General features: G+C 43.4%; 1 long non-coding RNA gene across 1 annotated transcript; it reads left to right on the top strand.

Annotated features, from left to right (window-relative positions):
* Positions 1 to 28647: 28647 nt before the first annotated feature.
* LOC121833302 lies at positions 28648 to 29778 on the top strand. Its single transcript, XR_006076621.1, has 2 exons — positions 28648 to 28843; positions 29577 to 29778. It is a non-coding gene; the product is annotated as an uncharacterized LOC121833302 (long non-coding RNA).
* The last annotated feature ends 42311 nt before the right edge of the window (positions 29779 to 72089 follow it).

Raw genomic sequence — 72089 nt, 5'->3', positions numbered from 1 at the left:
TCAGATTCCCCGCTGTCAACTAAACAGAAAGAACTGCGCTGCTTCATGGGACTCTCTTTGTACTCCTGAAGATTTATCCAGTGTTTTGCTAGCATTGCTAGTCCACTTAATAATCTCATGAAAAGCAAGACCACATTTTTTTGAACACCCGCTCGTGAAGATACTTTTATGACCCTCAAGAAAGCTCTAATGTCGGACCCGGTTCTTCAACATTTCAACAACGACACCGAAATCAGACTGCATACTGGCGCTAGTGACATCAAAATCGGAGAAGTTCTGAGCGAGGGCCAGCTTTAATCGAACACGTTATCGCCAACGCAGGTCGCTCTCTAAGGAAAGCTGAAGCCAACTACACCATCACGGAAAATAGAATGCTTCGCTGTAGTGTGCGCGATCGGCAGATTTCCGCCTTAACTATACCGCCGACATTTTAACGGCCATCAGAGATGATAATGCGTTATGCTGGCTTGCCACGGTTAAGAACTTATCTGGCCGGCTTGGTCAGTAAACCCTACAACTTCAGGAATATGACTTTTCCGTAACTTGCAAGTCTGGCCGCACACACAGCAATGCAGATGCTATATCTCGCTAAGTCCTTATTAAAACTCTTCTTAGTCTTCTTAACATCGAGCCAAACGCATCCGCGGATTTCAACCTTAATGTAACCACAATACAGCACGAACAGCGCCGAAATCCTAAAATTCAAGAACTTATTGATAAAATGAACGGAACGAGCACACCAACAGCCGATCTAGACGCCAGCAACGCCACTTCCGGCTTCACAACAACATATTGTACCGTCAGAATTACAGTTGCTATGGTGATCGTTGGGTACTGGTGATACTACGCTCATTACGTCTCACAATACTACACTCGCTACATGATGACCCAACCGCACGACACCTCAGATTATTCAAAATATATTTTCATATTTGGCAACGTTTCATTTGGCCTAGTTTCTACTCTTCTATTGCCAAGTACACAATATCACGCATCCTATGTCAACAGCACCAACATCGCCCCACGCGACCTTCTGAAAAGTAAAACCCGTACCATGCCCTTCACGACCCTTCGACACAGTAGGCATTGACTTATTTGGACCGTTGCCTGTCACCGTTCATGAAAACCGTCGGCTGGTCACCGCTGTAGACCACCCCCCTTGTTTCCCAGAGACGGCTGCTAACCCCACCGGCAACGAAACGGAAATAGCCAATTTTATTGTTCGAAACTTGCTCCTTCCCCACGGGTCACCTTGTGTTCTGCTTAGCTACAAGGGCCGAGCTTTTCTTTCTCATATTCTGGAAGAAGCGCACTCAGCATACAATGTTGTCCACGAAAGCACTTCGACTTACCATCCACATCAAATGGGCATACAGAACGTTTTCACCGTTCCCTTGCAGCAGTGATTTCTATCAGGGACGGGCAAAATACATGCAAATATGTATCGAAATACAAATACAAAATACTTCGTCAAAAATGTATTTAATTACAAATATTATTACATTTCCAAAAAAAAAGCATCTAAGTACAAGACACAAGTATAACCAAATGTTTTTAGTCTTCTCCAAATACTTTTCCAAATACATTCCTCAAAATTTGCGTCAGCGACTTCAGAGCTCCTGCAACGGGTGTCTGGGTATCTCATTTTAATTTTGCATCGCACACTCGAGAGCTAGTGTGCGAGGCTCTAGTGATGTAATAGAAATATGATCACAAAAAAATGTAATCAGCTTGCACTTAGTAGGTGAAAAAGGTACAGAGCTTCAAGCAGCTTTTTGCCGATTACATTTTGGCATAGACCAACAAAGAACCGAGATTACCAAAATGCGCAGCACCAGCTAGATAATTTTTTATTGTTACAACTCGCACCAGTTACAAAAATCTGGACGACCCGCGCATTTAGAATGTTCCCGGCAAAAACGTGGATGAAGATCAGGCTGGAAAGCATCACAAGTTGTCACAGGCACTTATTTAGCCAGCCTGCCTGTGAACGTCTATTTCGTCACTATTCTTGCCCTGGACTGGCGCCGTAATCACAAAGTCATTTAACGCTTGTGCTTGATTGAGAGACACTGCATTCGGTGCAGAACGTAGTTTTCTTCCTCCTCTGGACAGTGACAGTAAATTTGAGGGATGTATTTTCGCCCACAAAAGTGCATGTAATTACAACTGTATTTGAAAAACCCACGTTTTAGTATTTAAATACTCACGTCAAATACATTACCCAGTTTGAAATTAAATACAAATGCAAAATACACAAAATATTTGAAATACGCATTCCAAACACTTGTATTTGAAAAAACTGCCCATCCCTGATTTCTATCAATGTTTCTCCTGAACACACGAACTGGTATATTATAGTACCATTTGTTACATCCGCGTATAATACTCTATGCAGAGTACGACTGGCTTCTCCACTTTCCGCCTTACACATGGAGGAGAACGTACATCTATCCTGGTACATTTCCTCCTCCACCCATAACCCATCACAGCAATGCCTTGAATGACCAGTTACAACGTACAGAAGACACACGTCAATTTGCGCAACTTTAAACCAATTAACTTTAACGGCACCGTGAGCAATCTTATGATTCCATACACAAAACTACCGTCTTTTAGCCAGGAGACATCGTCATGGTCTCGTTGTGTACATGCCAACGAGGCAGTTGCGAAAAAATTCTCCCACACTACATTGACCCCTACAGAGCGCTCGCCCAGACATCCCCGATAAACTGCCTCGTCAAGCAAAGGCAGCTTCACTCGGATCGCATATGTCGCGCCCACGGAATTCTTCATGTTGGACGGCTCAAACCATTCACTCCCTGCTGACGCACACTACCTCCCAAACTGAATGGCCAAGCGGCTATACATCAACCGCCGGGGGGAACGTGTGAGAGTGCTCAAGGCAACACCCACTTCATCTTCATCATGATCATCATCACTGTCGTTTTTAACTATTCTTTATTCACTTTCTCTTTCTCTGATCGCCTGGAGCACGGGCGTCCATGCTTGGCTTTTCCCGAGAGCCATTGCTCAATAAATCTGTCCCCGCAACTGGTCACCTTCTTTTCACAACGCAGATATATATACAATATAGGTTTTTTTTTTTTTTTTTAGCTTAACAGATTTGTATAAAACAGCCGTGAAAGTTACACTTATGCGGTTTGTGCGGGTGAGTTGCGCGGGGAGGGGGACATAGTATAGGGGCTAATTGTAAAAATCAGTTGAATAATTAATTAAAATTGTTAATGAACTTTTGATTTCATGAAAATAGACTGATGATTTCAATTAAAAGTGTGCTGAGCGTCATCAAAAACCACTCAATCAACACTTTTTAGAACGACTCTGTGCACGTGAGAAGCGTTGTAGTGCACTAAAGTTACCACTCGTGCACTCGTGGAGCAGGCACAAGGCTACTGGTTGCCGGATCGCGATGATAATCTGATCATTCGCGTTCCACAACTAGCCTTCTACCTGCTCCAGGAGTGCTAACTTTAATGCACTATTACGCTTCTCGTGCGTTCAGTCTTTCAGAAAATTACTAATTCAGTGGTTTTCGATTAGGCTGAGCAAGTTTCTAATTGGATCCATGTGTTTATTTTCACTAATTAAAAAGTTACTTAACGAACTTTAATAATTAGACGACTTATCGCAAAGATTCGCCACCACATAACGTCCCCCTGGCCTTAAAATTAATCTGCTCAAGCTGCATAAGTGTACCTTTCGCGGCATTTTTTAAACAAATCTGTTAAGCTTAAAAAAACTGTATATATATATATATATATATGCTACAGTTCTCCTTAGATATTCTACAACTCATATTCACCCCATCGCAAACGACTGTCTGCGCAATTTCACATGTTCGCCTTATATTTGCTTTGTTTTCAATATTGCACGTAGAGCATAATACGGGATTTAACTCCACTAGAATATGTTCAAGAAGTGTGTTTCTACTAAAAAGCATAGGCACAGTCAATAATTATTTACCATAGTTTTTAGAACGATCTGTTTGAAACATGTGTCAGTGCAGTAAACACCGTTTAAAATTCAAGGATGTTCTCCCTTTAACGTACATTTTTGCACTCCTTTACACCCTTCAAAAATAAAGGAGTTTCTGCTAAACAACTTCATTTTTAAAAGTAAAAATGTTGTACGACTCAAAAGAAAGATTAACTATGGGTGTGTGCCCCAGAAACATCATTTTTGCACCATGAGCCTTGTAAAAGAGTATTTGTGTTTCTGCGACGATACACAGGAACCAGTGTTGTGCCAAATAATCAACACCAATTTTTAGGATAGGATACTAAATACCCAGTTGAAAATGTATTTATAGTAGTATTCAAGTTACGTTTAGTACGAACTATCTTTAGTGGAGTGTATATACTTTGAAAAATTCATTTAATTACGTTAGAAGACATTTGGCATGTTTTGCAAGCTGGTAATATAAGAATACAAATTCAGCAAGGGGTGCTCTATATGTGATGACTTCTGAAAATTACATTTTGCTGTAATCTTTATGGCCCTCAATAATCGCCTTAGCCGCCGCAATTGAAGTTTACGCAAAAATAATTTGCGGTGTGCAACATAATGCAGGCCGAAATACTTGAGCAACACTAACGGGGCTCATTTATTGTAGCCATGGCACCTGCCGTGCTTTAGTTTGACGGCAGGCTCGGCTCATGGCGCATAGCGCAATAAGTTCGTAGTATGCCGCGCCGCAATTCGGGGGACTTGAGATGTAACCCGGCATTGCATATCTATAGCAGCCGAACTAGAAGTTGATCAGGCAACGAGACCTCTTGATGCTTGCGCCAGTAAACGACCCACATTCGCGCTCAGAAGAAACATCTACTCGTTGAGAGCAGCCTCTGCCGCTCATTAGCAACCAAGACCTAGTACTTTGTCCCCCAGTCAAAACCGAGAACGAGCACCTTTACCTTTAACCCATCCAACACAACAAAAACATAGAAAGATCAAGAGGGAAACACTAGAAACACTAAACAATGTCCACAAAACCGCTCCGTTGAAAAGTGTTTCTTTTGATCTCCTTCCAAATGCGCGCATTGTTTCATCCTGAAAATTCTGGAAATCAGTTTTCCGCCGCGTGGAGTCATTTATAAACTACTGGATCCTGATTCTGGAATCTTGGCCATCTTGAGCTCAGTACTTCAAGAATGTTTAAACTGGTGCAGAAGTTTCTGCACAAGTTTAACCGTTCTTGGAGTACTGAGCTCAAGATGGCCAAGATTCCAGAATCAGGATCCACTAGTTAATAAATGACTCCACGTGGCGAAAGACTGGTTTCTAGAATTTTGAGGATGAAACAATATGCGCATTTGGAAGGAGATCAAAAGAAACACTTTTGAACGAGCTTCGGAACAAAATTTAGGCCGCAATAGGCACACTGGGCGCTTTGGGGAAGCCCAATCTAGGTTACTGCAGATCAATTAAGCCAGCCGGGTCTAGCTTCTTTGGCCGAGGGAGTGCCTGTGCTTGAATGCATGACAACGTGAAAACGTTGTCATGCATTCTTTTACTGGTACCCCCTGAACCAGCTATTCCCGAGCATGGTGCCTTATAATCGTACCGAGCGTTGGCGTCATAATTGTGTTCTCGCAGAACCACTCTAGCTCCAGACAAAAGGTGGGGTCTGACTGCAAAACCGGGATGACATCACCGGCTTTTTCCTAACTCTCAGTGTGTCATTACATTCAGAAACATCTTCAAACAAAACAAGAGGAGAAGAGGACACATAGAGGCGGGCGTACTTGGGGCTATCGATTTGGTCTTTTGTTAGCATGTGGAGAGTGTGTTTGCTTGTGCCTTGTGTCCTAATCTTTGTTCGGTAGCTAGGCTCCAAGTTTTTAATCGGTTGAACTTTGCCCCGGAGTATGACAATCCCCTGTTCCGTGGATTATTCCAGCGCAAATATTTGTTTAAGGCTGCAAATTATACTTGAGATACTGTTTACAGACTAGTGACAAATGTAATTAAGATAGAGTAGCAAATACTCTAGACTAAACGTATTTCCATGATATCAAAATGCTATCAAACAGATTTAATTACACTGTCTTGAGTGGAGTCTTTTAGATAGGCACAAGTCTAATAGAAACACACAGACTTCGCTCGATCTGTCTTGCGTTTTTAGATCGACTGCAGCAGCCAGGCTTATCATTTACATAAAGGGCCATTGACCGGTAGCCAATTTATTTATACTTAGAGGTTTTTATATGGAGCTAGAACGAGCCGGCGCTCGAGAAGTCGGCTCGTCAGCGGCCGAAATGGTTCCACCAGATGCCGTCTAAGCGGTTTTCGAAGAAACAAAAGAGAGTAATCATACGTTTATGCGGCCTCAGTCAACCTCAATTGAATGTTTTGAGGTCTGTCGCTGATGGGGCCACTCGCCACGTCTCTGTATTTTGCCCATCTTCTAGGCTGCCAACACTAGACAGGACTCGAATGAATACCTCACCTGCAAACATTAGGCAAAATGGCGGCAAATGGTCACCAGTACGGCAGCTTGTGGCTTTCTAAATGCAAGTACAAAACAATTACGCTAAAACAGCCGTACTGCCGTGCTTCGATCGTCTGTGCCCTGAGGCAACAAAGAAAAACTTTAGATGGTAATTTTATCCACATTTCGCACCAATAACCTGCGTTCATCTGTGTCCTCTGCAGTATAATGCGTCTTTCATCTTGGAAGAAATCCTAGTATATTTTAACACACTGGCAAAATAGATGGTTGTTTCAATACCGCAAATAACATTATTATTTACTAATGCTGGAACCCCCCTCTAATCGAAAAGAGTTTACCAAAAATCATGATATAAAAAAAAACAAAAAAACCTACCAGAATTGCGTGGTGAGCCAACCTATAGAGTTCAAAACACACGGAGCCACCGACCCTTTTACAAGACACGCACGGAGATTCACTTGTAGTATAGCACTGCGCAGGTGCCTCAAGATTGCGAGGAACGATCACACACTGATGGAGCATAACGTTGAATGAATGGGGAAGGGGAGGGGGGGGTATTGAGTTTTAGGTTAAATATTTTTTTGTTTCGCAACAATAAATACAGTCCGAGGATTTCGTAGCTCTGGTTTTTCTGGGTTTGTTTTTATCGCGCAGGGTTAAGGTGTCAGTGTTGGTATATCATCAGCCTCAGATATTCCTAATCTAAAACTGGGCCGTTTTTTGCGGCATGAAATCTTTGTGCCACTGATTCCTTTGATCTTACTACCGTGTAAACGCTTCTTGAAAGCAACATTTGACGGGTTTTTTGTTTTAGAAATGAGAGTTTAAGTATGCCTTTGTTTTTGTTTTGTTTTGTGTTTTGCCTTTAGACGGCAAACGTTTTAGTGAATTAGAAGCGGCGATGTGCAACACCGCTGGTCGCCCGTTCGCACTAATGAGGTCTGATTGGTCGGTTTGCTAAACCTCGCGTTTTTCATCGGGCTACGGACAAAAAAGAGTCCCGTGGAGCGTTTGAAAGCCACACACGCGTTTCTGGTAACGTCCGCTATCGACGTCTCTTCCTGAAACTAAAAAAAAGGTAAATAGCCTTCTTAAAGAAAAACACTACTTCATTTTTTTAACATTGTAGTTTTGTTTGGTAGACCTAGCCAGACCACACTTTAAGAATTACAACCTAGTTATGTCTAAATGTTTCTTAAAAGGTTCGGAAAACTTTGGAACGCGCCAAGTTGCTGAAATTAGTTGATTGTAGCTTGCGACTTGCAGCGCAACCAAGAGCGCAATCAAGGCTACGGCGTTGACGTAGCCAACATTGAGGTAAACCTCATCACCGTTGCCCATTTTTGTTTGTTTTTACTTCTCCGGACAAGCGTAACATGTGACGTCAGCAACATTTCTTCTCGACGCTAAAGCGCGATCCAAACCAACACGTTTTTGTGCGCGCGAAAGTCGTGCGCTTCCCACAAATTGCGTATTTCGTGACGTTTTTCCTGTTTCCGGTGCGCTTTCTGAGTCACAAGCCTGCGCGTTGCTTAGGACGGTGCGCTTTTGAGCGAGGGGAAGGCATATGCGCCTGACGGCGAAGTAACGCGGAGCTGGAACTGGTGCCCTCCGCCAATTGGCCGGGAGAGGACACGAGAGAGGAGCGCCCTACTACGTCACAGCGCGTTTTTGTGCGCGTTCAGAAAAAGTTGAAATCATTCAACTTTCTTATGCGCGTCCGGAAGGCGCAAGAAGTCACCGCGACGTCACGAAATACGCGATTTCCGGGGAGCACACGACCTACGGGCGCACAAAAGCGCGTTGGTTTGGACCTCGCTTTAGCGGTGTCCCCGTGATTGGCGTAAGAAGCCTGCGCAGCGCGCTTCTTGGAGCCGTCCTGTTGTCCTGGCGTTATCACCGTCTCCCGCGTCACAAACGCCGTCGTTGTGTCACCGTTTATTTATTTATTTATTTATTTATTTATTTATTTATTTATTTATTCAATATACGCTTCAGCGCCCAGAGGCATTACAGAAAGGGGGGGGGGGGGGGACATACAGCCAGAGGAAAACAATAAACGAAATCTAGGTTTTGTGACATAAACTTCGCTAGTGAAAAGAACAAGAGGAATAGTAACATTTTACAATTATTAATACATTTGTCATATCAGGAGATAAGGTACAGGCACTCTTCAATAAGTCTGGGAAAAACACATTGTTGGATGATACCATGACAAGCGACTCGGGTAGACAGTTCCATTGATGAGTGGTAAGAGAAAAAAAAGAGTGTTTAAAAATATTAGTGGGGCACGAATATTCGCGAAGCTTATTCTGATGATCTACACTGCGTGATATGAAGTGAGGCAATTGAAGGAACGATCCCCTGTTTATGCCCGTTTTGTTATTATAAATGTTATGAAAGAGTTTTAAACGTAAAGCGGATCTTCGGCATTTTAGCGGCTGCCAACCAAGACAGTCTTTTAGGACACTCGACCTTCCTACCTTCCTACTGATTCCTGGGAGAACCGATACAGAAGACATAAGAGCTTTTTGATTCGTAAAAAGGAGATCTAGCACACTGGCCCGTTGGACACCAGTTCTTGTTGGTGATAATACGTTTTGATAAAGATTGCAACTTGAAATAAAATTGATGAATGAAGAATAAAGGGAAGACGTGTTAGTCGTTCGAAGAAGACCAGAATTCCATTGCACATCAGAAAAGTTGAAATCACCTCCTAGTATCAAATATTCAGGGCAAACAGATAGCAGCGTGTCTGATATTTCTAGCAGCGACTGAATACTAGAACTCGGAGGTCTGCATAAAGAACCAACCGTCAAAAATGCACCGTTTTGAAGTGCTACCCTACACCATACTGACTCAGCACTGTTATTAGTATGCGGAGGGCAAGTTCGTCTGCTCCTTGCGCAGGGAATAGCGGTGACGTCAGAACGCCGAGCCCTGATTGGCTGATCGAGCCCCCCTATCTGAGCGTCGTCTGCTCCTTTGCAACGTCGTCTGCTCGCAACGTCGTCTGCGTCTGTCTTACCTTTCCTGCGACTTTCGAAAGTGCAGAGGCCAGATTCACGAAACGATCTTACGCCAAAAATGTGCGTAAGACAAAACTTAAGAACAAATTCGTATTCACGAAACGAAATTTTCGTAAGTTTTGCGCAGGTTACGGCGAAATCCTACGACAGCTCCGAAGCTGTCTTACGCACTTCTTACGATCAAGTCAGCATGGCCGACAGCGTCGCGGTCGCGACGACCCACGGACGTTTATTTTTCTACGTGAGCTTCTCACGCGTCCTGACTTCAAGCAGCAAAAAAAAAGTAAAAATTACTTGAAACAGAGCACGACGAACAAGAACGCTGGATCCACAGACACCGGGGAAAAGCTCCAACGGCGACGATTCCACCGAACACGACCAAACGAGCTGGGCAGTTAGGCCTAGCAGGCACTCCGCGACTCGGCGACCGTCTGCCCACGACCGGCTGACGTGCTGAATGGAATATGCCCGCGCGACCCTTGTGAACCCTTCCCGTGTTATACTTTGATCGCTGACCTCAGTTTTAGATTAAGAGGTCAATTTCTTTCTCTTGTTATCTCCTTGTTTCCCGAGGCAACGGTGACTCTCGCCGGTGAAAAAGCGGCGAATCTCCGACAGACGCAGGAAAGGTAAAGCAGCCATCGCTTTGACTAGCAGACGTAAAGCAGACGACGTTAACTGCGCCAACCCGCCGGCGCCGTTAAAGAGTGAGGGGTCTCGCCGCACACGAATGGAGGTAAAAAGTATTTGGGAGGGAACTTGCGGACACTAAGCAAACAAACCTCGGCGCCCCGGGACACCTCGCCAGTGAGTCCTTTGACTTCCCTCCTTGATGCGCGTCTGCTAGTTGTTAGACGAAAACAACGTACCGCTCGAGTTATTTCGTCTGCCCTCCCTTAAAGGCGAAGTCGAGTTCGCTCCGAAAGTCGCAGGAAAGGTAAGAAAGACGCAGACGATGTTGCGAGCAGACGACGTTGCAAAGGAGCAGACGACGCTCAATAGGGGGTCGCGATCAGCCAATCAGGACTCGGCGTTCTGACGTCACCGCTACTTCCTTTCTCATGCGCAGAAGACGAAAATGAGCCCACTTGCGAGGCGTATTGATTCCAGTGCTCTGCAAGCTGTGATGAAACAAGATAAAGACCCCACCGCCATGCGTGTTTCTGTCTTTGCGATAAACACAAAAATGAGATGGAAAAACCTCGGCGTTAGTAATAGAAGCATCCAACCAGGATTCAGTGCCAATGACTAGGCTAGGTTTTATTGATGCAAGAAGAGAGGAGAAGTCATCGACCTTATTTTTTCTGCTGCGACAGTTCAAAAGCAGAACAAGATCACTCACTGGAGATACAGGTTGATGATGCCGATTATGGGATTGTTATGATTGAGCTCTAACAGACTGTTTGTTGTGGTCGTCGAAAAAGGTAGAGTCACCGATAGTAAGCCTGTTAAAACGTAGTTTAAACCTTTCCCCTTGCGATATCCTAAATTGTAAAAGCTGCCTTCGTTCGTAACGCACATTTTCGGGAAAATCCTCACTAATCGCAATTTCAGAATTCTTGAGCTTAAATCCCAAAGACAAAAGGTGTTGTTTTGTTTTGAAAGACAAAAAAATTTACAATCATGGGTCTTGGCTTGTCAGATCTAAAACGTTTCAGCCTATGGGAGCGCTCTGTGTCTAATTCGGAAAGTTTTGTTCCGAGTTTGGCTTCACATATTTCCATAACTTTGGTTTGAGCCTGGGACCACGTTTCTTTTTGGCCGTCCTCAATTCCGTAAAAGATAAGATTGCAACGCCTCGAGCTATTTTCCAAGTCATCCTGTAGTGCTGACAGATGATCGACATGTTTAGTAAGTTCTGAGGCGACATCCCTTATTTCTTGCATTTCTACTTTCATAGTACTTAGCGACGCTATTTCTGTTTCTAGTGCAGTCATTTTGCCTGATAGTGTATGCAGGTTTGTGATAACAATGAGCTGGTTTTGTTTTATAACTGTTAATTCGCTTAAAAGAGAATCTTGCCCTTTTTCTAGTTTTGGCAGGATCGAAACAGCCTTGAGCAGTTTTTCCGCTTGTCGCTTCGTGAATGGCCCGGGGTTGGACTCGACATCTCCGGACATCATTAACGACAGCTCAACAACATACGCTTCAATAGCACATTGAAGTAGCAGGGTTTCACAGAAGGCACGAATACACAGATACACAATGGTGCTGGGGCACGGCACCGACAAGTAACTTTGTTTTTAACGGTAGTTAACGTCATAATAAGAGAGACCAACCTGAAGTACAAGGAAGCGTAAGCGATCGAAGCACTTCATGTCGGCACCGAGCCCCGTCCAGGCAGTGACCGGACGCTCCTTTTGTAGGTTGTAGTCAAAGGCCGTGCCCGCTTTTGGTCCCCTGGCGTCGAAGTTCATGTCAATCAGCGGCAGCTGATAGGCATCCGGTGTGGACAGTCGTAGATAGTCGAGTAGTGGGGGAATGGCGATGTCATCCAGGTCTCCCATAATGTCGATTTCATCCAGGTGTGTTGTGGCCCGAAAAAATGTTGAGCCGTCTTGTATGTTCCAGGCAGGGAAGAAAGCCTGAAGTACAAGGAAGCGTAAGCGATCGAAGCACTTCATGTCGGCACCGAGCCCCGAGGAGTTTTAGTAGGGAGTTTTAGTAGAGCGTGTTTCCTCCTCCATTAACCCTCCGCTACGAAGAAACCGCCGCTGCGCCTGCGCGCCGATGGCCTTGGCTGTAGAGTTCCGGGTAGCGGAGAAGCTTAGCGGAGGGGGAAACACGGTCTACTAAAACTCCCTGTTGTCTCTATGAGTTTCGTTCTCGCTACGTGTGCAGACTGATGCCACAGTTCTGCAGACGTCGTCGAATGTCGTATGGACATCAAAACGTGGTGAAGGGTGCAGTATGGAGGAAACCTGCGCCTGGCAGACGCCCGCGCCAAGGTAGCCCGCCGGCCCGCCCCAAACCCGCCCGTCGTTGCGTAGAGGATCATGTGACATCTGGTACCGCGGTATACCCACGTTTTTGGCAGCCTGAGACCAGTGTTTCCGGGCAGATCCGAAGTTCCAGTTTCGATTTCTGCTCATGTTTGGAGGGACGCATAACTAAAGGATAATCTTTTCAACAACGTACAGGTTCGTATATACAAGGCACGGCTACTAATCTATTGGAGTTTAATAAATTTACTTTATGTAGGCCTTTATTTTAAGTAAAAATAGATTACAAACTTGGCTTCTTGTGCAACTATTCCATATTCAGGCACCTTTAAGCAATTTTTCTAAACGCTTTTAAGTTTAAGTTTCTAAGCTGAAACCTTTGCACAGAGCATTTCATGCTTTGTTAAATGTTTAGAAAACAATTAGTGCTCAAGCGGTGTAGGTGTTTTTGCACTGCTCCCAGAAGTTTTCTAAATATCCCAAAAGTCAAAATTATACACTTTTTGTACAGCAAACAAAAACAAAATCATCCTTGATTTGCTCTCAAACATGTCTCGTTGAAAAACTGAAAACCGGTAACTCCAATATACAAAAAAATATTGTTTCATTATGTATCTTTAGTTCAAAAATATAAACGTTTAGTTAGGTTTATGCAATATTAATAAAAATATTAATTATAATAAAGAGTTTATTTCCATCGAACATTGAATGCGGCGATCAAGGAAAAAAGCTGTATGGCACAGCTTGACAAGTCCTTGACCGCCTACAAAACACAATAGCAGCAACTGAAAAAAAAATTCACAAATTGTGATTACCGCGATTAAACAAAGCGTGCTTCAGATATAATATATTTTATCATCGGCCATAAGAGAAAAGTCACTTAGTTGCAGACAGAAGTTATCAGACCCCAAAACTTTAGTTCATACTCAGATTCCTTTGTGTAGAAGATTAGTTGAATTTCTCTAAGGCAGTGGTTCTCCGCGAGAGCATTCTAGGGGTCCCGAAGCACAGCTTCATCAGTTAAGCCCGGCAATAAAAGTTTTATTTTGCTCAGATTGAGAAGAAACGTCCCCAATTTTGGATGAGTTTTCTCATGTATGTGTCAATAAGAGAAGTATACTTCGCACTAACCCTTAGATACATTCATTTATTGAATCTTTATCATAGTTAACCTATACATTTCCCTCCACCTCACCACAAACGGGGTCCTCCGTCATCTCCGCCAATCCACAAGGGGTCCGCGAAACAACAACGGTTGAGAAACGCCGCTCTAAGAGACAATATGCTGAATTCCAATCCTTCATCTTCAAGTATGTTAAGCATTTTAGGATAGTACGTTTAAGCATTTGTGTGCCATAGATCGTTCCTGCAGTGACCACCTCCCAACATTCCGCACGACGAGTAGAATACGCGTGAATATTTTTAGAGCGCTATCCAAATTTTTTTAAAAAGTGGCCACCCCTAATTTATTATATTTTTAGACAAGTGACAAGGCCATAGCTAAATAAAACATGTATATTGATAATGCGAAACTTCTGAAGTGAAGTAGATGTGGAAGTCAAATGGAACGTCTTCTATAGCTTTTATCGCTTTGTCTTTTTGCAACAAGTGTATTTTTTTAGATTCATCCACGCTGTTATAGCCCAGACTAAATTGTTACAGTCAGTTCCCTTTAAAAGGGTTTTGTCGAAACCACTAGTGTTACTCGAGCACCGCATGCCATAGTGGCCGTAATTTGACGCATTATTGACCAGACATAATAAAGCTATACAAAAAATCAGTCTTTTTTTCAGTGATGGGGATTATATTGTTTTTAAAGGTTGAACTTTGCTACGAGTTTGCTCCTTAGGGTGTTCTACTTGGTTGATTGCGCTGCAATACGCACTTCCCAAGGTGCAACTTCAATAGGGGTAGTCCGCTGACAAAATGGTTCGATTCATTCCTTTAGATATCAATATATTCCGTTTCGAATTACGATAGGCTATAGCGGACCTTACGAGCCATCTTAGCCAAATCAACGTACCTAATGACAGCGCGTCACTGGGCTCCTCTCGAAGGTCGCGTTACACTCACGCGGTGTTTTATTGACTTGTACACTTTCAGAAATGGGGGTGTATTACGAACACTCCTCGCCTCACGTGTTACACCCCTAAACTACATTTTGACGTTCAGTCAACTGTCGTAGAGTTGACGATACAAACTTTTACGAGCGCCTTGAGAGCTGCGTAATATAACTTACTAAACTGTTATTGTAAGTGTCAAAAACTAAAAAAAGGAAAACCTGAGGCTTAGCAGCAAGGCCGACGAAACCTTCTAGTCTCTGTAGTCTCTAATGCATATATATTAGCTATTTTGATAAGTTGCGTCACTCGGCTACGGAGTCGCTCGTCAAAGTTGGTATCATCGGATCGACATCAGTGAACTGAAAGTCGAATTGTAGTTTTAGGGGTGTTATAGTATACTGTGCAAGGGAGTGTAAGTACGACGCCCTAAATTTCTGAGTGAATGGCTCGTAGCTTACTGCGTAGTCATCGTAAAGTAAAACGGACCGTAGAAATGGGCAGCATAAGGGAATTGTGCGCCCCCACCGATGGCGGGCGTAGGCACGTTCTGTCTCGATAAAAAAAAAAAAGACGTAGAAGTGAAAAGTTAGCTAGCGTCATGGAATATGCGCTGTGCCGCCGCCCAAGGGATGCCTTTGCTCTTTGTAACCCCCCTGAACATCGATTCACGTTTTCGCCACGGATGAATGTTTTGTGTAGACTATGAGAATGGGCTCCACAGATTGGCTGTATCTAATTTGTCAGACATATATGAAGAATGAGAATTAAGACGAATAGAAAATAATATAGGCGAGGAAAAAAATTTTCTTGATTGACAGAATTTTTTTTTCGATATTGGTCACATATGTGTGTACCGATATCTGAAAGCTCGCTTTCAATTGCTCTAGGAACAAAGTTTGGAAGTGTCTTAATATATATAAGATATAAATAACGTAATGAACAACAAATACTCTTTAGCAAAACTGATCCGTTTACACACTAGTGTTATACACGTTCCTGAAAAAGGAACAAAGCTCATCCCTCGTTTTTTCTGATTTTTAAAACGCGCCACCGTTATAAGTTCCATCCTTGAGAAAGGAACTCGTTCCCGTTTGAATTAAAAAAATGGAACGTATTGTCACATATACGTTACATTTGTATTTTGCTGATTACCATATTTAGTTAGATCGAGCAAAGTTTTCTTCTGTTTTTTTATCAATCACATCAACAGGTAACAGAAGAATATGAATGCCGTGATGGAAGTTCACCAACAGAAGAAAACAAGGGAAAGCAGGGTTTCATTAGGTGATATATTCACCTATAAAAATCTCAGCTTTTAACCATATTCATGTTTGAGGTGGGCGATTCAGACGAGCCAAATGTACTGTTACTCCACATTCCACGAGTGCTTTACAACAACTTTACACGTTTTAATCCAACAGTATCTTGTTCGAACTTAACAACACTGGCTTGTCGTTGTTGCGGTCCTCAAAATGAGCAAGTGAAGAAGAGTGTAGGACTTTCGAAAGGTCAATCTTGAAAACTACAAGTACTTCTTTGTGAAGGTTTGATTCGTTCTTCAGTTTCAAGATGGGGTGCGAAAGAAAAGGGAATAAAGGTTAATTTCTGTGTATCGTTTAAGTGACGGAAAATCGAGATACAATATTGCGTTAAATGTCTGATAACCTGTCTCTTTGATGTAACTGTACGTCTTTTTGTGGAAGTTCTGTCGTGGTCGTAGTCGTCCTTATATTTTACGGTATGTGAGGATTCGTGGAAGCAAAAAAAGTAACCGTGTTTGAAACGTCCTGATTGAAACGTCCCTCTTTTTGTGTCATTTGCGTGGACCAAAAGTTTTGCTTTTTGTACCGCAGTCACGGGCGCTGAAAAAATATTCAATACCCACTATTTCTCCAGCAGCCGTCTGTTACCAAGCAAGGTTCACACAAAGAAACCGCAACCATAGAGTGAATGAGAACCTCCTCTTCGTAAAGATATTGTTTTTGATACCGTTGAATGTTCCCTCTTGAAATTAGAATAAAAATTCCTCCAATGGACAAAAAAAAAAAAAAAAAGAAGGAACGCCGTTCCTTTTTCCGTTTCAGTAAAAATGTAAAGAGTTCCCTTTCCAGTTCCACCGATGCCAAATGGAACGGCGGCGTTCCTTTGCTCCTCCTAAAAGGAACACGTTCGAGGAACGCCGTTCCCTGGAAAGCCGTTCAGTACAACACTGACCATGGCATTGTTTCTCAAGATTAATGTTCTGATAATTGAATGTTTTAGAATGGCGTACCCAAATTTGTGCATGTGCAAAAAACAGCGTCGTCGGCATGCGTCAACCCAAAACGCGGTTTCGGCTTGACGCATACGCACTTAAAGGGGCGGTGCAACGATTTTCAGACTTTGGCCAATTAACCGTGTAAATTAATCTGTGTTACCCGAGGAGCAAAGAACAGAAAACCGTATTTTCTTGCGAGCTCTAGTTTTTATGTAAAAAAATTAAACAAATCGAAGATCAAAGTGCCTCTCAACTCTCCACATCGCCTTTCGAGTAACGTACTCTTGGGGATCACGTGGTCTCCCTTTGGGTTCCCTCTTCAGAGACCCCAGCCGCTTCTTCCGCGATCATCGAGTTTAAAGAATTAACATCGCCAAAGGTGGCGGCAAGCAATCGACACAAAAGACGGTTCGTCAACGGAGTCACGGAAAGTGTAGCAGTGGAGGGGGACAGGTTTTGTTTTTCCGCGTATGCCCCAGAGTACGTCACACATCAGTTTCGGTAACCGCCACACGCGGCCACAGATCGGCACATTTTCCTTTTCTTCTTTGCGAGTACGCACCGGGATAGCAGTTTTTCGGGGAAAGGTCACGCGTTTTTGGTCAGTCGTGCTTGGATAGACCATAAAAAAAACACTCTGCCAATTTATTTCAACACTACAACCGTTGCAAGGCCTCTATTTCTACAAAAGGCATTTATTTTTAAAAAAAATTTTTTTGCTTTGAGCGTTTATTTTTGATGAACCTAGTAATTAAGCATTAAGAATATGAGAAGCACAAGTCCAGCCCTTTACTTGTAAACTCTGCCTTATCTTGCCTAAATTTCAAAATTCAATCCTAAGAGTTCTAAGTTTTGAAATAGCATTTTAGCAGATGGTCGGATATTTTTGTGTTTTGGCTTCACTAGATTGCTCCTCTTTAAGGATAATGCCTTTGTATTTGAGTTCAAATTTGTTTGAATTAATTTCATCATGAAGCAATAATTGGAATCTTGACTTTGTTCGTAAAAAATGCATTTCAAAGTAAACGAGAGTTATCTTGAAATTTAATTTGTTAGGAGACTTTTTTCTCAATCCCCTTAAGACTACTTTCCACGATTATTTTTATTTCAAAATATAACACATTTTTTTAAGCATTGAATATAATTTCAGCTATAGCAGACGACGTGCACTTGCACAATGTCTTGCTTCTATAGATAAGTAGCTAGGGGATCGGTAGCCGAGCGGGCTAGTGCACACCAGCTCAAAGCACGTGGAGCGAAAGCTCGCGATGCAGACCTCAGAGATTCTGAGTTCAATCCCCACCCCTGCCCGTATCGACCTAGATGAGCATCGTACCGGCGTGCGGTCGTGTATCACTACTGCGTGGTGCACGTTAAAGACCCCAGGCCAGCGGTGGTACTGCACTGGCTATACTTCTTATCTACAGCTGAGAGATGCGTTGCCCGTTGAGGCAGACTAAGTTCTAGGCTGTATAATCATACACACAACCCGAATTTTAGATAAGTAGTTCTAGTTGACGTTCCCGAAGATAATACAGATGGCGACAGTAATCCTCGTTACAATGTGGCCATCTTCGGCCGTTTCAATACCGACGTGTAGCATGCGTTCTGGTTAGCGCCGCCTAACGCGAGCTTCTGTGGGTGCGGGTATGACTCGGCCGGTTATTCTTTCCACGCTTTTTCTTTTCTTTTAGAGTAACTACGAGTCATTCCAGGTGTCGCTCTAAATAAGCTGGAGGAGTATTCGTGCCATGCGTGTTTGTGAAAAAATGAACTTTTTCAATAGATGTTTTCTGTTTCATGTGTTCTGCGTCACGTGGGGAGGGGGCGACCGACCCCCTGCCCTTCTGGTTGGTCCGTCCATGATGATCGACGCCTTCTTTATCGTTTCAAAGCAGTCTTCATCATCATATAGGAGAGAACGGAATTCGACCTTTCGCGCCGTGCTCTGGACTTGTGGTAAAAGGCTGTACCCATATACTTACAACACGCACCGATTTCAAGCACTTACGTCCTGCACGTGCTTGAAGTTGGATGGCGATGGTTTTTACTATTTGTCCCTCAAGTGGGACTATTTTTTTTCACACTTCATGAGCATCGCGGTCAATGTGCTAACTCGAGCACGTGACTTCACCTAATGTGCCATTTTCTCTTGAGCACCTGGTAATGAACTGCAAAATAAGGCCACGCGCTAGAGTCAGCAGCTTTAACAGTGTTGTACTGATTGTGGACTCAATCTAAAACCGGCTATAAAGTCCTGCATTAAAGGTGCCCTGAGGAAGTTTCTGAGATCGCCTATATATGGCGATAACTGACTCTGCAGGGTTTAAGCATTCTTGAAACCCCTCTATCAAGATATTACGTAACCAACTTCCTTATTTAAAAAAAAGCGAGGATTGTTACACCTTGATTTTATATCTGGCGATAAGAGGCGCATGTTTCAAAACCAGGACCACCGTCAGTCAATAGCATTAAAGAATCTTCGCGCCTCCGCCCGCTGGAACTGCGGAGTAAAATCTTGAATGCGCGCGGCTCGCTGCCCATACAGTATCATGTTCCTCTCTGTGAAAAGGCAACATTTTTTACTACTCTTACTTGTTTTTGTCATCTACAAAAGCATAGCCATTTTGCAATAACGTCGTTTGCAATCTCAACAGAGTTTGGAATTCTATTGGTCACATAGATTTCTAGTATACTTGAAGCCCACAGAGTAAGTTATCGCCATTTTGAGGTGATCTCAGGAACGTCCTCAGGCACCTTTAACGTCATGTCAGCGCTTATTATGATGACATTACTTCTGAGTGTGGACCTATTTGCAAAACACATTCATTATGATCGACGTATTTTTTATCATTTCAAAGTAGTCGTCATCATTATATACAAGAACAAGTAGGAATGACCACCACCATGGTGCGATGAGGTCAAGTGCAGGGCTTAGAGTCCCTACATGGCTAAATTTCAAGAACATTCCGGTCCAGGAATAGCGAGTAGACCTTAATGCTAGAGGCCTTGAGGTATACCCACTATTTCCTCAACCAGTGAATAAGGACTCGGGGTTCTGAAATCATCGAAAACCGTGTACAAGAAGCAGACGAACTTGAGCCCTGGGTATCCAGGTAGCACACTTGCCTGGTTTAGCTGGGGCCAGAATTGGCATTTAGTTGTCATAGCTTGGCCACGACTGCGCAGCCATTTACGTCTGTATGCCAGCCTGGCGTTTCACAGTCTTTCCTTGCACCAGAAAGCCACGGAACTGCCAAGGAACGTCTTTCCTGGTTGACCAGTCAATTTCCTTGGTCATTGATGGCTAGTGTAAACAGGCCGCTGCCATTATTTATGTACCCTGGCTGTCTATTGATTTTCCTCGGTCAGAGATGGCCAAGGTAGCAATGCCTCTGCCAAGCATTGAGGTTCCATGGTGGTTTGTAGGAATTCCCTGGTCCACTCAATACAAGCAACAGCCAGTATTCGAGCATGTTGCCAGATTGAAGATAGGGTGAGTCAAGGAATAGCAGGGATTTGCCGCTATGCACTGTTCCGTGGCTCAAGCTCGTATTTTATTGGACCCAGAATGCCCGCTGAAAGCCACTGTTACTTTATAGTTCGTTTAACTTTTTTAACTTTCTTTTTTTAATTTGTATGAGCGTTCTCTTAACATATTTTTGGTGCTTTGTGGCACGAGCCCTCGCAGTAGAAAGCGATGTTTCAGTGCGAGATGTCTGTTTTAGTTGGGGACGTAAAAACGAAAACGTTTTCCTCATTGAAAAAGAAAAAAAAATATTTGAAAACAGTTTCGATATGAACAGGCCAAACCCGAAATGAACTGGTTGTAGTGGAATTGTACCAGACAAATCGGAAATCAAACTGTCTAAATTGGTCGAACTCGAACTTTATAACTTTCGCGCTTATTACCGCGGCCTTTATTTATCCTGGCATGCACGGAGAAGCCGCTTCCAGCGCAAGTGCCCGAGGCGGGGAGCCTCCCACGTGATGTTGGAAAAGCGCGAAAAGACTCCCGCACCCCCAAGTGAATCACGCGCCTGGAATGCGCCAGTGCCCCGGGACCGGAGATGATGCTGTGTTGGCTGTGTCCCCACACGCAGCGCGGATGCCTTGAAACTTAGAGAGCTGCTCACGTGCCAGGACAGGGAGCGCGCGGGCCAATCAGCGCGGCCTTCGCGTCCGCTCGAAGGGCCCGTTTGAGTCGGCGGCGGCGCCGTACCAAAAAAAAAAAAAGGAACAAAAAAAAAAAACGGATCTGGCGTGGCTCGAATTTGGGTCTTTGTTCCCGCCAGTGCCCGCTGCTGTTCTGCTTGGGGAGGTTAGAAGCTGCTGTGTTTGTGATAGTTTGCCGGTGCCTTGAGTACACCCTCTGCCGATGGTTCCTGTGGCTGATGACGTCCTCCGCCTGAGTTCCACTCGCTCGTGGGCGCAATGGCTGCATCCCAGAACGGCGTGTTCGGAATTCGCTCCGTCCTAATTGCAGCGCGGGCAACGGCTGTCTCTTGTCTCCGCGCCAGCGAGCCAGGTAAGCAGGCTCGACCATTTGGATTCATTTTTGTAATCGGGTGCATGTGAAACTGAAGCTGTTTGCAACCCAATATGGAACAAGTATGCTAGTAATGCAACCTCCAGTGTATACATTCAGCTTCACAGATCCTGTACCACAGTGGTTAACCACTGTGGTAGAGCATCCGGCTGTTGTTACCCCCTTCTGCCTCCCCAGTCTTTCGTCCGCTATGCAACTTGCGATTGCGAGTTGCATGGCGGACGACGGACTGGGAGGCAGGGGTGGGGGGTAACAACAGCAGCATCTTTTCATTCCTAGGCGTTGTTTTGCGTAAAGGCTGAACCGCATGTAAGCGATTAAGCGAGCGACGAGCGGCAGAGATTCCCCGCAATCGCTCATCGCGTTGCTCGGTTTTTGAATTTCTAGAAATCGTCGCTCATCGCCTTGGTCGCTTGCTCCCGTTGCTTTCATGCGGTTTGCCGCGTCGCACGAGTGACCGAACGACAACGAAGCGGATCGTCATCGCTCGTCCAATCGCTTAGATGTGGTTTACACTTAATTGCCGCGAGACTGGCACCACATGTGCAATTAGCACACGCTTCCGTATTCTCTCTCATACTGTCTATGGTAGTGCATATTTTTTTGTTCGTGGCATTAGTTACATACCGTTTTAGGACAGACGGGTGAAAATAAATCTGCCACTGTTCTAATTCCTGATGTTTATTATTATTTCAGATGCCTTGGGGTACTACGTTAGCCACCACCGGAACCCCGACACTCCAGAAGATGTGGAGAATCTCGCCAACCGCCTGGGACACATCAATAATATCATGACAATTCTTTTTGCATTATACATATGTCTTTATGCTTATTTTCGTGGCCTGCAGTACGTGCTTTTTTTGTGGAAATAAATTTTATTTTATTGATTTGCGACGTGTGTTGTCAATATGACCAGTTAGACTGGTTTAACTGCATGGTGAATTTCTATTGTTTAGCCAAGCTTGGCTGACCACCCGGCCACTAACCTGGCCTATGCTGTATATACAATAAAGAGACAAGCTTGGGGTACCACTGAGCTTCCCGCCTGGCCCATGCCGTAATTCCAGCGGTGAGCCAGTCCATGGCTACACAGGGAACTGCCGGTGGTCGCCAGACTGACATACCAGGATGGGGCTGCCTAGCGACATGGGGCAAAACAATCTAGGCCCAGTAAAACTTCCCCGGCTACCCAGTCTGGCTCAAGCTTGAGCCGGTCGTAATGTGCTGCTTGAGTAAATTCAATGTAAAAGAAAAGTTTGCTCCGTGGAATAAGAATTATACGTATCCCAGAGTTCAATTACATTACTGGTTTTTCTTATATCTTATGACTGCTATCTAATATATTCCCTGAGGAACCTTGCGATGCGTGTGGTTTTTTGCAGTTGCGATTCTATTTTATTGTCTTCGCCGAGGCGTTCATGTTTAAGTAAGTTGTAAGTGAAGAAGAGAGAATGTATGTACATGTGGCGACGCCAACAGTAAGATGACCTCTGAAACACCAGGAGCACGACATGCCAAACATATCCTACCGTGTTCCGCGGGGCTTCATGTGCCTCTAAAACAGTGGTTCTCAAACTATGGTTTGCGGACACCCAAGGGTCCGCGAGAGCGTTCAGTGTGGTCCGCGCATATTCGAGGACTCTGAAATGGCCAATTGAACCGCTCTTTTTATGGGAGAGGCAGTCAAAATCTTCAGTGTAGATGACAAACACGATGAAATTAACAAGAACCTTGATGTTTCATGCAGCCGCATATAAAACCTGATTTCAGACTCCTTTCACCCGGTGAAGAGTTTTAACAAGTTTTCCGAGGTGGAGGTGTCAAGAAAGTTGACGACTGTGAATGAAAAGCAATTGAAGTCCCTAATAGCAAGAACGAGAGAATACTTTCACCATCTCCGTGTCGACGCAGGCTGAATAATTAATTAATTTTAAGAAAAAGTCGTTCAAGACGACGCGATGTTTGAGCTTTTCTGTAGCACATCGATGCAGCAAGTGTCCTCGCAACGCCCCCGTGCAAATTTGTGACGCCGAGTTGTTTCGGAATACACTCACATATGCAAGAAAGCACTAAACGTTTTGCTGCCATCTTCGATTACATTCCTGTGTGAAGCCACGTTTTCTGTGTTGGTTCGCATCAAATCAAAGTAAAAAAGCAAGACGGCGTTGAGCAAGAACTACGACTTTATTTCAGTTCACTTATTACTCTTTAAAGAATCTCTTACGAGGCATTACTTCGATTTTAGTTCCAGTAAGCTTGCCGTCAGCATCCTCGATTACAACGTGGAAAACTACTTTCCAAAGATGTCGTGTACTGCGAGTGCCAGTTCATATCAAGAACCTTTAACGTAATTCAGGCAGCTGCCAATAGAGTACCCCTTTTTGGGCATTGATTCGCTTGCATTTTATGTGTGCATTATTGTTATAAATATTCTACTCAGTGGAGTTGCATGAATGTCCTATGAACCGGTAAGAATATCCTCAATGGCCACAAGATTGAGAACCGCTGCACTAGAACTCACCTCACGGGATACAATCTGTGTTTGGAGCATTTGTGAGAACGAAAATAAATACGTAATAAAAACATTGTGGTGCAGTTTTTTTTAAAAAAAAAGGCGTTGTGCAGTAATTGTGAGAAAATCCGGAGCTCAAATCCCGGCTACCACAATACTGCGTTTTAATTACTCAGTTATCTATTTTCATTTGATCAGTATAGTTCAGTCATAATCCCACAAACAAGAAGCCTTTTGTACCGGAGCCGTCCTTCTGGTAAGCTGCTCCAAAATAGCAGTTGTTCAATACTCTCGAGTGAACAATTTATAAATTTTAAAATAATAGTCTCTAAGCAACTGTAGTTTGCTATAGAAGCAGAAATCCGTGGTCTCTCACTCTGGCAAAGCAGAAAAAAGTTTTCCTCCTCGAAAATTTTGTTCGATACTATGCCGGCGGAGTTCCTTGGGGCACATTAAACTAAGATTTGCTGAGAGCAAATCCCCTGCCAGATTATAACAATATGAAAACACTGGTGTCCTTGGCATCACTATGATTAAAATATGGCTAGAAATATCAGGAAGTCCAGAGTTCTACAAATCGCCATGCGTGGCACGAACATGACCGCATAGCTTAGAAGTTACCTTCCTGACGTGAGCTATTGCGCGCAACAGAAGACTAAAGGAAAATAACGGCCTAAAAATACGGTTTATTAAAATGTCTAAAAAGTGCTATGATTACATTGGGATTCTGGGAAGAAAACTGATTCGAATCTCTAGTTAAAAAATATAGGGGCAAATTTGTCAAGTGTTTAGAGCGGATTATAAATTACATCCTCTACGTAGTTTTCTATTACTCGTTCACATCGCTATGTTAATAAAGGTTCTACCTGCTATATATGGCGACAACTTTTTTTAGCAATGCAGGGGAGGGTGCAGGCACGTGTTCCCTCTCTGTTGTTGAGCGCTGGATAAAACTGTGCGCGGGCTCTCCTCCTCTTCTCTGCATGCCAATAAAGGTTGTCGCCGAGTATCGCTAGCACTTTTAATACAGCTACACTCCCTAGCACTGCTACACTTGCTAGTACTCTTGTTTTTGGTATCATTTCTGCACGTATCTGAGGTTTTAATTTAGTATATGCAGGAAAAATGACAGTCCGACCAAGACGAAAAATGACAGTTCCATTTCCAGTAAGAATTCAAACAAGAAAAATCGATTCCTTCATTTATAACAAGGGCTGTTTATCTAAAACAGCGCGAAAGACACGGCCGCGGTGGCCCTGAGCAGTATGACAGCGCGAAACTCAGAGGAGCTGAGCCGCGTCACGCGGCCGCCGAGGAGTACAGACGTGAAGGAAGAACGCCTGTGTCGGGCGCAAACATTCATTCTCGCGAACGGACGTACATTGGCCCAAGTTTTTAATAATATCTAATAATATAATATTAATAAGTAATGAGTAATAATATTATTAAGATTGGGCGCGGAAGCAATACCGACAACATGGTTTACGTGCCGCGCTTCTGCGCTTTGCAGGCATTCTTGGCTCTTGTTTTGCTGTGGTTGCCGCCTCCGACGCAGACCTCAGCAGGCTTCCTGATACCGCTGCCATCATCGCAGGAGTGCATCAACTGCCAGCGCCCTGACAACGTCTTCTTTCTGGAACACCCGACGTTGAGAGGTTAGATTTTTTTAGCAGCAAAGTCATCAACGATGACATCAGTTCTCGAGAGCGACGCCAGCAGTGATATAAACGGCTGGCAGTGGAACCTTCTCTTCAGTAGGCGCTGAAGCGGTACCGACGACAGGGCTTACGTGCCGCGCTTCTGCGCTTTGCAGGTGTGTAACCACTTCTCCCTGCACACTAAAAAAAAAAGACAATCGCTATTTGTTATTGCTTTCGTGCTCACAAGTGCTTTGCGAAAGTGCTTATGATTGCTTTTCGACCGTACTTTTGATACTACGTTCTGGTGATGTTGAGATGAACCCGGGACCTCTTACTCGTTCCGAGGCTCTTTTGGAAGTAGAGTGCTTGCCCGATGAGCCCTCTGAACAAATGGCTGTATTATTCAATATTTCAAAGGATTTTTAAGCGCGGTCGATTCAGTCTGCAAGGAGTCAGATGGATTTGGCGGCTGACGTAAAAGTTATCAAGGCTGGACAGAAAAGCATTGAAACTAAGATCCGATGTATCCAGAAAAGATTAAACGAATAAGAAGAGAAAAGAAAATCGCTCGACCATTTTGGTCAAGATATCACTAGCGTTCAAGACTCCGTAAAAACCTTAACAGCTCAGCATGACTCGTTGCAAGTGCGTCTTGGCGGACTGGAAGACCGGTCGCGACGCGATAATCGTTTTTTTTTTTTTTTTTCGTGGCATTCCTGTCTCACGGGGATCGTGGGAACAATCTGAGACAAAAGTGAAGACGCTCTAGCAGGAGTAATGGACACCTTCCCCGAGAATACAACCGAGCGAGCTCATCGCTTAGGGCCCTATCTGCCGAAGAAGTGTCACCCTATCATAGTTAAAATCCCTGGCTACAAGATAAGAGACAGGATATTTTCCGCGCGTACAAAACTTAAAGAAATAAACGTTGCCGTAAGTGAAGATTTCTCGCCCGCCACACGCTACGCTCGGAAGAAACTTGTCGACTTCGCTAAAAAAATCAACCCGTGGCAGCTAAGAAGATATAACAAGCTTGAATTAAACAAAAAGCAATACGTCTACGCTGCCCAAATTAATCACGTGGTTGAACTTATGCCCAAATCAACATAAGACAACCCATAGCCCAGTTGTTCAACACACACAATGACCCAGCGGTACGCGAGGGGCTGTGGACGTTCCTTATCTCATACATCGATTCTTTTTTGCAATATTCGGACTGTTATGAGCAAGCGCGATTCTTTAACTTCTGCCATCGATACATGCAATGTAGATTTCGTCGTACTGACCGAGACCTGGCTGCATCCGCATTTTCGTTATCATGAAATTCTTCTATCTGTTCGGCATTTCTCGATTTATAGCTGCGACCGCACAACGCCACAAGGTGGTGGTGTTTTGCTGGCATTTCAAAAAAAAAATTCCATTCCAGTGTGTTTTTTTTCCCCGCGACCTTGAGATTGTTTGGGCTGTCGTTGAAATAAGTAATATGAAAATCATTCTTGGTGTTTGTTATCGACTCCGCATGGTTTCTTCCAATTTTGTAGATGGACTTTATGATGTAAATAATATAGTTTCATCTCGATACCCCACGCTTCCTTTATTTCTGCTTGGGGATTTTAACATTCCGAATATATAATGGAACAGTGAACCGCCCAGTATTCACCCCGTCTCCTCTTTAGCCACTGATTTCTTGAACTTGCGCTCTGTATTTTCCTTTACACAGCTTATTAAGCAACCTACAAGGATAACACAATCTGTCGCGAACACCTTTGATCTTGTTTTGACATCCTAGCCTGATCTTGTCTCCGAGATTAGTTACTTGCCTGGCTTAAGCGATCACTGTTTGCTCACTTTCCAGACTTGCTTGTCGCGACCAAAGAACCTTAAGCAATTAATTATGAAGTGTCTATTTTTCTTGATAATTTTCTGTATGGTTTTGATAATCGCACTGTAAAAAATAATTGTGAAATTTTTTGGCTAAAGTGCACTCTAAGAAAAAAGTTGGCCTCAAGGGACTAACGGCAGCATTTGGTCCTCTGAACTTCCAGTTGCTCCCCGTAAGGACCATCTGGTTCAAGCTAGGTACCGCGCGCAAAAGCTGGGGACTAACAGCGCTCGACTGGAACTAACCGATAGGCCTGCGCGAGCAAAAGCATCCATTAGTCCCCCTCAGACAGGGTGCATCTGTAGGATTTAGTCCCCGAAGGCAAACGGAATGTTCGCCAGGAGGACGGATCATATTTCGCTCGTCTTGGGGATCGGCGAGACTCTGCCCAGCACGGCTGAAAGTGATGACAAAACTCGGACGAAACTAGCGAATTTGTTTAATGTGCCACGAACGTTCAGACATTACATGGTAGAGCTTCGCGCGTAGTTCGAATGCGAGTTAACGAAAGTGTTGACTCTACTTCACCCAACCATCTCGTCAAAAATAATCTCTTGACATTTCACAAGTCCCATTCACTTAACTTGCCTTCGCGCAAAAAAAAAAATGAGCATTAATCCAAACGCAACACCTCCGAATACTAGCACTTTTTTTTTTCTTAAATGAAACTTAAGAGTTCGTAGAAGACGCGCTTTCAACACCGGAGTCTCGCAGTCAGAATAAATGGTCACTTCACTCGCTAAAACTGAGTTACTAAGAACAGGTCGGGCCTCGTCTCTGCGTCTCCCCGTAACTAACCTTTCTTGGTAGTCCAATGTTGAACTCAAAATCCTCACTGACACACTTGATGTACGGCACGTTCCACTTAAACAGCACATTTAGGGGCAGTATCCAGACGCCTTCATGCCATCGTCGTCGATGTTTCACATAACATTCCAGATGAACAACGGAGAACGAACCGCGCCCGGACGTCATTCATGACAACACCCTGCTAATACAAAACAAATGCGAAAAAAAAAGGCCCCCGAGAAAATTGAAGAGAGAGAGAGAGGGAGAGAAAACAAAAAAAAAAGAAAAGCGTGCTTGCTTGTACGTCACTTGACCGGCGTGTTGAAAATGGCGAACATAATCCCTGGAGAAGGCGAACCTTCGACCTTCTCCCGTCCTTCGGGCATTGGTGTCGTGTCACGTGTGTCGTGTGTAGTGAAAGGGGGAAGAGAGATTTTCGGGGAAAAGAGATTTCCCTTCCCCTTCCCAGCAACCCCCTCCCCCGCATTCCTCGCTCCCGCAGGGGGCAGGGCAGATGGGCCAGAGAGGGTCCGTCGGGCAAATGGGAAGGGGTCTTTGTTTGAAAAGAACCTGTTTTAGTATAGCCTTCGTCAGGACTTAGAAGCTGGTCGTCTCCGATCATTGTGAAATCCGGTTTGGAATCGCGGTGCTGCAACGCTGCACTTGATCTGTTCTGAAGTCCCAAGACAAGGGAACTCGATTAAGGTATGTCAAAGTACTTCTGTTTATGGTATATTCACTAACTGCGCCGTCAGAAAGTGTTTTAGTTTGAGCGCGGTCTCTAGCTTCCAAAGCACGCGCCATGCTCTATTCTTTTTGGCACTATGGTTGCTTATTTTGTTACGCAGCACAGAGACCTGATATTCAATCGTATCGAGCAAAACTCCAGTTCTACCGATCGCTTATTTTTTGTGTTTTGCAGACCCTGGCAGGATCGTTTTACCATAAAGGCCTCTTTACATATGCAGCTGAGAGCTACAAGCATAGCGCTGACCTAGCGCTAAACGCGTGCTGACGGGAGCTTTCACCAGCTGTGCATCACACCGTCAAAACTGTTGCTCATGGCAGACGAAAAGCAGCTCACGACACGTGAGCAGCTCTACTTCAGCGCTTCGCTGCGTGTGAGAACCGGCCTTAATGGAGACATTCATTCGGTTGTACAGACTTTCGCGTTGATGGCGGGAGCTCGTTCCGTCACTTTGAAGCATAGTTTGGGCACGCACACGCTGGGTCTGTAATTCGCAGCGAACGGTCTACTAAAAATATAATATTGCGCTGGTCTGCTGTCAACAGATCGCATGTTAGATGTGAACCATTGTAGCACTTTTGTAGCCTATTTGTTATTTTAATATGTGTGTGTTATATCTCATACTTTTGCTGAGCGATCGGGTATTTCATGCTGCCCCTGTTGCTAATAATCCAAATTCCTCGCAAACAGGCAAGAAGCTGCAGGTGCCCCAATAAACGGTGCTTGGACCACGACCGGTTTGAACAGCCGTCCCAGTGTTCAAGCCATCGTCGACGCAAGTGCACTCTTCGGAATCTGGCCTTATCGTGGAGTCTACCGCTCAGGAATTTTGACTTTAGTCATCCTTGATTGCGATGTGTATTTACGAGGCAATAAAGCTACGTTTAACCTGGACTGGACGATTTCGTTTTGGTGATTTGTGGCTGGGGACCAAATGCAAAGGTTGAACCTTTAGTCCCAGGGGTCTAAATCCAACGGCGCAACGTTTAGACCCAGGGGTTCAAGTGCAAGGGCCTAACGGTTGGTCCTCGGGGTTCATTTGAAACGGTGTAACAGTTAGTCCTTGGGGTCGAAGTGCAAGGGCCTAACAGTTCGTCCTCGGGGTTCAATTAAAACGGTGTAACAATTGGTCCCAGGAGACCTAGTGCAAGGGCCTAACAGTTGGTCTTCGAGGTACAATTGGAACGGTGTAACAGTTAGTCCTAACGGTGCTAGTGCGAAAGACTAATAAGAGGGGCGCAACTGTTACTCCCCTTACCGTTAGTCCCCGAGGGGACTAATGGTTGTGGCAACGCACTTGCTCCCTTCGGGGACTAAGTCGCGCTCCCTTTTTTCTTAGAGTGTGAGTGATTTAACTAATACATTCATTCCCACTTTCATCATCATATTTAATATTGATGCTCCGTGGTATAGCCGTAACCTCAAACGTTTATCAAACAAAAAAAGCGCTTATAGAGATCAGCTATACTATCTGGTCATGATGCCCGCTGGGCTGCTTACAAACATGCCTCCGACGAATATATAGCTGCACTAAACAATGCTAAGGAAGAATTTCATCAAAGCACTTTGCCATAAATGTTAATAAACGACATTAGAAACTTTCGGCGTGTTATACAACCAAAAGATGGGCACAAGATAACTTTAGTTTGCAGCACTGGAAACGGAATTCTTTCTAGTCAGTGTGCATTGGTGCTGAATGAAGTGTTTTCATGCAACTTTTCTATAACTTCAGGTGTCCCCATACCCGATACTCATGGCTTTGACTTTCTCGTCATGTCTCTTATACTCATTGAACCTGCTAGTGTAGAGAGCCTCATTAGATTACTTAAAACTTCTTCGCCTCCTGGATACGATTCAATTTATTCCAAGTTTCTGAAAAGTGCAAGTGTATATTCATCTATTATACTTTCTAAGTTTTTTCAGCATTCGCTCGACAACGGTTATCGTCCTGGAGAATGGAAGGTCGGGAAGGTGATTCCACTCCATAAATCAGGTAGCAAGTCTAGCAACAAACCAGCATTCCTTGTAAACTTCTTGAGCACATTCTGTTTTCGCATCTCGTTACATTCCTTGAATCAAAGTGATTTGTCATACCTTCACAGCATAGCTTCCGCAAAACTTACTCCTGTGAAACTCAATTGGTATCATTTACGCATAAACTAAACCTCATTCTTGACCATTCCCCATTTGCCGATCGCATTTTTTATACTTCTCTAAAGCATTTGACAAGGTACGCCCAAACGTTTACTATATAAACTACACCCACTTAACCTTGATCACAAACTTCTCGCATGGATTGAATGTTTTCTTCTTAACCGTTCACAGTTTGTTTCAGCTAACAACTCTAACTCGCAGCCAACTGGTGTTCACTCCTGTGTGCCACAGGGTTCTGTTCTTAGTCCTCTCCTTTTCCTTATCTACATAAACGATCTACCTTCTTGTTTGTCTTCGAACATTCTCATGTTTGCCGATGAGTGTGTCGTTTTTCGTGAAATAACTTGTGATGACGATATAACTAACCTTCATTCGGACCTTAATGCCATCTCTGAATGGTGCAAAGCATGGTACACGGACCTGAACGTTAATAAATTCAAATATATGCGCGTATCTAGAAAAGCAAATAATTTTCCAACCTACGTTTGAAATCACTGTCCCCTTGAAGCGTCACTTCATACAAATACCTTGGTATTTACATTACAGCCGATCTCACCTGGACCGCTCACATTTCGTATGTCGCTAACAACGCTAACAGAATGCTTCGGCACATGCGACGTAGCTTCTCATAGGCTTCTTCGTCCATAAAACTTTTGTTATATAAAACACTAATCCGTTCAAAACTTGAATATGCTTCATCTCTGTGGGATCCTCACCAAGAAAACTCAGTAGGTTCACTTGAAATGTTTCAAAATAATTCAGTTCGTTTTATCGTATCTAACTAAAAGAGAACTGCCAGCATAAGCTCAATGAAATCTAGCCTCAACCTACCAACTCTAGCATCTCGTCGTAAATTATTTCGACTATGTCTATTTCGAAGCTTTTTTATCACCCATATCGGCGTCACAATTTTATTGTACGTCCCCCGTATATCTCATCCAGGTTGGATCATGCTTTTAAGGTTGGAATTCCACTCTGCAAAACTGACGCTTTTTTTAGTCCTTTTTCCAAAGCACATCAGATGACTGGAATCGCCTTCCCGCACCTACGGCAGCCATCGAAGACCACAATCTTTTCAAGAACGCCTTAGCTATCATAGTATGATTAGGAGCCTCTTATTTGTCTATACTAATAACTGCAGAATGTTGTTCTATCTTATGAAATGTAATCCCCTCCCCTCTATAATGCCTCAGGCCTTGAGGGTTAATAAATAAATAAATAAATAAATAAATATCAAGCGAGCGTCGACCGACGTGAAGTCGTTTGATACTTCTCTTTTACATGTCACGACCATTAACACAAATGACAAAGTACATTTCTCTGGAACAAAATGGCACCATTCAGTTCAAACCTCTGCTGTGCGCTGCCATTCGCTTCCTAAAACCTGCATCGTCACTCAGTCGGCGCTTCAAAGAATGTCGCTACTTGTAGGAAGCTCTTATCTAGGGACTTTTGACCAACGGGCCGTCCAGCGCCGTGCCGCGGAGGCGTGCGGCGATACGGGGGAGAGTAGGCCCGTGCGCACAAAGCTCTTTCCTGTGCGAGCTTCGCCTGATAGCCTTTTCCGTTGACAGCACAGAGCCACTGGTCCCTAGCAAAGGAGCGCAGGGGGCTGATTGACATCATGTGTCTTTCTTTCTCTCTCTTTCCCTCTTGCCGCTTCTTTTATCTGTTGGTAGAAGTAACGTCTGAAGAGTGCGCGCTGGAGTGGTATACTCGTCTTGCACGGCATAAAAAGTGGCGCAATGACGCGCGGTTTAGGCTACACCTGAGCAGTATCACGAAGCAAGCGCTGTCCAGATATTTGCTTACTCAATGGCGGTTAGCTCTGCCAGCAGATAAGGAGCAGGGGTTGTGTGCGGACAACGGAATATTTTGGCAGACGACGCTCGCACCGGAAAGAGCTTTGTGCGCACGCATCTAATCTCCCATTTCGCCGGACGACTCCGCGGCACGGCGCTAGCCGGTCCGGCGGTCGACGTTCGCTCGATATTATTAAAAAATTGGGCCACTGTACATCACGGCCCTGGTGTTTGAGCTGACTTGCTGAAGACGGCGCCCGCGGGACAGGAGCCTGAAGGGCGGTACACACACTTGCGTGGAGTCCGACCTAGCGCAACTGCAACGGCTTGCGACGTGCGGGTTGCTATGGCAATAGCTGCGTCGGCTCCAACAAAACGTGTTTTTGCCCCCTTTTGTTGGAGACGACGCAGCTGCAGCCATAGAAACCCGTCTGTTGCAGTCGAACTTGGTCGGACTCAAACAAATATGAACCAAACTTTACAAAAACCGGAGCGATCCTTTGCTCGGCGGCACAATGATGGCTCAACGGTGCTACCTCGCTTTCCATTCCTTCCTATCTCTCTCTTTTTTTTTTTTTTTTTTTTGGGGGGGGGGGGGGCGGGGGAGGGGGAGAATGTGATTAGTTCGTGTTTCACCCTTGCCACGCCCGCCGCCGGTCGGGGCAAAAGATTTCCTACCGTCAGCTGCATCCTATAGTCCGTCTTACCTCACGCCGATGGACCACCATGGATGCTACGAGTCATACAAATAAATTCAAAGTAGTGTGAGTGTAACGTGAGCTTTTAGCGGTATTCAGTGAGTCATTGTCACTTGATACGCTGCATTGGCTCAGACAGCTCGTAAAGGCCGCTACAATTGATCGTAATTAAGAAACAGAGTACAGTAGGCTCATTCGATTTCCTTGCACCTCCTACACAGGTGCAAAAAAGTGGAGGGCAGTGTACTTCCGGTACGTGTACTGATGTACGACCGGAAGTGCACCACCCTACACTTTGCTGCACCGATGCAGGAGTTGCAAGTAAATCAAACGAGCCTAGTGATGTATAGATAAATGAATCGAATCATTTTGTCAACAAGCTACACACATTTAAATGCTACCCTGAGAAAGTAGCGCAGTGCAGCGCAATGAACCAACCACAACAACCTACGGATCGAATGCGCCGCGAGGTGCAGTTTTTATGAGCAATATTTTCCACATCGCTAAAACAGAAACTCGTTTTTTGTTTTGTTTTTGTTTTGCATATTGCTCTATGCTGTGTGGGAGACAATGCAACCAAGTACAGTCACTGTGGATGCGGTGCTCAAGTACCACTAGCCGTTGAGATAAAACCCTCAAACGGTAACTGGCTGTAACGCAAACCTGGCTAAATGTTTTTCTTTTTGCTTCAAACAATATTATGCAAGGTGTTGTTTCGCGTTTTTTTTAGATCCCATTTCTTTAAGTATTTGTCAAGGAAAATTTAAGAAAAAATACAAGGTGATTTGTTTTGTTCTTTTCTAAATGAGAACAAAACTGCATTTTTTGGCTTCGTCTATATCTAAAAAATACCGGCCGCAATAAAACAAAATACCTAGTTCTTTTCTTTCGATGTGAACAAAGCATGAAATATATTATAGTCTAAACCCCGACACAAGGATAAATAAAATACCGGACACATATTGTCCGTCATTTTATCTCCCCTTATTCCAAGGTTTAGAGTATTATGTTTCATAACCAGCTTGGTTGTATACCTTCGCTCAATAAAATACTTTGTAGAAAACGCTTCAGGTGAAAAACTTAATTCTAATATATGTTAAAAATCGTCAAGAAAATTTTAAATGTGAAAAAGTAGTGCAAGATGCCAAGATAGTCATATTATAACACTTCAAATATCGAATAAAACACCATAATAAACTTAACTAATTTAAGTAGACTAATTGGCGTGCTTTATACCCACAAATATTTCCGTTGTAGAAAGCTGTGTTTTTATTCATGTGCCCATCAAATTTACATCTACGCGTAATGGGAAAAATAGTTGTTTTACCTTCATTCTAACGCAATATATTTTTTTTTAACAAAAACAAGATAATATTTGATAAACGTATGGTCCGTTCAGTCGTGTGAACTCGCTTCGCGACCTCATATAAAACTTTAATTGGAAACAGTAAATGGGCTTGTCTAATAGGACCGGCCTTGTCCGAACAAACCCATCTCTCTTATTTGCTATGCGCGCCCTACCTCCAAATAAAGTAAAGATTTGTCAACAACAGATTCTCCGATAGTCTCTCATGCCCGCAACATTCCCGGAGCTTTATTTTATTTTATTTTTGCTCCAACCATACAGCCTAAACGAGCGAAGGCGAAGATCCGAAGACGGTTGTTTCTGGACGGTTCTGCTCTAACGCTTCATTGATTACAGACGCCGACAGCAGAAATAACCCTCCTCTTCGGTCCCCGATTCCGAAGAAAGCGGAACCCATCGGACCGCTCGTAAAAACACACCAAAACAGCCTTTCGGCCACGCGACAGCCCAAGGCCCTAAGAACTAAACAAATTGCTAAACACTGGATGCGGACTGCATGTATAGCGCTACATCTCCGGTCTGCGTGCCTACACGCCATGGCACGCAGAAGAGGAGCATCTCGCTGGAATGGGGAACGCAGAAGAGAGTAAGCACCTTGACAGCCATGATGATGACAGTGATGATGATAATGACGACAATTATAACAAAGCACCCCCCATCTCAATATAGAAACGACCGCAGCAGCACTGCTGCCGGTATCTCGGGCATCCCGAACATCTGCCTTTCCCAACTGGCGTTTTTTCTTCCTTCCCACGCTACTAGTTCATTGCTCAGAGCCACCTTGCCTGGCCCGGAGGGAGAGAAGTGTTTGCGCCGTCCAGCACTAATGAGAAAGCGTTAGACCGAAGACGATGGAATCCACTCCCGCTTGGGATGAGGCACAAAAGAACAGAAAAGTGTCACGACAGTGTTTGATGCTGATCTTGTTATTTTTTGTACATGTGTTGATTTGTATGCTGGATTAATGTGGGACGTTGTCGAGATGGAAGAAGTAAGCTCATTACGCTTGTAACGCTTCAGTGAGACTATAACGATGAAGCTGCGTTTGCAGACCGGCACAGATTATGCACTTTTTCGGTAAGTTCACTTTGTTTCCAAAACAAACAAAAAACAAAAAAATGCGCTGTCGCACACCCTACAGCCTCATCTGTTTTGAACTCTGGAACACCATAAAAAATAAAATATATGATTTAAAAAAAATTGTATTGCTCAATTTCTAATTCTCGTTAACAGTTATTGAAAGATTACATATAGATTTTTGGAGGACTGCTACATTACTAACGTACTAAAATTGCGTTCAATATTTTTCTTATGAGTGTTACTGGTTTCAACACTGTCACACCTATGCAGCAGTGGAACGTTATGGTGAAACAAATCTCCTTTTTAACTCTCCATAACAGGCCAACGTATTTCAGGCTACATCTTCATGTGACTTGGCTAATCAAATCCGTAGTTGTTAAAGAATAGCATACATTCAAGTTTCCTTTAAAAGAGAAAACAAACAATATATTATATTACATCCGGTTTATTCAATTCATTTAGACTTAAATTTGGAGGTGATCTGTTTCATAGAAATGTTTATGATGGGGTATACAACATGAGGATAATAACAGATAAAAAAGACGAATTTAATAAGCACTTGATGAGATACAGGCTGCGAATATTCAGTGAAGCAAATCAAGATGACGAGTTAAGTATAAATACGTTTTGTTTGATGCATCTTAACTGTTAATAGATTATTCGTAACACAAACAACAGTTATTCTTTATATGGCGCCCGCTGCGCTTATGTTCTAATTATCTTGACATTGTTTTGTGGGTCCTATTTAGAAACGTAGTTTCAAAATAAGATATCAGCAATCATCAGTTCGCTTTTTGCGCCAAGTTCGAAACAATTTTTTAGTGGGAGGAGGAAAGGGAGGTTGGAATTTGTGGTAAATGATGAAAGTTCCACGTTGTCACAGTTAATGTCTGGTACAATTTGGAAGCATTTTTATCAAAGTATTGTTGTAATATCACATTCGCTGTTTACTGGAGTTTACTTTAGCATTATATTGTCGTTATGTTCTAGGTTTATATTTTCTTTGTGTTAATTATCTTCATTATGCAGGTAGAGCTACAACATAAAATGTTTGTTTGAATTATTGGAAACACTAAAAACGATACTCCTGGATACTTTGTTTTTCAGGTGCAAAATAACAGTTTGACTTAATTTTTATTAGCGGTCCTAATAGCATTGTAAATTTAAACAAGTAGCGAGCACTATCAAATGCTTAGATTGTCTTACGTAGTAACCCCCCAAAACGGCAATATCAGGTTCTTGTCCTGAACGGACATTAATAGTAAGCCCTCTTTGTTAAAAGTACAACTAGAGATTGAGTAGACCTCCACTCCACGCCTCTGAGCTTACACTCTACCGAAATGCCGCAATTTATGTTTGTTTGTTTGTTTGCTTTTTCTTCTTTTTCTTTGTTTTAGGGGGGGGGGGGTATAATGATTACAGTGTTTAGGACAAATCTGAGTTGAGCACACAGCTTTATGCTAGTGTTCCTTGAAATTTATCAGTTTTCTTTAAAAAAGAACTACGTTGAGAAAATAAAACAAATTACTACTACAACAATACAGATAGGCTCATAATCTTTAAAGCAATTCTAGTGCAATTAAACTTCTAATTTGAATCGCACTAATATTCTTACCAAACACTTGAATCCAAATCGTGCAGTGCAATTCAGAAGCCGCCTAACATTATGTAAGAGCTACTTTTGGAGGGGATCGTGCACACACACACGGCTATTTCATTGTCTCGTTCACGAAAGAGCAACAAGCATTATTTTCATTTCACTGAACTGCCACGCGTATATCATGACAAGAAACCTAAAATGCGGCAAACATTTTTAATTGTCTTGCTGGTGTGAAGATGAAGAGAGAGCTAGTGGACTTTGCAAAGTAATCCGCCGTCTTTAGCGTGAGTGTGAATATCGATTTTTTTATCATCAGTAAATTCGCATGACGGGAATGAAGTGCGTCTCGTTCCAAAGTTGACTTGGTCGTACTTATCAATACCGAGGCCCATTTCCTAAACATGAGACATTTCTGATATTTTATCTGCGAAGTCCAATGGAAAAGTAATAAGCCCGTTCTTTTTTATTTAGAATTCGGTGACTCCAAACTCTTGGATTATATTTTTTAACTCAACATAGAATTTGTACATACAATATGTCGGTTACGAGTTTTCACAAACAATTAAAACAAATGCAACTTAGTTTTGTTTTCGATATCATCTTGAGAGTTGCAGCCGCGACTTTGCTCACTTCGTCGTACAAAAAAAAAAACCACACTTCCATTTGTGCAGTTTTCTTTTTTGTTTTAGTGTTGAAAATGCCTACAAGTAACACTGCGATAAGTCCTCGCTATACAAAAAGTTTTGCAATGTAGTTACCACACTTTAAATGCTAACCCCAAATTTAATCACGTCACCACTGCCATACTCTCACAAGCACGACTTCGTCATCCATTATGACAACACGGATGAGGTGCCTCATGGACATGTTGCGACAGATCGCCATAGACTATGACGGTCCAAATGCAGGTTCGTAAATGTAGGTGTAATACCTCCACAAACATTAGCACAACACTACCCTTTTAAGTTATTTCGAAGCTAAAGGGAAGCAGTCTCACTACTTCTCAATTGGCACTCGTAGGTCCCACAGTACCAATATTATTTTCTAATCTGCTGTACAGAAAGTGCCTAAACCACAACTCAATTTTTCCGCAAAGTCTAGAGAGAAACGCACCTATGTGGACGGAAGAACGGACAGAAGAAATGTTGCGATTGTCCACCAATCACAACATTTCGCCCGTCTCTCCGTTTGTCCATCCGTCACTCCGTGCGTTGCGTTAAGAATCATTTCATGCCTTAGAAGATATAGAGTGGAGCTAAATTAAAAAAGTGTGCGAGCACAAATTCGCGACAATACTGATCGGGGCCTACTGATACGCGAACCACGGTCCGTGACACTTTCTATACGTGATTGGAATCTTTGCAAATTATACTAAACCCACAATTCAAAGTGATAGAAGGCACGCGGAGCATTCCGAAAAGTTGCCTAATTCGGGCGCGTTTCTAGGTTTCCGTTTCTTATCGGGGCGCATCGCCGCGCCAGGCGCGTCTTCACACGGGCACTGACGTCAAAAAGGCAAACCCCGTGTAGCTGTCAAAAGGCTTTCTTATCTAGTCGCGATACGTGTGATGTCCGGAGGCGCACGTACGTTCCGCGCTTTGGCCTCGAGGGCGGAGATTGCTGGTGCGGAGATGCCCTCCGATAAGAAACCGAAGCCGAGACACGTCCACATTCCGCTTTTCTTCGAAACTCCGTAAAATACTGCAATTTCCTTATAGCAATATATTAGGACCGAATTTAGTCCATTTTGATTATTCGCAACAAGTTTCTAATTCAAACCATACCTTTAAAATTAAGGTTTAAATCTTTAATTACCGAAGTATACTTACTTACTTGATTATACTGGATGCTAATGATTTTCATTGGGCACAGACTATTACGGCATCAACATTTCTTCGTGCATTGCGTAGTTTCTGCCGGAGCGACAAGGCCGCGTTTTCAAAAACGCTCTGTATGGGCGAGGACACACAGCATGCCGAACGCTGCGACCTGATCGACTAGATAAAATAATATTGGCTCGTGTCCCAATCGCCTCAACCGACAGCGTCTCCACCTTTCAAACTGCGCAAATACAACAAACAAAAAAGAGACAAACAAAATTAACCAAAACTTGTCTCGTTTCCACATCACCCGGGCCCGCGCCCTTTCGTCCGAAGAGTCTTCTCTGTCCTCGACGGATGCAGGCTTGCGCGCCAGCCACGTATTTAAGGTTTAGTGACGAAGCAGTGTCTAGGCAACACGAGTAGCGCAAGTGCCAAGTTCAACAGGGCGTAGCCCACCCAGAACAAAGTTCTGACTGCTGTGTTGCGCAAGACGTTTCTTTATACCGTGCTGACTAGGAAGTCTACACCCTAAAGAAAAGGGTATCACCTTACACCCTTTTGTCCCATATAATGCACCCCAAAACTTCAATTCAACGTACAGCGCACTATAGTCGAACAGACGGCCCCACATTTTATGAGGGCCTTGATAACGGTGCGATATAACTTACTAAATAGCTGAAGTACCGTATAAAGGACCACAGAAAGAAATCTGATGTTTTGCAGTAGGGCCAAGAAAACGCCGATTATTTATTTTTATATAAGTTGTACTGCACGGCTATCAAGCCTCTCGTAAAAGTTAGTAACGTCAGATCGACGTCAGTGCGCTGTACGTAAAACTGAAGTTTTGGGGCGTCTTATATGGGACAAAGGGTGTAAGAATACCCCCCTTTTTTTTGGAGTGCATTGGAACACTGCTCTAAATAGTATCCCATAGAAGCTTGCAATATATATATACATGTCAGCGATGTTTCGAAAGATTTTTTGTTCGCCTTTTTAACCTATGCGTATGATTTTAATAGAAGTGTCATTTTATTCTTTATTTGGCAGGACCTTCCGTGTGAAGAATTTACGAAGACAGAACATGGGCAAAATGGACAATACGAACTTCAAAATTCTGCGTGACAAACAAAAGAGGCCTACTGCCATTTTAACATCAAGTGCATCGTAAGTTGTATTTGTACCTTGTACACTACTGCGTGTGGAATGTGATTTACTCAATTTTAGTTGAGAGCGGCTTTAACGTCACCGTGTATCGATCAACACCGACGTGTTTGTGAATAAAGGGCACTACAATTCTTTTTCACGAAACCAAAACGTTTTTGTGAGACCATTGGGAATTTTTTTTTAACTCGTGGGTTCACAGCACTACGTAAGAGCTAGGTATATTATTATCATTGGCATTTAGTTATCTAGAGGTCAATTTAAAACATACCGGTGCTTCTATGCGCCTCAAAACAATTCAGACATAGAAGCACCCAGGAATCGGTTCTACGCGAATAACAACGAAGTGGAATTTCACATGGCAGGCGTCGCCAACAAGATTTATTGATAAGAGCAACGAAGACATGCACGTTCCACACATAATTATATCCGCTCTTCTGCCTCATCAAAATAGGTTTAGACAGTGACGCAGTTTTGTTTTTGATATTTTTTGAAGCTTTCACTTCAAAGCCGGACTTTTACGTCCATTCTCTTTCGGCATCTGTCAAGGTGCACAGAAACTGCTTCTTACTCGCTTCATGAATAATAAAACGATGCCATTCTAGAATGTGTGCCGCAGACATTCGGCCTGCAAAGAAGCGTGGCCGACGCCAGGAGTTTCCATGGTACCCTAGGGACGCGAGCCGCGTACGCTGTAGTACACAAACACCTGCAGGGCCAAACATCTCGGGCGCATCGCGCGACCGTTTGCGACATAGTACGATTAAGCTAGCTCAACTACTGTATTCGCCTAACATCTGCTCTGCCAGGAGACTGCGGGAGTGTTTCTAGCCCCGGGAAAGCAAAAAGTTTTTTTTTCGGTTAGTACCAACTGCAGTTTACACTACGTGGAGGGAGAGCTGAGGCCCATTTAGAAGTAACCAGCAACTCATAAAAGCGCTAGTCACGTTCGCTTTCCTTAGGCTGTGTCTTGATTCGGCGTCTTCAAGCTGGTGAAACAAATTCCGCTGTCATCCTGCGAAGGGCACTAGAAATAAAGCTTTCGAGAACGTACGTCCTTGAAGTTTTACGTGATTAGGGAGCTTCCATTAAAGTACAAATAAGCGTGAGTGACCCCTGAATAGAGCGGAACTGACAAAGTACTTCGGTATATTATATTGAGGAAAATTTATTTGCTATCAAGCATAAAAGAAAATTTAAAATAATGTACTTTTATATATATTTTAGATACAATGCATAAAAATGAGTGCTACAGAATAATACATTAATGATTCGATTGATAGGTCTAAGCTTTCTATTCGACGCCCAGCCATAATAAGAAGTGAGTGCTATCTTAAAAATGCCCGCAAAAATAAAGGCGCTTACTGCACGGTCTCATTTGGGTGGACTTCCATTTAAAAAGCACAACAGCAAACTATCCGTTGAACCTACAACAGTTAATGTTCTCTGTAGGGTCTCGACATGAAAAGAGCCTCAAGGCAGGGCAACATGAAGTCTGGTAGAATTGCTACTACATGAAAGTATGAAAATTATCAAGTAATCATTTGCCTCGCTGGAAACGTGATATTATTGAGTGCACTGCAGTAGAATATGCAAATTATATGATTTTGACGCAAAATTATTTTATGCACAACAAAACTGCAATATAACAAAATTTTCCTTTGATTAAGATATCTAAGAGCTACAGATGTTATAAGGAAGTTGTGGAAAGATGAAATTGGCGGTTCCAAACACTTTCTTAAACAGGGAGATAAAAGTATATCTTGCCTATAGTACTACAATCTGTAATATTGTTGGGCTCTATTTGGCCCCGTTAACACTTATATTTCAAAAGTTCAATATTTGTTCTCTATACGCCCTCAGCTTCATTAAGATAAAAACAGTAAGGAATGAATAGGTGTTGTCGCATGAATTCCGAGACATAAATTCACCACTACACGAGGACAAAAAAAAAAAATTACGCGTCAGCATAACATTTTTGTAAGCGTTGATGAAATAACTAAATTCATCAGTAAAAATACTTAACATTGCATCTCACCTACACTGTTAGCAAAAATAACACGCCCAGACGTGTAAACAGTTGTCCCATAGCGGACACGTCGAAACGTGTTCGTTTTACACGAGGCCATCTGTGTTTTTCGTCTACACATGAGTTGCTGTGTAAACTGAACACGCTACACCGTGTCTGCCTTCCGCAAAACCGTTTCGAGCGTGTTCCTTATGAAGCATGGCGGCCAGCGGCCGAGAACAGGCGAGAGACGAGCCCAGCGAGCCGCGCGCCTTTCAGCCGAATTGAAAGCACACAGGGCGCGTTAGTTCTCGTCCGATGTCTTTTATACACAGTAAAGTCTCGAAGCGGCGGACGTAGCTACTTGCAAAGGTACGTACGTGTGTTGTCGGCGGTCGGCGGCGTCAATAGCTTCAACGAGCCGCTAGACAAAAAAAGAAAAAAACGAATGCCGAACTCACATGGATAAATAACTTGAGCAAACTATTTAGAATCGGGCGGTAACTTGCGCCACCTATCGAGATTTCTAGCAGCCTGTTTTTTTTTTAAAAAAGACGAGTCAGTTAACACTGGGAACGACCACGGCCACACAGCAACCCTACATACAACGCAGGCAACACAGCACACAGCTACACGGCACCGACATATACACAAACACAACAACCGACACAACGCCCGACACTTCCTACTCGATATCCATTTCTCCCCGCGGCGCATATAAGCTTGACATGTGCGGGTGAGCTCCTTGGTCACTGACCACTACAGATTTATAGAAGAATACACAAAACACGGCGCAATGGACAGCCGTGTGTTAGAACTGTTTGCATTTAAAAAGTATGGAGGCAAAATCTATAATGCGAGTCCGTTGCAATAAATAATGATATGTTAACAATAAATCTTAAAACGGTCATGAAAAAGTTCAAATTTTTGTTATTTTCTTGCTTGACCAGTGTTATGAGCAGTCCGACTAGAATGAATCAGATAGAAAAACAAATTATTGGGATTTTGTCATTACGTATACAATCCCTATTGGAAAAACGTACAAGAAACAAACCTGCTGCTTGTACAGTTCTGGTATGACACCACCGTAATTTCTTTGTGTTACGCATGCAGCTAGTTTGGTTTGGCGTTCTGCATAACTGGAGATACCGGCACCGCTATGGCTCCGGGTCTGTCTATACTGGCAGCCACTTTGCTTGCCGATATGATTCGGTGTGGCTGGTATGATTTTGCGTCCGATGACGTAGGCGACTGCCGTCGTTCCAACAAAACGCTTATACCACGGGACCACCGGTATAACCAAATCATACATGCAGAAAGACGACCGCCATCTTCCAACAAAAACGTCCATCGTTCACCACCGCTATCGTTACATACACCATACATGTCGAAAAAGAACATACCCTATTGGAAAAACGTACAAGAAACAAACCTGCCGCTTTTACAATTCTGGTATGACACCAACATAATTTCTTGGTATTATGTATGCAGCTAGTTTGGTTTGGCGTTCTGCATAACTGGAGATACCGGCACCGCTATGGCTCCGGGTCTGTCTATACTGGCAGCCAGTTTGCTTGCCGATATGATTCCGTGTGGCTGGTATGATTTTGCGTCCGATGACGTAGGCGACCGCCTTCTTTCCAACAAAACGCTTACGCCACAGGACCACCGGCATAACTAAATCATACATGCAGAAAGACGACCGCCATCTTCCACCAAAAACGTCCATCGTTCACCACCGATATCGTACATACACCATGTATGCCGAAAAAGAACATAAGCCGCGTTTACATGAATGCGACTTAGTCGCATTGAATCCAGTTGCCGCATTCAATATATGATCATGTAAACGGCATAATGCGCAAAGCGCATCGCATTTTGGAACGGGAAGGATAATCGCAAGGCGCTCGCTGCAGGAGCGAGTGAACAGCTGAGAACATGGCGGCGGCCAACCTCGTCAGCGGCGCGGAGAGCGGTCCCGCAATTTTTTTTCCCGAGAACAAACGCAAGCTTTTGTTGCGATCATAAGTAAGCGGAATATAGCGGAGCTACTCGGTGAGGGCGGCCCCGTCCAAACCTTTGCGAAGTACGACTTACGCGTCCGAAGGGGTCACAATGGCTTCAGTGCAAGCACGAATGACACCCGAGAGCTCCGAGCACTGTAGAGCACTGCATGGTAGCGCAGAACGAGCAGCTCCTACTTCGGTGCCGTTCCTGGCTGCGCAAGAGCCTCTCGGACTCGGGGTCCGGTTGGTCCTGTCGCGATCGGCGAGGTCTGGCGCGGCGAAACGCGGAGGTTTCCTGAAAGCGTGGGCACACACGTCGCCTCTCGTTCAGAGTGAACCGGCGGCCCGGCCTGGAGTCCTAAACGCCTTGGTTTTGATGCTTCTTCCGTCTCGCAACTTCTTCCACAGCACCGAAGACAGCGGACACGATCTTTACTTTCACTGAATGCGTCGAAAGGACTCCACGTGCGATGCACCGGAAAACGTGGTGCGGCTGGTGCCGGAACGGAACTGCGGAACTTCGAGCTTTGAGTTGACGTGCACGGCAAGAAACCGATCGTAACACCAAGCCGCGGATACCGCATCGCCGGTCGACAGCGGCAAACGGCCCGGTGCTCGTACTCGGCAAACTCGGCGTCTTTTCGTGGCCCCTCGCGTCCTCGCAACCAGGCACAAACTCACCAGCCCGCAACCGTAGCGACCGTAGTCGGCGTTGGAGAAAACCGAAACCGAAACCGAAACTTAAGGCTTCTGCCCAGTGGCTTCGGTGCTTCCGCTGCCGCGGCTTTTCTAAGTTCGCGGCTTCCACTTCCGGTCGTCGCGGAGATGGCGAACAATGGCGAAGATAGCGCGATGTGGTTCGTTGGCTCGTTTACGGTTACGGGACAGATGTTTTGCGGTCCGTTTCTACTGCGTCTCTGGTTCTAAACTCGACGACGCCTCTCATAGTTCAACCAGGTGTGGTCGGCCTGGGTCAGCGCGGTCGGCTCGCCTCGTCCGATCTCCGGACCGCCGGCGACTTCCGAGTTCTTTAGGCCTGGGATCCGAAGGCGTCTGTCTCCGTGAAACGGTAAGCGAATCTCGTCCCGTTTTCGTTCTACTTTTAAATTACGTTTGGTGCGCTACTGTGTAAGCATGCGTGCCAAGTGTTCGTGACAATTTTGAACTAGAATAATTGTGCTTCATTGCGGTTTGTCATTTACCGCAAATGTAAATCGAGCAATGAAGGAGGAGCCATGCTTGAAAACGTTGTATGTACGATGTTAACTTCTACCTGTGCGGCTTTAAAGAAAGTCAAGACTGGTTACGGTTGGATGCGAGGCTGGTCCCAATGCAATGTTAAGCACTTAGAGCGCCTTTCTTAACGGCATGTAAGCAATATAGCGATCAACGAGACGAGCGACGGCGAGAAGCTACGAGTGCCGGCGCCGAGCGACGAAGATTTCTCACTCAAGCTGCTTGCGCCGCTCGGTTCTTGGGCTTCTAGAAAACGTCGCTCATCGCCTTGGTCGCTCGCACCAATCGCTTTCATAATGTGTGTGTCGTCGCGCGGCCGTGTTTATTCGAATATAAGTCGACCTTTTTTTTTTCTTTTTTTTTTTTTTCGGAAATTGTGACTAAAGAATTTCGACACCTGTATTCGCGACCAAATTTTGCGACCCTACCGGAGGCATGAAGCTATCGAGTCACCGAGCCGGCGTTGCCGTAGAGCCGCGCCGCTTCTTGTTTCAAAAAGCTTTTGGTAACCGAAATGGCTCGCCGCCCGCGGTGGCCCGTACCGCTCCTCGGGCGTCGGATGTCGACATCGCGCCTCTAGCGTTCCCCTTGCTGGGCAACGGGGAAGGAGAGGAACGCGATGCGCCAAGCACTTTACCCTCCATCCTTGCAAACGCGCACAAAAAAAAAAAAAAAAAAAGTTACTTTTGTTAGTTGCTTGAGGCGGCTCGGCTCGCGTGTTGCTCATGGCGACACGGCGGCTTTGCTTGCGTCTTTGTAGTTTGTCTTCCGTCGCTTCGCACCTTCTTTCGTTTCCTGTCCTCATTTTACAACGGTGTCAGTGAAGTATTGCTGCGAATACGCGAGGATGTCTACCCAGCTGAAGAAGCTTCGGACGACGATGACATGTCCAGAAGTTCTGACGGTGGTGAAGTTTTTGGCATCGCCCCGTGATTTAGCTGAGAGTGATGTAAATAAAGGTTTGTTTCTTTCTTTTGCCCAAAATTTCCCCTGTTCTTAAAAATAAAAAAAAAGTCGACCTATATTTGAATTACTTTTTTTTTATTCTCTATGGACCCAGTAAATAGGGTTCGACCTATTTTCGAGTAAATACGGTAACTTTAATTTTTATTTTGGTTTACGTCGGACGCAACTCGAATGCTTGACAGTTACGTTGGGCGTAACTTTAATTTTTATTTCAGGTTCCGTCGGACGTAACGTTAGACACTCCGTTACACTTAAGGAAAATAGGGGCTGCTGGTTCATCATATAAACCAACCATTTGTGTTTAATTAAAATGCATCACTGACCTCAAAAAAAAAATGATACTGCTATCCTAGAGTTTATGCTATAGGAATGTAGCGCTTCAGATAAATTTGTTAATTTTTACTTTTAGTCCCTGCCCCCTCCAGATACAACATCTGGCATAAAGCAGTGTTCCGGATCTCCTTCCAAGACCTCAGGCGGGTCGTCATTCAATCCATGAGTCGGCGGCGTCTCATGGGCGTGTTGCTGCTGCTTACTGGATGGTGCTACCGAGGGAAAAGTGGTCATGCTTGGGAAAGGCAAGTATGGCCGCCGTAAGTATACATATTGTCTTTACCTTTGCTGGAATCCACTTTTAAGAAATGCACAGTTCGCATGTGTGCATCTCTCAATGTTTCCACAGTCGGCTGTGTGTTTTTTTTGTTTTTTTTTTGAGTGCTCCAACTCTGCTAGTGCTAGTTTCTCTAGATCATGCAAATGGGATGCAACACTAAACCACATATGCTCTCGCAACAAGCAGTGCTGTGCAGGAGCACAGTGGAATTTACTCTAGCTTTATAATGCAGCACAAAATAGTTGACTCCAAGTGTAGCTACTTTTGTGACTACGTTTAACCAAAAGCTCTGCCGAAACAAACTTGCCGCCTTATAGGTAGTGCAAAAGAACCTCGCGTGCCTAACCTGGAGAAGGGCATTTTTTTATAGGTCAATTTTTTCTTAAACCAATACCTTCAGCCTCCTTGAAATGTTAACATCATGTGACACACGGAAGAACAGTAAACTCTTTAATGTTGGCGAACCTTTAATTTTCGCGGCCTTTAATTTTGCAGAATTCAGTGGCTGCGATTATGTCCTCTGTGACCGATTCGAGAAAAAATAGGGGCCACGAAGATAAGGGGGTTTTACTGTACATCGGAGGAAAGAGGAAGTCACTTTTGTTTGTATGCAAGAGTAAAACCAACAACAACAATCATGGTGTCGACACTTTGTGAGCCTATCTGTGTCTATTGAATGATATCAATTTTGTTTTAGTTCGTTAAACATTGTTGCCTGTACACTGTGGGATGTCGTCTTCAACACGAGCAGTGGTTTTCCCTGAAGTAGGCAGCATGGACGCGTGCCGCAGCGCAACATTGTTCATTTGCAGGTGGTACCGCAGGTTGAAGGATGGTTGGCACAATATGGGGGAATCACAATTCAATGTTCTACCTCGGGCGTAGACAAGATTTGCTCATTCTAAATCATTTTGTCTAAAAATCGGAGATTGGCGATGAATGTACCCGCATGGTTGGAAGGGCCAGACAAGCCTTGTGAGCGCTTCGTTTTCTAGCGTCTCAGTCCTGAACCCACTCACGCACCACATGTGTAGATGTTCCAATACATGGGACCACTTATTTGGAAAATGGTGAATGGCAACTGTTATCTTTATCAGACTTCTGTATTATGGTCAAAGTTGGACTGCATATTTGCACTACTTTTTCTCACTTAAAAATATGTCATACTAAAATATGTAGAATAGCCGATGACAAAAAGAGAATGGCTGGGCGTCCTCCAGCACGTGCTTGTGCTTTTTACCCCACTTTGGACAGATGTGCTCGCTCCAGGCTCATGAGGCGCTGAAACGTCATCGAAGGTAGCAGACGGGCTGGTGGTGGAACAACGGAGACTTCTCCCTGCCTTCCTCATGCTGTCAGTGAGCGTGTACCTCTATACTCTAACTTAGCTTAACCTGCACAGAACTGAGGAGAATAGGCTTGGCGAGTGCCCTTACTGCATATGCATTTGTACAGCTGAGGCACTTTCTGAATCAAGAACATTGTGTATCTTACCTTCAAAAACACATCATTTTGAGGGTGCAAGAGGAATTGTAAGGCATATCTTTGTTTGTATTGTCCTATTACGAATCGCAGGCACGTAGCCATGGGGAGGCTTATGAGGCCCGGCCCCCCCCCCCTTGATATCTTCCATTTTGCATGGGTCCTCCTCTCCCCCCTCCCCCTCATACAGCATTTTGTTATGAGTGGGCCCCCCCTGAAACAAAATCCTGGCTACGTGCCTGACGCATCGACTCCAACTTAATGCGGAGTCGACCCACCTTGTTGATAAATTTAATGCCTGCCAGGTAATTTGTTTTGCATTCAGTTAATATATCAGTATTCAGTTAGGTATCCCAAGTCATTAGTCGTTGAGATGCAGTCTCTCTGTAAGTCAGTCATGTTTAACATTCATAAAACTGCTTGTCAAATAATGGCACTGTCGAGGACATGTACTCGGCTCGAGCAATCGCTGTCCACAAGCTGGTTGTGGGGATGCAGGCAGCAAACATCCCGGTTGAAACGTCCTTCCTCGCAATGTAGCTCAAGTGAGTGGGGTCAGGGCCCCACTCACAAACGTCTATACTTTGCATCTCTTTAAGCTGGACCACTTTTTACACTACAAGCCATTGCAGCAAAAACAGTGTGACACATGATTATAAGCTCGACGTACCATGGCGTCCAACTTGAAGGTCACATGGCTTGCAGCTTCTGCCGTGGTTAACTTTAAACTGAGATAGTTTGGAATAATGCTCCCGGTTTTTAGTGTTGCCTGGCACGGTTAACAATTTGGTGATATAGTGCTGCATTGAAAAATCTGCATTCGTGACTGTATCACCTTATGAATGCATACTAGCTATTAAACTCTCCATTCTGCAGAGAAATGAAATGCACTTTGCTTCCAATTGCAGCTACTTCTGGAACTTCATGGTATGAAGCACCTTATGGCTGCAAGCTCTGTCCGATCTTGTTCTCTGGTCTGCGCAGGCCCATTGCAGGGAGTCACTCCGAGAGCCTCACCAGAGGTTCCTGCCCGTGGTCGTTCTAAATTTTTTTCTTGTAGGTATGCATCCTTTCTGTCTTTCCCTAATGTACTCGGGCGTTTTCTTTTCATTGTCGCAGATTTGCCTCAAAATTGGTTCAGCACAGAAATGGATGCTGTACAACCGTATCCCGCATATTTTGTTCAAGATAACTTTTCTTTGCGAAAGCTAGATTTTTTTTATAAAGGTTAGTTTTTTTTGTTTTTATTTACAAATTTATTTGAGTTTCCATGGGCAACACTAAGACGTTATGCCAAGGGCAAGGACAAGTTCGCTGCTCTAACTTGTTCTCAACTGATTGCAAGAAATTTTGTTAATGTCGTGAAACCTCTTTCCAGCACTTGCTTTGCAGCATGGAAACAAATTATACATGGGACATACTCTTTTTTAGACTGCTTGCTCATTCTGCAGGTCTGCCTTCTATAGATGTCGTGCTACTGGAGAGCAGGCGAATTCGATTGTTGGTTTTGCCATTGCTTTTTTTTAGCTGTTGTCTTAATAGTTCTTGTAAATTTAAAAATTTTCCTAAAAAGCAAGTCGGCAAGAATATCTAGTTTGACTAGTTAGCTGGAAATAATGATCTAGTACCCTTTAGTCAGTAAAAAAGATAGTGTATGCCGCTGTTAGTGTCAAGTTGAGATGCACGCTTTTTAGGCATTTTGCGCAGAGTGGTACCCATTTTTATTGGTTAGCCTCTTGGTGCGCCAACTAAACTCTTTCTATCAAGACACCTGCCCTTTGCTTTTATTTGGCAGGCTCTGGCAATAAAATAATATAGTGTTATTCCTCGATGGCTTAAAAACCTAAAGAAAGAAGTTTCTCCATGTTTAAACGCAAAGTTTTATAAAGGCAAAAATCAATTAAGCCAGTAGCAGACGACACATAGCCTCAGCAGTGCTTCGCGCCAACAGCGTTGCGTCAAAATAGCGGTCGTCTCCTTTTTGCTGCCTTCTCTCTCCCTCCTTCGGCGCTCTCCTCTTTTTCCTCCTCTCCGTCACGTTTGTCACCACACCCACTGGTTAAACTCTCCCACTATACGGCTCTGCATTGCAGTAGTAGTTTTTTTTATAGTCTTTAGAGTTAAATGTGAATATTTGACTGAAATCTCCCAGGTTGGGGTGAAAGAGGGTTAAATGAATGCATTTGATCATTCGCCTTAATTCAGTACCCATCATTTCAAGGCCTGTGTGGCCTTGTCCTGGGGTGTGTCTATGACTGTGGCTGTGAAGGAGCAGTTTTTTAATAGGTACAAGTACAAAGTATAAAAGCAAAAGGATCTATGTGCTGATCACGAAAGAATATGCTAGCCATTCTAATGTAGCTCTGCCAAGTACTTGATTGTGATTTGTTTTTATTTCCAGCTACTTGGTTGCCTCAAGATCTGGGGATCCTAGTGGCCACAAGCTTGGACTCAATCTTCTTCTGTGGTCCGGCCAGGACCATGGGGGAGGTAATCCCAGCAACAAGAGCATCACAGTATCTCCCTGCCTGTGACTTTCGATTAGCATCACGACAAGGGCGTGCTCATGCCACCAAGTGTTAGGTATGCTACTCGAAATAAGCATTCTTACCTATTCTTGAAGTGAAACAGCAAAAGCACTGCTAAGCCTAAAATGCAAAAAACATTCAAATCTCGGGTTGGATGGAGTTCCAATTACAAAAAGGCGTCTGCAGACATGATTCACATGTGAACTTAAAGCCCACGGATGTAGGTTCGACGGAGTCACAGAAATAACTTCCCGCAGATGGCTTCGCTAGTGCTATACCCAAACAAATTCTTAAAATAATCATTGTGTTACGTTGGTGTCATCAATCTTATGTACCTACCCCACCCAGCAGTCGGGAGATTTGAAATATAAAAAAATGGGAACTTGCACATTGTCAGCTCTGCAAAGACAATATATTGAACCGAGCATAGCACGTTCAACTTAAGAAAGCAATTCAGTGCAGGCCTAGTTTTAAGGTTCACATATTTGTTACTGCCCTTCATAATGAAGTAAAAACTGCTGAAGTTGTGGCCCACTACAGGCTTTCTATTAGTGTTAAAAAGTGTTATGGCAGTTTAAACAGCTCGCTCCAAATATTTTCTAGAAATGCATAGGTTTATGGAAATTATTATGTGGATGTTTGCAGACAGTCATGGTGAGACCAATCTTTAGTGCCAAGTGTTCCACTTATTCAGAGTTGGTTGAGTCTGTAAATATTGTAGGTCGCAAATTAAATTTTTATGGTATGCAATGGGCACAATCATACGTAATGACTAGCTCTACCTAGGGGAACTTTATACGTTTACTACGGCAAGATGGTTTCGCAAAACTAAGTATTTAGTTTATTCAACTCCTGCACTAACCTTATCTCTAGAAACTTTTTATATTCTTTACGATGCTGAGTTAGGATTCTGGAAGTAGTTTTTCTAGAACTACGCTAGACATTTCCAGTTGATAATTTTTCTCGCAAAGCATTCGAGAGAGCCAAACCCTATAATATACGGATGGAGTTCCAGAATGATGCGACTGGCAGTTTGAAACATTCGGCACTGTAACAGTAATAATGCCATGTCACTTGCCTATGTGATGCTCATTTTCGCAGATCAAACTGCTTTTTCCGTCTGCACTCATTTTCAGTGGACTCATTCAGCGAACTGGCACCCGAGACTGCAGCGCTGGGTTCTGCGAAGTGATTTGAATGAATATAGATGCAACAGGTTTCTTTGAGTGTGCGTCTAACACGTATTCTTCACATTGAATCTGCTACTGTATTTATGACCGTGTCCTTAAATGTATCCACATTCCAGCTTATTTTTATTTTGACGTTTGAGTTTTCTTCAGTACTTTTCTCAACATCTGTGCTTGTTGAGCCGTACTCAAGACCATACATCTTGTCTTTCCCTATTACATTAATATATAAAACTGTTGATGCCGAGTGAGAATTCAAGGTACCGAATCTGTCGTGCGAGTTAAATAAGAACCAATAGAAAGCTCTACAAAGGAAATTTTGTTAAAGGAGGCTGTATGAGCATTAAAATAGCACATGCCATGCTAAAAAAAAATACAAATTCTTGTTAGGTATGCAAGGATGACACTGCTGTGCTGTTTCTGATGTGTCACAAAAAAAATCAGTGCCATACAGTGTTCCTTATGGAAGTACAAATTGTCGAATTCAAAGCCCAGAAGTTTTATTCAAGAATGTTCCTCAATACAAATGTATTTAGAGATCTGAGCCACTGACTCATACATGACTATGTGGCGAACATTCATTTTCATGTGCATTATAGTTTACAAGGTCTAGTCTGCATTGATTTATTGCATTCATGCTGAAACTGGGAGGGGTTCTCTGGGTATGAATAAAGATATAAACATTTCTTAAAATCAAAACATTTGAGAACAGACTATACGGCTCTGCATTGCTGTAGTAGTTTTATTTGTAGTCTTTACAGTTGAATGTGAATATTTGACAGAAGACTCTCAGGTTGGGGCGAAAGAGGGTTAAATGAATGCATTTGATCATTCGCCTTAATTCGGTGCCCATCATTTTAACGCCTACATGGCCTTGTCCTGGGGGGTGACTGTGACTAAAATAAGAGGATCTATGTGCTGATCACGAAAGAATATGCTAGCCATTCTAATGTAGCTCTGCCAAGTACTTGATTGTGATTTGTTTTTATTTTCAGCTACTTGGGTGCCTCAAGATCTGGAGATCCTAGTGGCCACAAGCTTGGACTCAATCTTTTTCTGTGGTCTGGCCAGGACCATGGGGGAGATAATCCCAGCAACAAGAGCATCGCAGTATCTCCCTGCCTATGACTTTCGATCAGCATCACGACAGGGGAGTCCTCGTGCCACCAGGTGTTAGGTATGCCACTTGAAATAAGCATTTTTCTTACCTATTACTAGAACAGCAAAAGCACTACTAAGCCTAAAATGCAAAAAAACATATTCAAATATTGGGTTGGATGGAGTTCCAATTACAAAAAGGAGTCTGCAGACATGATTAACATGTGAACTTAAAGCCCGCGGATGTAGGTTCGACGGTGTCACAGAAATAACTTCCCGCAGATCGCCTTGTTCGTGCTTTACCCAAACAAATTCTTAAAATAATCATTGTGTTTCGTTGGTGTCATCAATCTTATGTCCCTACCACACCCAGCAGTCGGGACATGTGAAATATAAAAAAACAGGAACTTGCACGTTCAGCTTAAGAAAAAAATTCAGTGCAGGCCTATGTTCATGGTTCACATATGTGTAATTGCTCTTCATAATGAAGTGAAAACTGCTTAAGTTGTGGCCTACTACAGGCTTTCTATTAGTGTTAAAAAGTGTGATAGAAAACATGATTGCGCTTGGAAGATGGGGACATAGGAAGGACGGACACAACAGAGCGCTAACATTCAACTGATTTAATTCAAGAACCTCAGCGTAGAAACGAACTTTGTCACCGCACCACATCTCAACCAATCCGTTCTGCCACGGACCGCAAGTATGCCAACTCCTTATCCGCCAAGTCAATTGACGCCATACTGACACAACTTGTGCCGGAACTATTTATAGTGTCAGCCTCCATAATCTCGCTAACAGTCCTATCTTTGTGCCTCTCAAGAACAGAGACGAAGCAAATAATTGTTTGCACCCTCAGTCATGACAGTGACACGACAGATCATCACTGCGAGTGCAAACCATTATTTGCTTTGTCTACTGTTCTTGCTAGGCACAAAGATATGACTGTTAGAGAGATTATGGAGGCTGATGCTATAAATAGTTCTGGCACGTGTTGTGTCAGTGTGGCGTCAATTGACTTGGCGGATAAGGAGTTGGCGTACTTGCGGTCCGTGGCAGGGCCACGGATTGGTTGAGATGTGGTGCGGTGACGCAGTGTGTTTTTACGCTGAGGTTCTTGAATTAAATCAGTTGAAAGTTAGCACTCGGTGGTGTCTGTCCTTCCTATGTCCCCGTCTTCAAAGCGCAATTATGTTTTCTAATGTACCGTACCAACTTGCCCAACAATCAGCACTCGTTCAAAAGTGCTATTGTGTTTTAAGCAGCTCGCACCAAATATTTTCTTGAAATACATAGGTTCATGAAAATTATTATGTAGATGTTGGCAGACAGTCATGGTGAGGCCAATCTTTAATGCCAAGTGGTCCACTTATTCAGAGTTAATTGAGTTTGTAAATATTGTAGGTCGCAAATTAAATTTTTATGGTATGCAATGGGCACAATCATCCGTAATGACTAGCTCTACCTAGGGGAACTTCATACGTTTACTACGGCAAGATGGTTTCGAAAAACAAAGTATTTAGTTTATTCAACTCCTGCACTAACCTTGTCTTTAGAAACTTTTTATATTCTTTGCGATGCTGAGATAAGATTCTGGAAATAGTTTTTCTAGAACTACTCTAGATATTTCCAGTTCATCATTTTTCTCGCAAAGCATTCGAAAGAGCCAAACCCTGTAATGTACGGAGGGAATTCACAGAATGATGCGACTGACAGTTTGGAACATTCGGCACTGTAACAGTAATAATGACATGTCACTTATGTAATGCTCATTATCGCAGATCAAACTGCTATTTCCGTCTACACTCATTTTCAGTAGACTCATCCAGCGAACTTCCACCTGAGACTGCAGCGCCGGGTTCTGCAAAGTAATTTGAATGAATAATGATGCAACAGGTTTCTTTGAGCGTGCATCTAACACATATTCTTTATATTGAATCTGCTAACTGTATTCATGACCATGTCCATAATTGTATCCACATTCCAGCTTATTTTTATTTTGACATTTGAGTTTTCCTCAGTACTTTTCTCAACATCTGTGCTTGTTGAACCGTACTCAAGTCTATACATCTTGTCTTTCGCTATTACATTAATATATAAAACTGTTGATGCCGAGTGAGAATTCAAGGTACCGAATCTGTCGTGCGAGCTAAATAAGAACCAATAAAAAGCTATACAAAGGAAATTTTGTTAAAGGAGGCTGTATGGGCATTAGAATAGCACATGCCATGCTAAAAAAAAAAATACAAATTCTTGTTAGGTATGCAAGGATGACACTGCTGTTTCTGATGTGTCACAAAAAAAAATCAGTGCCGTAGAGTGTTCCTTATGGAAGTACAAACTGTCGAATTCAAAGCCCAGAAGTTTTATTCAAGAATGTTCCTCAATACAAATGTATTTAGAGATCTGAGCCACTGACTCATACATGACTATGTGGCGAACATTCATTTTCATGTGCATTATAGTTTACAAGGTCTAGTCTGCATTGATTTATTGCATTCATGCTGAAACTGGGACGGGTTCTCTGGGTATGAATAAAGAGATAAACATTTCTTGATATCAAAACATTTGAGAACGGACAAAAGGAAGGATCTGAGAACGGTATCTTAGATTCTCTTCTTTTTCTTACAGTATATCTAATGTTCACTTTATTTCACCTGATGCATTTAGTTTTTAGCGCAGCTGTTAGCACCCGTTTCCGCGTTTCGCGGCGTCGCTGTCGGCGTAACCGTTTAACTAAACTTGGCAGGAAATTGAATTAATGTTGTGGTGATGTGACGTTAATATTTCCGCTAAGTCTAGCTGAGAAACTGAATATATTTATGGATGACGTGACACGGTCATGCGACGTCATTTTCCCCGCTACTTTTAGCGGAAAAACTGCATTTGTGTTGAGGTTATGTGACATCAATTTCCGCGCTAAATTTATTGGGAAACTTAAGCCGCTAAATTTAGTGGGGAAGTTTCCCCTAAATCGGAGGGAGCAGAAGAGCAGGAGGGGAGGGGAAGGAGGGGCATACCCTCCCATCTTCATCTTCGAGAGCTGTACTGTATTTTCTCATTACAGAGAATTGTAAACGTCTCATATTTCATCTCATGTTTTTTCAACTTTTATATTGCAGGTGCGCTTGCAGCACAAATCTGGGTTGTGCTGATCCTCTACGCACAAGTTAGGAACTCCTGAGTGACAAGAGTGGGAGTTTGGTCTGACAGCTCAAGGGACACCATTGTTCAGTATTGAATTTTTAATTATCTTCTTTTGAGCAAAGTTAAGCTTTGCTGCATGCAGTTCTTCTAAAAATAAATACCTGCAACCAAATTTACCAGGTCACGACATTTTGCCTCTACTCTTAGTGCTCCTGGTGAGCCTCAGATAAGAGCTTACTGGTGTGCAAACATCATAATTGTTTGAAACCACTCACTGATGTAGAGACTCATTGACATCCGGCATTCCAATGAAACGCTGGATATCCACAAGTCTTTCTTGAACAATGCAAGCGAGAAAGGAAGCATACAATCATATTGTATTGGGGGACATTCTACAGAGTGTTTTTTTTTGTATATTTTACAGATTTTTTAAAAAAAAGCTGTAAAAGCTACATTTACGCAGTCTGTACATGTGAGTTATATGGCTAGGGCGGCATGGTATAAAAGGCTAATTTGTAATGATCAGTCGGCTTATTACAGAGATGTGCCAGACTTCTTTCAGAAAACTAGATGGAGGTTCATTCTCGCGTGGTTTTATCCCGCGAATCTGAATATCCCGTTCGTTTTCCACAAAGATATAACTAAACGTGAGAAAACACAAAAAAAACATCCTACCAATAGTGACATCGTAAGAAGACCTTTCAGCCGCCAAGTGTGTGTCGCTTAAGGGCCGCGCGTCCAGTCGCAAGTTTTCTAGGTATATTCTCCCGCATTGGCACCAGTCGTGACACATTTTTCTGCCCCTTTAAAAAATAGCATGTGCGTGCATAGCTTTCATAGGCGCTGAAGATGCGTGAACAAAGATTTTGAAAGCTGCTCTTGTGACGTCGCTCTCTAGGGAAGTGCTTTCAAAGCGCTTTAAAAATGACTCTATGCAGCCTCGATTAATTAAATTGGCAAATAATTTTGATATTTGAGATTCTGGAGGTCAAATGAAGAAGATTTAAAAGTGTTTTCTCAAATACAAAACCGCTTCAGCCTCTCTCTAAGTATAGTATGTTCCTGAAATTTTTAATCAGTGAAAATAGACCCATGGTTCCAATTAGAAACTTCTAAGCATCATCAAAACACACTAAATCAATTTTCTTTGTGAAGATATAAGACAAGAGCAGCATTTTATGGTGTTCTAAAAAAATGGTCAATTTGGACGCGTTTCCAGACTTCGGTTTCTTACCAGAGCGCATCTTTGCACCTACGGTCCTGCTGCCCGGTGGCCGCAGTGCGAAGCCGCCCCCTCGCCTTCCTCGTAGGATGGAGGGAAGCAAGGCGCACGTGTGTTGCGCGTCTAAGCCCCTGGGGAACAGGACCGTGGGCGCAAAGATGAGCTCTGATAAGAAACTGAAACCTAGAAACTCGTCCAAATAAAGCATTTTTACAGAACGCGTAAAATGCTACCCCTGCATTATATCCTTCTAAAAAGAGTTGATTTTGTGGTTTTCAGTGACTCAGCAAGTTTCCAATAGAAACCATAGTTTCATTTTCAATAATTAAAAAGTTAATTAACAAATTGTATTTAATTATCTGACTGATCGTTACGACTAGGTCCCTATACTACGAACGCCTGGCCATACAACTTGCCTGCACAAATCGCATTAATTTAGCTTTCACGACCTTTCTAAACATATATGTAAAGCTTAAAACTAAATTGCCGTGTACAACAGTGAAAAGGCGAAACCACCATGTTGGAGCCATATGACTCCAACATGCCGGTATCGCCTTTTCGCTGGTATAGGATGTCCCATATTACGTTATCCATGTATGGTTCCGTCCGCCTACATGGTTCCGCCATAATCCACTACGCCGGTATAGGACGTCCCATAATACGACACGCTTGTATGGTTCCGCCTACCTGTATCGTTCCGCCGTAATCCACTATACTGGAGCTGCCTTTTTCGCTTGTATAGGATGTCCCATATTACGGTTACGCTTGTATGAGCCTTTTCCAACATCTTTCCATCATCGATATTTTCCAACAGGGAATAATAAATGAAAATGATCCTTGCGCAAAGCATTTTTCATTTATTTCTGTGAAGGACATCCGGACATCCGCCCAACACTTCACTTCCGCTAGTTGCAGTACGGGAGCAGACGCCTCCACTTTTGGGGCGTTTTGATGCAGTTTGTTGTCGCATGTCGTGTCGGTGTCGAGAAGAGCGGTGGGGCTCGGGAGTTTGTGACCGGTGTTATTCGTGAATCTGGTGTGGGGCGCTGATGCGTCTTTTTTTTATACTGCCACCACCCCGAACTTTGAAGATACACGGGCCCGTAGCAGTGTATTATGCTGAATCGCGAGCTCCTTCTCTGTTGACGTCGCTTTCCTGGTACCACTCGTGGATACTGCAAGCGTTTAAACAGTCTGCACCGTCTCGCCTACATCCCCGGTGACGTACTCGACCTGTTGAAACTTATTGCTTCCGTCATTTTAGAGTACGCAAGGCAGATATCTCGTTGTTCTGGTTTCGGTTATAAAAGCAAGGCAAAACGCTCGTAGTTCCCGCCTTCAGTACACGTTGGACATCTTCCACACTTTGACACCGGATAACTGAATGAACGAGGATTTACATTCACTTCCGAAATCACTCTCGCCGCTTCCTCACCGTTGAGCAGCAGGATGAGCTGGCGACAAGCCGCCGATGAAAGGCTGGAGCATCAACAGCCCAAGCGCACTCGGTGCCGATGCGGGCGACGCGGGTTTCTGTCGACCGGGAGGCCAGCACAAACCGTGACCATTCCAGCTCTTCGTCATGACACGGTGTTGCAGAGAGCAGGGTAAAATACAGCTACACGGATCACCGAAGCAAACGACTGCTATCTTAAATCTTGGCTTGTGATTGCGCCTTTGTAGTAGATCATCTTATTCGTTTTGCTGGAGAGACGCAAACGACGGGCGTAACAAAATCGCTTGCATATTCCGTATATCTCACAAAAGCATTTACCCTGTCACCTTGCGAAAAGCGCGAAATACGGAGTCCGCACCGTCCTAAGCTTCCCGTTTTTTACCTGCTTTAGAGCAGTTTGTACCTGCTAGTAGATATGCCTACTGAAACTGAAACAGGGCAGTGCCAGAGAGAAAGAGACAAAGTTGAGAAAGCTTGCTCACTCTCTAATTTCTCAACTCTCCAGTGATTGTACCATAATAAATGCACCAACGCGTCTTCCAAAATAAAGAAAGAGCACTACGTTCACAACATAAAAAATCGTCTCAGTACATGCATCTGTGGGCAGGTAGGAAACCTTGCCCTTATTTATTCACGCCGCATGATTGCCGCAACAAACTCGTTGCAGGACCGAATCATACTCGAGCGGTGTGCGTCGCTATGCAAACGCAGTCCAACACGAAGCATAAAAAACGGCAGATTTAAGACAACAATCCGGAGTCCATTATTCAATTAAAACAACGTAATTTTGTTGAAAACGCCCGCTGCTTCTTACTCACGGTATGTGTCGGGATACTTCCACAGTTCGAAACGGAACGAGGGAAGATTTACTTTTAAAAACGCCCGCTCCGTCCTCCCGGACCAGCTGGACCGGATCAGCTGACGACGACGGGACTGTACCCGTTGAACCTCCACCACGCAACAAACAATTTGCGCTCCGTGTTAAAAGCGTGGTTCAAACAGACCTGGAATACAAAGCACGGCACCACACACGACGAATGTTTCAGCTCTTTTTCGCATCGCCGGGTTGCACCAAACAGAACGAGATCGCCGAAGTCAACGCCGCGCTGTCGTGAACCTTGGCTTGTGGTTGCGAACTCGTGGACCCTGTGACTCCCTTCGCTTTCAAAACACACGACGATTACGAATGCTACTTTCCGTCTTCCAGGAACATCACAGGGGCACTTTTCCGGTCACGTCTTCACTATTTGCTCGCAAACTCCGAAGCTCTATGCGAAGCTTCTCGCGTCCCGTCAAACCAAAACAGTAGCGGCGCCATGCGTACTTGCCAGATTTCCTCCGGTCAAACAAAAACAACGAAAGCCAACCGGCGCTTGCTTCCAGCATGCATCGGCGTTGCGCTTGCGCCGTGGCCAGATCGCTTGCAGTTGAAGGTTGAAGCAAAAACGAAACCAACTGCAATGTCACGTGTTCACATCGAGGACACGCTTTTTATATCCGTTTTAACTGTTTGGAACGAATAATTAGACCCATAACTTTATTTGGGGTGTCTAAGAAACTGTTATCAGGACCCCTAAACTAAATACAAACATGGGCGACATGAAGCAAGCCGCATTGCCATCGACCAGAAGATGGCGGCGAGCCCGGTAAGCGTGGGTTTCGCCAACGTCCTGCGACATGGCGCAATTGCTTTTGGTGCATATCTGTCTCCGAGACATGTTTCTTTCCGCGGCATTTGTCTCGACGGTCCTTTCTAAGTGTGTCCCCAAGCATTCCGGTGCTTCGATAGCCGGCAGTGCCGCGGTCGTTGACGGGGGCGGTGCGTGTTTTCGAGGTCGGCTACAGGGTTATGCGTGTATGACCGAACCAAAACACGTTTTTTACAACCTCGCATGATTTCTGAACGAATTATCCGTTACTCATCGTGTAAATTTATGGTAATTTGTGTAAATGGCGTGTTTTTCACCCCAAATATTCGCCAAATACACGGGACTTGCTAACAGTGTATAACTCAAAGCAAAGTAGAGTGCCATTGAAAGTGTACAATGTCAGCACGGTACTAAAAAAAGTCAATAAACACAGTTAACTCAGTCTACGGTGTGCTTCTGAAGCGTGGTGTACAATTTTATTGACGCTTTATGGTATCGGAAGTCTAATATCTTTTTAAGACTCGTAAAGTCTACGAAAATTAGTGTTTTTGTTTCTAATTCTAGAAAAATTGCGCTATAGTGCTATAGTGCGCTATAGTGTACTCAGTGCTTTATTATGTTGTTCCTTTTTTTTTGTTCAAAACCAACGTAAGAGCCAGGTTTACTTGTTCATTTACATAAAGTGAAATGTATGCAAAAGTATAAATTTGATTAAGTGAAAATTAAAATGCTAGAACATGCAAAGTTAGGCGTTAAATGCCACTATAATTGCTTTTCCGCAATCACCGATGTATAACATACTTTAAAAAGTGCCTTCACCCTTTTCCGCATTTTAACTAAACAGTTTGAAGATATTAGAGAGAATATAAGAATACCCAACATCTCAAACATTGTTAGGGAAAAAAAAGAGTAACATTCACCTGTTCCGAAAACAAACATTTCCGTTAGTAATAATTAATGCCCTTAAACTCTAGCGAAATTTTCTGACTAAATCACTCAAGTTGCTCATCACATACTCGCCGCGTAATTCCAAGCCTATTTTATTGAATATAGGATATGGTTTCTGTTTCGCGATAGGATAACAAGTTCATCCGTACTATGGCTCTTAATTTGTTACACAATTATCGAGAGGCTTTCTGACTAGTTCTTGTTACGTCTATCGTATCGGTTGACTCTGCGATCAGATCGCGAGCTCGACAGTTAAAAAAACTCATCTTCAGAACCTAAAACCTGAGCACGAAGTTTTGTACGTCCATGTTTCACGTTACAGTCAATTTATGCTCGAAATTTGATGCCCTGGTACCCGGGACGAACCGTTGACGCATGGTATGGGGCGTCATAAACCCCCCTGCATAGGACAAGGCGCAACCTCATGGTAATAGGGAGCAGGGAAAAGGTACCGCTCTTCGTGCAACCTGAAAGGAAGGAGACGAGAACGCGAGGAGACGGCAGAACGCTAAGCTCTGGTTGAAATGATTAGCGGTATAGATTTAAATCTAGCTATCTTTTTCCTCACTGCACTCGTTGAACGTCGCACGCCAATCGCCGGCGTGCCGCTTTTTAACGCGTGACGAGTGCAGTGGAGACAAAGGCAGCTTGCTGTAGGTCTACCCACTGAACATTTCAACCGGAGCTCGGTGTTCTGACGTCGCCGTGCGCTCTCGTCTTCTCTCTCTCACTTTCTGCCCGCATATGTAACGATGTTTACTGAAAATGCGGAGTTTATCAGAGTTTTTTTGCTAGATTCTTAATTCTTTGGAGTCCGGTGTTTATTTAGTTACGTTCCCAATTTTTTTTTTTAGTTCAAAAACATAATACATAAAGTACGGGGAGCATGACCCGTTGTGTTGAAGGAACTTTGAGGAGCGAAAAGATTTGTCAGTCTGTTTTTGTCTCAAAAGGAAACTAAAGCTGTATCTCATCAGGACTGCTGGCCTTGTGCTCTTATTAATTTCATTCGCAGACCACCCCCTTTTTGCCTATTTTTTTTTATCGACATAACCTCCAAGTTCTGAGGTTTTCGGATAAATCCGAATTGACAAAACATTTACCGTCGATGTTTTTTTCTGAATATTTTTTGTAGTGATCCGAAAACACGGAACTTTACTTATAATGGACGATGTTGGAAGCTACAAGACACTCCAGCCAGTCAGCGGCGTGAGCATATGACGTCACTTTGCGCCCCGCATGCCGCTGCGCCATTCCGGAATTTCACCTGGCATTCAGAATGCATTGTATGAGCTCCAATTTCTCTTAGTGTGAGCAGCGTTTCATTAGAAGGTAAAGCAGTGCATAATTTCTGAGACAGATGTGTCACTGATTTAGATTGAATGACAGAGCGTTGTAAATAAGCGAAATGACTTATTTGCTTCCATTCTGCATTATCTACCTTCGTTTCTGGGGAAGCATGCGAGAAAACCAACAAATAATACAAGACAGTGTCTTAATGTGTGAAACATCTTACTATGCCATGTAATATAAAACACTTTGTATAGTGTTAATAGACACAAAATGCGCATAAAATAGCTGTAACTCTGAAAGAAACACACAGAAAAAAACAAAAACACGAAAATTACATGTCGTACTCTTCCCGCCACTTGTTTAAGATATTGTTTTGCTGTTTGCAGGAATAATATACTAATCGAACCTTCTGGTAATTTCTAGAAAGCGTAAGCATTACAACGACATTTTACTTTTTTACCGTAGTTACAAGGCGAACAGTCAACAAAATCAGGCTATATTTTCGGTCTTGCATATCGTTCTCTACATCTGAGTTCTGTTTATAATTTACCTTCATTTTTAATATCCTAACGCAACAATGTCTAGCATACATTACATATTCAAACAGTTTGAAAAATGGTACTATATCTCATAAATTAGGTTGTTTGTGTCTATTTCGAACTTTTATATCTAGTTCTTTGCGCAACGTAACCCGTTATTTGTCTGAATAGTATTAATTTCTAGTTTTCGTTTCGGCGCGTTGAACGTACACTGTAACACCATATTTCAACATTTACCCCACTGGGTCCGTAAAACCGGTATTTCTAACATTAACACCAGAAACATTTTCAACTCGTGAAGATATGCCAATACTACACGAAGCCTTTAGCTACTGGTTAAAAAATGTGTTTGTCAAGACATGTACATATAGGATGTGTATATTATTGATATAGTAAAGTTATTGCATGTATTCCGTGATGCGAATACATGCCCACCGTTAGTTCAATAGGTGTAGGTGTATTAGAAAGTAACTTTTTTTTTCTTTACTAAAATGACACTGCTACATAACCGGCCAAACGTCCTGGGATATTGTAATTTACTTTTTATATGTCTGATATAGCAAAGGTTGAACTGTATCTTCCGCGTGTTTGAAAATTCTAGAGCTTATTAGTAACAGAACAAGCTCATTTATCTCAATGCCATGCAAAATGGTGTCGGCCCAAAGTGCTCCTTGTGATACCCCGCACTGCATTCGAATGCCTGCTTCATTCTATATGTATATTTTCTGTAAAGGGCACCTTATCTGTGAAGTATTCACAAAGAAGGTGGTAAAAAGGTCTCCTTGAACGTTCTCCAGAAATAATTAATGATCTACGGGATCTAACTCTTTTGACATATCGACAAATAAATCACTACCAGTTTTGTTATTTACTCAGAATTTATCAGTGTAATCCAAGAAAGCCATGAGAAGTGTTATCATTTGTTTCATTATTTTCTCGTTTTCACAAATCGCATTACGCATCACTATTCAGCAAACAGTTTCCACAAATCCAATTCGTGTTTATTTTAACACCATCTTAGGTAATATACGAAATCACTTGCAATATTAATATTGACCAGCTGATAAGTTATCTGAGCGCACCACACGAACCGGCCCATAAAGTTTTGTTTAACGGGTTAGGACCGTCTTACGCGAAATACTCACAACTCTGTGTCTGAGGCTGTCCGCGGCTGCAGTCATTGTACCCGATTTCGTGCTCGAACGACCGAGTGCTCTGCCGAACTCCGACGAAACGCCGGTGTCCAATCGTCCGATAGCATGCTGCACAAAGCTGCTCTTTTTAACCACCGGCCGGGCTGACTCTCATACGACCAAAGCATCTCCTTTCCAGTACCCTGGGTCAATGGGGTGTGCAGGTTACATAGAGTTTATATCAGGTCTGGGGGTGATATAGGAATGCATTGAAAATACAGAAATACTGTAACAAAGGAATTATGTTCATCGTTTGTGAAGATACTCATGAAAACGTACAGCAATCTTTTTTTACATACAATAAAAAATTACTCTCTATTGCACTTTGCAGAATGGATAATTAGCGAATAAACTTTGGGGGCAAGACTCCCAGCCCTGCCGTCCTCCTTGTTCACGCCTTGAGCGGGCGCCTCCACCACAGCCAACCTTTACCAACAGGAGTCTATACAAAGAGCGGCCTAACCAAATTTCACACAGCCGTAAGGGGTCGAAGTTCTGGAGATAACGAGCGGAAGGCTTGACAGCCGAAGAGGGTCGGACAAGCGGGTTAGTCTCCAGAGGCGGGGCGAAGATCAAGTCTTCGTATCAGGGAACCAAGTCTCCAAAATCCTGTCCGTGGCCCTCTGGTATCGGGTATATTAAGTTTATTAGTATTCTTCAGCCATTTGAGCAACCCATCCCAGAGGGTTTTCTTATAATGAATCAAAAAGCGCGCAGTCCAAAGCAAACATAAAATTACACAAGCCAATGTCATGCACAAGACAAAGCACAGTCAAAGTTAAGATCACAAGAGCAGCTAAACAAGGCAACACCGCCTCCGAAGCGGTCATTTCAAATCCAGACATGTAGAAGAAACACCTCCAAAGGGGGGACCCTGCAAGCAAGTGTGCGTTTACACCTTACATTTTCGCCCACATCTTGGGCCTCACGACTCTGCTGGAAACCATGAGCCGTGACGAGGAGATGGCCAGCATCGGCCGAAGGATACTAGCGAACCCGCGGAACGAGCGAAAATTGGCAGTGACCTTTATTTCTGAAGTCCTATATATAATACATGAGATGCAGCATTTAAGGTGTGATCGTTTAAGATTATTTAGAACGTATTAAACCATGGTCTCGGGGAGGAAACACCCTATATTTTTCACCGAACTACCGAATATATTGAGCGGGAAAACTAAAGTAGTGGATTTGTCTCGTGACGTAAGGTCACTTGACATTAAATTTCCCGCTAAATTTAGCGGGGAGACTAAATTGGGGTATAGGTGACGAGACATGAATTGACGTCAAGGTGACCTAAACAACTATTCAGTTTCTCCGCTATCTTTAGAGGGAAACGCACGTAGGGGCGGACGCACGAACGGATATAATGTTTTGATTGCCCGCCAACAACAACATTATGACCGTCTGTTTGTTTGTTCGTACGTCTCTCCGTGCGTAGCGTTAAAAAGCATTTCGTGCGTTAAAGCATAGAGTGGAGCTAAATTAAACTAGTGCGTGAGCACAACTTCGCGGTAATAGGGAGTTGTAGTAGATCGTTGTTCTCTTCCGCTACGGTTTAAGAAAACGCGGCGCTGCGCATGCACGCCGTCAGCCTTGTCTGCATAGTTGAAAGTCATGTGGCAGACTACGGAGCGTCATCCGGGTGCTTTGCCGGCTGCGGAAACGGCCTGCTACAACTCCCTACTGTCGAGGCCTACTGATACGCGAACAATGGTCAGCGACACTTTTTGTACTTCATTTGCTACAGCACCTGAAGGCCCCTGTGAACTCAACAATTGCACAAAAAGGAGGGTGCGCTGCGAGCGTTTCGGTCCCGCCCTCATGTCTTAGACAAGGTTTTTATACGTCACCTTCAAGCGGCCGGCACACACTGAACTTTTTCGCCTCGCCAGTGTTCAGCTGGTGCTAGTATGCTCGCTAATTGTACACGGGTCCAAGCCAAAGGTCCACGGAGCGCTTACATCTAACACCGTATCTTCCAGACTACTGTCTGCACATGATGCATATTCCGGACTTGGTGCAGAGTCCGCATGTAAAACAATTTTAATCAACAGCACACCTTGAAAAAATACCTTCTTTGTTAGTCCAAAAAAAACTTGCATCATGCAGATAATGACATTCACATCACCTGTTATTCACGGAATCCGTCACAACTCGTCATAATGGATGACTTTGAAGGAAAACAATTATCGTTTAATCTGTACTTGTAGATTGTCCACATCACGTGAAATTTGAAGTTTTGGAGATGTATAGTCCGCGTTCTGTAGCCCGTAAAGCAAGGTACCTTCGGCGGCTCACCCAGATAATCGAGCCCTACAGCCATTCTATCTGACAGGTGTTTGTTTGAAGGACTCGCACCATCGCAGCCGCCATCTCAACGTCCCATTTGTTCGCGATTCTGGGGCCGGTTTTATGCTAAATGCGGCTTTCTCTCTCGGCGGTAAAAATAGTCGCAAGAGGGATTTTGGAATCACGTGGCCGGCTCCGTGGTGACTACAAACTAGGGGTACCTAGCGTCCCAGGCAAATGGCTGACGTATCTCCGTCCTCGCTTCGACTATTAAAGTCCGGTTTTGTGCACAGAAACGGGGTGAAGAGGCTTGGAATGCAAGTGATATAAATTGTATTCGTGTATTTTCCAAGCGGCATGTTGAATAATTTCCGCTGAAGGTCTTGTTAAGCGGCTGAAACGCTGCCCATTGAGTCGAACACGGGACCAAACAAATCTATCAGGCGGCTAGTTTAATCGCGAGGAGACAGTCGCATTTAGGGAAAAAAAACTGTCCAAGGGCCTTCAGGTGGCGCAGCACGTATCGCCACTCTCCGCGGTTCGCCTTTCCTTAGGACCCGATGGTACATTGTATGTACCTTCTCTAAAATAACGCGCGCCTTTTAAAAGCAAACAAAAAAAAATAAGTTTCGTCAAAGTCTTGTTTGTGATCTTTTTTGTTCCCCTCAACCTTGCTTTACTACATAGAAGATTCAATTATTTTGTTTTACTTTATTTTTTAGATTTCTTCTGCTCGCTGGTGTCGATGCGCTTATATTTCTTTTACAAATACGGCAACCCTTACAAATGACAAAGCACATTCGTCTTGAACAAAATGGCGAAATTCAGTTCAAACCTCTGCTATGCGGTGCCATTCGCTTTCTAAAACCTGCACCGTCACGCAGTCGGCGCTTCAAAGAACGTAGCTACTGGTAGGCAGTTCTTATCTAAGGACTTTAGCCATGTTTCTTCGCTTTGTCTGCCCAAAAACAAATACCTAAGAATGCTTTCTAGCCGGAAATATTTACCCGCCACGCGAGCGACTGAAGACACCCAAGCAAACTTAATTTGCGCAGGTGAGTGCGCAACTATTTTGTTGTTGCCGCCTCGTGAATTAGATTAGCTCTTTCCCAGCGAACTACAAAGCTAGTTTGAAGTACGTGAGTGTTTTCCTCTTCCTGGTGGCGCCCAGTGCTAGCCTGTAGGCTAGAAAGCATAGATTTAAGAGAGCGAGCAACGCAAGAAGTGGAGAGCGCTTGCAATTTAAGGGAGGACGCCTCCAGGATGCAGCTAAATACTTTACTAAGGGAAATACTTTCTACCCCCCAATAATATAATGGTCTCGGCTCGGACTGGCTCGGGGTAGTTTGAATTACTGGATAACCAGCAACTTAAGGTTTTTTTCCGCTTTGCACTGGAAGCGGTGGGAGGCGAAACCTATTGCCATAGACGTCGCGGTCATTAGGCATTCGCCACCGGTGGCGAAGGCCGCGTCGCAAGCCGTTCGGTCGATGCAGGTGTCTGCTCAATATCTGTCGGGTAGCGTGTTCCCAAAGTATTTTAAAGCAATACAAGAATATTTCTTTTCGACGTGGCGAGGCGTGCACCGTCAGGAAAGAAGTTAGCGCAGTATACGCGCCGTCCAATGCAAATGAGCGGTGTAGGACGCATTCCCCCTGGTAAAGCATTTGACGCAGCGGTGACTAGGGCACGTACGCTGCGTTGTCGCACGGAGAGATGGAAACCAGACGGAAAAGTAGAGAAGCCTACAGACAACCAAGGCTTTCGTTCGCTCCTCGCAGTTGGTGTTGCAAGCGCGGCCGATAAACCCCGACAACCCCACCGAGCAGTTCGAAACGCTCTGAAATCTGGGCACACCACCGCACGCTCGTAGATGCCTGACGAAGGCAAGCGCCTGCCCCGGTCATCCTTTCAAACATGTGCCAGATACAGGCTCGCTCGGTTATCACTCATACTGCCTCTCTTCCCGCCCAGTCTGTTCTCCGGGCGCCGGCTATGATGTCCGTTTGCCCGAAAAACAAACAAACAAACATTCGCAAAAAAAAAGTAAGGAGCGATCAAACTTAATGGAGATTGTAATAGATAGATGCCACTTTTGGATTTATCTAGAATCTCACTGCAGCCATTCTCTTGCCACGCGCGTTCGGAGAAGAAGAACCGTGGCAAACAAAGCACAGCGGTGGGGGATCGGAAACAAAAAACTCCCGCCGCGAAGCAGAGGCTATTGCTTCACTCGGTTCCTCAAAGTTATGGTCCCCGGTCTCGCGGGGTTTTATAGCGGAAGCAACAGCTAGAGAACTCGACCGATGAATCCCTCCGACTGTTTTCGCTCTTTTGTTCTTGTGGGACGTATCTCGAAATGTGGTTTGTTATCCCCGAGAGCCCCTCTCTCAGATATATTTTTTTTTTTTGAACGGCATTATTGTTGCTACATTCTGGGCTCGTGCCATTATTTTTCATCGCCTGTCTACTTTTTTTTTTTTTTTGTTTTCCATTCTCACTCTAGTCATTTTCTTATATCCAAGGGCGTCGAAATTTCCCGGTCGCAAAGACACGTAGTAGAGTAAAGAAATAAAAACATAAAAAAATGAAGGTTTGTGAGACCTCAGGGACAGATGAAGAAAGGTCAGGCTATAAAGTTACTGAGCTCCGTGTTCTGCTCTTCTTTTGTGTCTGGATATTTATTTATTTGTTTGCTGCAGAAAAAAACTTATTTTTAAGAACACAAAAACGTGCACACGTGCGAGAAAAAAAAATAATAGAGTTCGACGAGTGCACCGAAGGAGTGTGGTACTTTAATTTGGTTTGAACTTGCATCATTTTTCTCGGTCTCCACGTGTGATCTCATTGTAAATCCTAACAACGCCGTCATCTAATCGTACTCGTGGACAAAGTCAAAACCAATGAAGCAGTGGGATACGATCAATTAAGGACAAGGTATATTAAATGGCACATCCACATAATAAACGCAGTTCATATCCAGATATATAACAGCAAAATGCTCAAGCGGAATTATTCCTAAAAAACTTCATATTCTCAAGTGGTATCATTCCTGAAAAGACTGGTATTGTTCGGACAGTGTATAAGAAGGGCGAGAAAAAAATTCTTAATTATAGACCCGTTTGTATACTCTCGTTAGTTATTTATTTAATGGAAAAATTCATCAATAAAATACTTCGGAGTTTTATCGCGAAACATAATGTATTAGTTGACACGCAATATGGTTTCAGAGCAAAAAAAAAAAAAAAAATGAACTTCAGCTCTTTTGGAAGTTTTTTTTTATTATGTATATTAAAACCTTGACTATCAAATATTAACTTTTTATATATCTTACATGGGGGTTTGAAACGATAAATCACTCTATTTTACTATATTGAGTATACAGCACAGGGATTGGGGGAAAAGTACATGACTTGTTAAAATACTATGTTCAAGACAGATTTTAGATAGTACGACTGGGATCGAAATATAGCAGGGCAATCATGGTGAAACAAGAAGTGCCGCCAGGTACAGTTCTGGGCCCCCTTCTGTATAATTTATATGTCAATGAGATTGCACAGGTAAAACTAACGAGCAAATTATATCAGTCCGCAGATGATACAGTAATTGGATACGTCCACAAAAATTATGAAGTCGCCGTGCGAGAAGTACAAGAAGACATCCACAATATTTTTCAGTCGTACTGTAAAAAGTAGATTAACGTAAATACTTCAAAAACTCAAATAATGTGCTTTAGAGACCATAGAAAAATACTGTCAGCTGAATTACACATTAAAGTACACGATAAAAATTGTAAATAAATTTTCATGCCTAGCTAATGACTATGTAAAAAATGTAAAATACCTTGGAATGTATATAAACCAGCATCTTAGATGCGACTCTCATATAGAACATGTATGCGAACAATTAATGACACTGATGGCCTATATGTTTACCACTCAAGATATGATCCTCCATCCTGTACTTAAAATGATTTATAACTCATTAGAAAAGTCTGTAATACAATATTAAATAACTTTTTTATGGGCACTATGCCACATACCTTCCAAGAAAGTTTAAACTCTCCAAAAACAGATATCCCAAAAAATTGGTTACCAAATCCAAAAGAAAAACGATTTAATAGATGATATATTTTAAAGAACTAGGCGTATTTTACTTTACTTATCAATTATTATATGGCATATCACAAACTCCTTTTTAATCGATTACCACACATTAGAAATTGTTAAAGAAAGAACATTATGACCAAATAAGAAATATTTTGAATCATTATAATCAATATGAAGTATGAAGAGGCCACAATAAAATATTATGTGCTAAAACATTTTAACCAACTGCCTGAAGAACGCATTAGTGCAAATATCCACATGCAATGAAAGATATAGCAAAAATACGAATCAATAAAATGAAGAAGTAAAAAAGTGTCAAATAATAAAAAGTACCAAAATACGACCGTAACCACTGTATGTATTGTGTTGATTATTAAAACAACACTTTGAGAAGTATTAGTAAATGTAAGTATGTACCTAATAGTGGTCCGTTCCAGCTGTTATTATCTACGTGTGTATGAACCGCTTCTTTCCTCTAAGTTTTTTTTTTTTTTTTTTTTTTTGATCAAACTGATAGAATCAGTTGAAACTAAAAAATCTGGTTGTTAGT

The sequence above is a fragment of the Ixodes scapularis genome, unplaced genomic scaffold (genome assembly GCF_016920785.2).
Source record: "Ixodes scapularis isolate PalLabHiFi unplaced genomic scaffold, ASM1692078v2 PGA_scaffold0__279_contigs__length_252992795, whole genome shotgun sequence".
In the NCBI taxonomy this organism is placed as follows: Eukaryota; Metazoa; Arthropoda; class Arachnida; order Ixodida; family Ixodidae; genus Ixodes; species Ixodes scapularis.
Note: the sequence above shows the minus strand (reverse complement) of the source record. Positions and strands in the feature narration are given on the sequence as shown.